This window comes from Medicago truncatula, chromosome 6 (genome assembly GCF_003473485.1).
Source record: "Medicago truncatula cultivar Jemalong A17 chromosome 6, MtrunA17r5.0-ANR, whole genome shotgun sequence".
NCBI classification, from domain to species: domain Eukaryota; kingdom Viridiplantae; phylum Streptophyta; class Magnoliopsida; order Fabales; family Fabaceae; genus Medicago; species Medicago truncatula.
Window position 1 is genome coordinate 36,637,974 of NC_053047.1, and position 61,461 is coordinate 36,699,434.

At 33.2% G+C, this 61,461-nt stretch overlaps 8 protein-coding genes across 12 annotated transcripts; 4 read left to right on the plus strand and 4 right to left on the minus strand.

The window, feature by feature from the left end:
- The first annotated feature begins 8,572 nt into the window (after positions 1-8,572).
- On the plus strand, positions 8,573-11,946 carry LOC11414077 (putative GEM-like protein 8). Of its 3 annotated transcripts, XM_039835018.1 has the most exons (5): positions 8,573-8,901; positions 8,995-9,069; positions 9,420-9,694; positions 10,385-10,509; positions 10,877-11,946. In XM_039835018.1, the coding sequence occupies exons 1-5, from the start codon at positions 8,826-8,828 to the stop codon at positions 10,884-10,886; spliced, it is 561 nt and encodes a 186-aa protein (XP_039690952.1). In that variant the 5' UTR covers positions 8,573-8,825; the 3' UTR covers positions 10,887-11,946. The 3 variants fall into 3 exon arrangements, with proteins under 3 accessions (XP_039690952.1, XP_003620164.1, XP_013452850.1); XM_003620116.4 differs by lacking the exon at positions 10,877-11,946 and having other exon boundaries at positions 8,574-8,901; positions 10,385-10,755; XM_013597396.3 differs by lacking the exon at positions 10,877-11,946 and having other exon boundaries at positions 8,578-8,901; positions 8,998-9,069; positions 10,385-10,755.
- Positions 11,947-15,129: 3,183 nt separating this feature from the next.
- On the plus strand, positions 15,130-15,720 carry LOC11408986 (uncharacterized). The gene has a single exon (XM_024786565.1). The coding sequence runs from the start codon at positions 15,130-15,132 to the stop codon at positions 15,718-15,720; it is 591 nt and encodes a 196-aa protein (XP_024642333.1).
- Positions 15,721-18,714: 2,994 nt separating this feature from the next.
- On the plus strand, positions 18,715-19,556 carry LOC120576108 (heterogeneous nuclear ribonucleoprotein A2 homolog 1-like). Its single transcript, XM_039827099.1, has 2 exons — positions 18,715-19,486; positions 19,537-19,556. Exons 1-2 carry the CDS (start codon positions 18,715-18,717, stop codon positions 19,554-19,556), a joined length of 792 nt encoding a protein of 263 aa, XP_039683033.1.
- An 18,836-nt stretch (positions 19,557-38,392) lies between these two features.
- Positions 38,393-39,260, minus strand: LOC11420195 (kunitz trypsin inhibitor 5). The gene has a single exon (XM_003620121.4). The coding sequence runs from the start codon at positions 39,204-39,206 to the stop codon at positions 38,595-38,597; it is 612 nt and encodes a 203-aa protein (XP_003620169.1). The 5' UTR covers positions 39,207-39,260; the 3' UTR covers positions 38,393-38,594.
- Positions 39,261-42,220: 2,960 nt separating this feature from the next.
- LOC11416175 (ABC transporter B family member 9) lies at positions 42,221-48,227 on the minus strand. Of its 3 annotated transcripts, XM_024785416.1 has the most exons (13): positions 47,973-48,227; positions 46,842-46,896; positions 46,566-46,741; positions 46,026-46,247; positions 45,704-45,942; positions 45,093-45,618; positions 44,714-44,987; positions 44,507-44,615; positions 43,973-44,437; positions 43,652-43,880; positions 43,302-43,568; positions 42,947-43,210; positions 42,221-42,865 (listed from the first exon to the last, which is right to left on the minus strand). In XM_024785416.1, exons 1-13 carry the CDS (start codon positions 48,225-48,227, stop codon positions 42,221-42,223), a joined length of 3,726 nt encoding a protein of 1,241 aa, XP_024641184.1. The 3 variants fall into 3 exon arrangements, with proteins under 3 accessions (XP_024641184.1, XP_024641183.1, XP_003620170.2); XM_024785415.1 differs by having other exon boundaries at positions 43,652-43,862; positions 43,973-44,615; XM_003620122.2 differs by having other exon boundaries at positions 43,973-44,615.
- Positions 48,228-50,016: 1,789 nt separating this feature from the next.
- Positions 50,017-50,816, minus strand: LOC11419319 (kunitz trypsin inhibitor 5). The gene has a single exon (XM_003620124.4). It carries the CDS (start codon positions 50,773-50,775, stop codon positions 50,158-50,160), a length of 618 nt encoding a protein of 205 aa, XP_003620172.1. The 5' UTR covers positions 50,776-50,816; the 3' UTR covers positions 50,017-50,157.
- Positions 50,817-54,720: 3,904 nt separating this feature from the next.
- LOC11418263 (miraculin) lies at positions 54,721-55,515 on the plus strand. Its single transcript, XM_003620126.3, has one exon. The coding sequence runs from the start codon at positions 54,754-54,756 to the stop codon at positions 55,393-55,395; it is 642 nt and encodes a 213-aa protein (XP_003620174.1). The 5' UTR covers positions 54,721-54,753; the 3' UTR covers positions 55,396-55,515.
- A 2,434-nt stretch (positions 55,516-57,949) lies between these two features.
- LOC11417671 (miraculin) lies at positions 57,950-58,868 on the minus strand. Its single transcript, XM_003620127.3, has one exon. It carries the CDS (start codon positions 58,817-58,819, stop codon positions 58,178-58,180), a length of 642 nt encoding a protein of 213 aa, XP_003620175.1. The 5' UTR covers positions 58,820-58,868; the 3' UTR covers positions 57,950-58,177.
- Between the last annotated feature and the right edge of the window lie 2,593 nt (positions 58,869-61,461).

Consider the following 61,461-nt stretch of genomic DNA (forward strand, 5'->3'; position numbering starts at 1 on the left):
CAAAACGTTACAAAGTGTCCATAATTAAACAACTCATTACACATCATTAAATTAAACCTCTACTTACATTCAACGCAATTGCATATGGAACGAACATACATATATAATATATTATCTTCCACCATATTCCGAAACATAAATCCGACGTCGCTATCGTCGCGAATAAGCCAAGGCATATAGTTTGCCGTTTTCTATGTGTATTCGTCTCTATCTTCTCCTAGGTCTATGCATGGCATTTGACCAAACAAGTGACGTGTATATTGATTTTCACCAATATGCTCAAAATAAGTGTTAAGTTGTGCCTTCAAATCATCAAGAGAGTCCGTCGGCGTTATCATAACCTTAACCGTCTTTTTAAACGCGGAGTATCTAACATGCCCTTCAATTTGTGCAACCTCAGACATGTCTCACTTTACAAAAGTTTTAAGAAAAGAATCATAGATTAGAACAAAATTAAATGAAATGTAATAACGAATAAATAAAGTGCGTAAACATTAATAATGAATAAATAAGTATTGCACTAGTTTCACCACATAAAAGTCATATCATATATATCAATATAAATTACTTAATGTTAATTATATATTGGCCACAAAAAATTGGCGTTACAATTTCGACCCCAAAATATACGTCGGTGTAATTTCTACCAAAAAAAAAAAAGGACTAACACCGACAAAAAAAATCACTCATTAAAGACCAAGTGATTGGAGAAGATCAAGTGACATAGAATCTTCATCATCTTCTGCAATAACTTCAAGATTTCGAGTTTCCAACTTCAAGATTTGTCAACACAACCACACACCTTTTGTAATAATTAGCAACAATGTGTCTCATGTCCGGAAAAGTCAACCACTTATCAACAAGATGTGCACAACTTTTTTTATTTGTGGGAGGATGTAAGCCATTTAAAGACATATCCCTATCGGTCACAATCACCTTAGGCATATTCATCTTTGACGTAAGAAGTTTACGCAACATTTTTAAAACCCAAACAAAGTTTTCCTCTTTCTCATGTGTCACAAATCCAAATCCAACCGAATATGTCAAATCGATCGAAGTGACCCCAACTACCTCAAACATTGGCATCCTATACATGTTGGTTTTGTAGGTGGAGTCCATAACCAAAACCGTTGGAAAATTTTAAACAAATTAACGGATGTTGGATGAGCCCAAAAGATATCTTCGATTGTAGTACTTTCACTTTGTGTTCTTGAGTAATAAGTATAGTTGTGCTCCTCCAACTTCGATATTAGAGCAACGACTTCTTGTCACCTCTATTTGCCTTCCATATTTGTTGACGTTCATTGTACACTTGCTTCACATTTTTCATGCAATGTGGTCTTTTGTTCTTCAAATGTATCAAAATATTTCTTGGAAGCATCTTGCTCTTGGTCAAGTCACGTACAATCTTCTTGTCGTCCTCCTTTAGTCTACCGGCAAGAATGTGTCCTTATAAAGCCGACTCCATCGCATGGTTGTGAACTCCATTAAGAATGTTCAATCCCCATTCCTTTGTTTGCTTACTTTGATATCCCTAATCATGAACAAACATCCACATTTTCTTGAGTTCGTTCTCGCATGCTTCGGTTTTTTTTTTTCCGGCACTTTGTGAGCTCCACTCCTTTCACACACTAGGCGGAACATTGGATTGATCAAGCTTGATCTTTGTGTAACAATTGTAAATCTCACCTTATTTGCTTGACGACGCGCCCACTCAAGTAATTATTCTCTATCTTTCGACTTAACGTCGTCCGAAAAAAACCTAGCAGTGTCGACCTCGTGGGCTTGAAGTGGGAGGACACCGGAGCCGCCAACATACTTTGAAGCTTCAACATGGACAAAAGCTCCATCAATGTTTGGTTTCGCTTCAATCTTAGGCGGTTTGACATCTCAGGAAAATTCGACAAAATTTGGTTTTAAAAGATCAATCTTCTATTTAAATTGAAAAGAACATCCGTATAATAATTATTAGCAACCGAAATTAAAATTAATATTTATTTTTACTAAGGAACAAGTTTTTTTTATTTAGAAATAGAAACATGGAACATGTGTTTTTACTTAGAAATAGTAACATGAAACATGTTTTTTTTCTTTTTTGAGTGGGGGGTGGATATTGGGTAATACCCTTTTTTTCTTGAGGCTCATCACTTTGAGCTGTTTGCTCTCCCCAAAGAACAGGTCTGCTTCTGCCACCACACACAAATTTGACACGTCGCAATGTGACCCTCACCATCTCACCTATACTCTCTTTCATATGTGATGGAATTACTAAATATACTTTGTAATTTCATCACATATGAAAGAGGGTATAGGTGGGGTGGTGAGAGTCACATGGCCGCATGTCACATTTATATGTGGTGATAGAAGATATGTGTGTCATCTATGGTGGTTAACTTATCACCACTTATTGTCCTTAATACAAACACAAAAAGATTTCCTTGACATAAATATTGAACAATTATTATTGACCTTTAAAATTATCCGTCTAAGTTCAAAACATATCTTACATATTCAAACAATTCATTAGTACTTTTTACACCGTTCATGGTTCATGCATAGCAACAAATATTTATATTTTATCACAACCATGATATCTTAAGACATAACACAACACGAGACTCTGTGTACTTTCAATTTGACTATTACTTTTCCCACCCGATCCAATTCTCATGCACCCCGTACAATTTTCAAATATGCTATTAAGTTTTCGGATTATAAAATCCGAAAACATCCAAAGTGAATTCAGATTCTAAAATCCGGACAATGCTTATGTATAATAAGCCATCAGACTCTCTCATATTTCATTAGTTTTGAGTTTTGCTTTTAAAAACAACAAAAAAACTAAGTAAAAAAAATGCTAAAAATCAGTCAAATAAAATCATAAAAATACCACCAAAAAATTCTAAAAATTAAAACTAACGCAATTTTTTTCGGATTTTTCTGAGAATATGAAAAATAAAAAAAAAAAAATGGGTCTAAACGATGGAATTTTGGATTTCTGGGGAAGTTTCGGAGCAATTTGATCAAGTAGCACGAAAACCTGATTTTTGACTAAGAACATCTAACAATGACCTAAAACAGAAGGATGCGAGTTAGGAAAATTAATATTGTCCATAAAATTAATATCTATGTTACAAAGATGTTCATAATTTGTGCTGATACAGTTCAGATTATATAATCCGAATTGTTTTTCACTTGAAAAAATGGTGTTTAAGGGGTGTTCAGATTATATAATCCGGAAAAATCAAATAGCGTGTCCTATTTTTTAGGGTTTCAGATTACAAAATCCGAAAAAAATCCGACAGTGAAAAACTCATTTTTTTCACCCTTGGGGAAAACTCAAATTCGGATTACATAATCTGAAGGACATTTTTGTAAAAAAAAAAAAGAGCGCACGAGAAATGAATAGGATGAGGAAAGTTATAGTCTTTCAATTTTGCAGCCACTATCATTTTTAGACCCAAATCATGTTCCAAAGTTATGTCCTTTGAAAAAATTTGGTAGCAAATGGGTTCAAAAATATACAAAAGTTGAGGTGGCAAATACACAAACTCAAGATATTTATTTCATTTTATCAAAGTTAAGGCAGCATCCGCAAACGAGTGAATCACAAGTTTAGGGTGGGGTTTAGCATGGAAATGGAGAGTTGTTTCCCACCATGGGAAAGTTAATGTTAACCATGGGATTAAATAAAGAATACACTCTTATCATACTCCTTCAACACTAGATTAATTTCACACTATCTTTCATCCATTCTCTTCCATGTCTTCACCACTAACATCAAACCCACTTCTCAATCTCTATCCTCAAAAACCTCAAACCTTCAAACACTTTACCTCTTTCAAAACAACCTCATATAAAACCAGTTAAAATATAACATAATTGAAATTAATTCATTGAAATCTGGATTAACATATTAGCTCATATAATTTTTTTAATTAAAAGTTAAGTATTTATCTTCATGTGTTCTTCAAAGTAATCTTCATCTTCTCCAATTTTTCTTTCTACAAGCTCAGATCTAGAAAACCACAACAACAACAATTACCACAACCTTTCTTAAATGAACATATTAAGTCCACATGAAGTCACCTATATTTCTTTCTACTCACTGCATATCCATCATTCTGCTATGATAGAAAATTGCAACTGGAAATTGTAAACATGGGGTGTCATTATTTCTGAGATTTAAAGAGGAAGTTATTGTTGCCATGAGTTTTTGCTTTATATTCATCCATTTCTTTTTTATCAAATTTTCAAAAGCTGAATTTAAATCTGAGAAAGTGAACCGAAGAGTAAAATAATTTCAATGGATTTCGGAAATATACATGTAGGAAAACATGAAGCAGTAACAAGAAGAAGAAGGAAACCTAAAAAAAAACGAGCAGAATTATTAAGTAATGAATGGAACAAGGGAATAAAATAAGTTTTTGGTGGTTTTCTAATTGAAGAAACAAGCAGTCCCATGAGAATGGCAAAACTTGGTTATTGGAACAAGAAAAAAATGATAATAATGGAACATTTGGTTCCTGAAAATGTTTTTTCCTTCTTCTGGGTATGTGAACAGGATGAATATTATGAATTTGCAAAAAAATCTAGTGTTGGCAGTCTATCATAAAGCTATGCACACCATATGGTCTGATGGTTAAAAAATAACTTTTCTATGATGGGAAACAACCGGCCATTCTCAGGCTAAACCCCACCAACCAAGTTTAGTCCTAAAAAATTGTCCTCAAAGTTGTAAAAGTCGAAAAATTGAATCCTCAAATTTACAAAATGACATTTTAGTTCCTAAAATTGAAGATTGTAGATCAATTTAGTCCCTTTATCAATCTACTTTGAAGCAATTTAAAAATCAGGCTAAAATATGCTTTTGGTCCTTGCAAATATGGCGAGTTTGGGTTTTGGTCCCTGTGAAAAAAAAACTTTTAATAAACGTCCATACAAAATATTTTGATTTTTAAAATAGTATTTGGACTCACTTTCTTGCTGATTTGGCAGGTTTTTGCTAATGTGGCTCATGATGACTATGCAAACTCATACATGTGGCACTTACGTTGCATTTCAATATTTTAAAAATATTTTATAAATCATTTAATAAAAAATAAAATTGTATAATAAAACAGTTTTTTAAACAATTTCACACATAGTTTTAAAACTCGGACCGGACCGGCCGGTTGAACCGATCAGATCGTGAACCGGTGATATGTCTGGTTCGAGTTGAACAACGGATCGGCCATGCAAACGAACCGGTAAGAACCGGAACGACTCGACCAAAACCGGTGACTCGGCCGGTTCGATGAACCAGACCGGTTCAACGCATAGCTGCTCCAATTTGATAAAAAAAAATCAGAAAAAACCAGGAAAGAAGAGAGAATGGAACACGATAGCAAGCCTCATCTAGTTCATGGAAAGAAAATTTAGAAATGAGGTATAATTGTATACACCAGATCTTAGTTACAATGAAGAAAAGAAATGAGAGAGATCAAATCTGAGAGAGGATGGCGGCTACTAAATTGAAAGAGGGAGGCTGCTGCATAACTTCATCTTGGAAAGTAGTGTAATAGGGTTTTTATTATTAGATAGGCTTTTTTTTTTTTTTTTTTTTTTGACTAAGTGGACCTTTAGGTTGGCTTTTAAAAGATATTTTATACACCTCCCGTAAAAACAAATAATAGTTCATACACTTTTTTTTAGAAAAATATTTCACACACTTTTTTTTAAGAAAAATGTTAATAAGTGTTTTATAAAAATATTGTTTTTCCTTTTTTAAGTGTTATAATTTTTTTTTTAATAGAGACTGAGTCATACAATCGAGTTATCCGATTTAATACGGTTCAACCAATGATTCATTGACCTAGTGATATGACCGAATCGATGACCGGTCCGATTTTTAAAACTATGATTTCACATGATGCTCTCCCGTTAAATTATTTCCAATTTCACCTTCATCAACCCATCCTGTTCTTAACCTTTATCCCATATCCTTCATTAAGAACCACATAGAACTAAGAAACTTCATCCATTCCACACCAATTTTTCTTTCAAACAAACACAACAACACATTACCATGAACTCAATTCATAACAAAACATCAATTGTTTCCAACCCATTCTAAACCAAAACTAACAGCAAAGTAAAACAAATTCAAGGGAAAAGGATTTGATATTGAAGATGAAGGTTAGGAGGAATTTTTTTGTGTAAAGATGAATCAATGGTTAAAGATGAGATGCAGATAAGAACAAGAAGAATATTTTTTATTTTTTTTGACGAGAAGAGATGTTTTTTAATTTTAATTTTCTGTAATAGTAAAATGAATTAAAGTTTTATCAATTGATTACAAAACTCCTTAAAAAAGAAGATATAGCTTACTAAAACAACGTATAGCCTATATAATACATAAACGTTTATCATGATAAACACTTAGACATAAGCTGCATCTTAAGATGTTTATCCAAATATTATTACCTGAATTGATTGATACAAGCTTTAAATCCAAGGGTCCTTTTTGTAATTTTTATAAAATTGGAGGGTGAAATTGCTCAACCCCTACAATTGCGAGGATGAAAATATTAAAATAACAATTAATCCATTGCTCAACTCCATGGTGGCCGAAGGCTAAGTGTGTGAATTTTTCTTTAGGACACCATATGCAGTGGAAAAACTCTTTTGTTTGTTTGGACATTGATTGATTGTTTTCATTTTATTGTTTTCGTTGACCGTGAATTTTGTAAAACTCTTTTAGTCTCTATGATATATCTTGTGCTATATGGACACGGTTTTTGGTTCTAATATATATATCATTTTAGCTTGTTAAAAAAATATACAATGTTTTTATATTTCTAATATACATGTTCTTTTTCCCGATTCTTGCATCTGATTCTAATCTGACCCACAATGGGTCTTAATTCAATATCTTTGTTTTTAAATGATTTTTCAATCTAACCCCACAATATTGGAGCACACGTCTGCCAATGGGTTTTAAGATGAAACATACTCTGGTAAAATTCCACATTTTAAAGAAGTGGATTAAGCAACTTTTTATTATAAAACTAAAAATATACTACTCCGTCCCTAAATATAAAAGTTTTTTGCAAAAATGACGGAGATTAAGAAAGTTGGTTGTAGTATTAAATTTGTATATAATTACTATTGTGAGAGAGTTAATTTATGTTTTCAACATAATATTTATTGTTGATTGATGAAAAAGATGTAAAATAAATAAGGGTATGTTGGTAAATAAATAATTAATGTACTTGGAAATACCAAAAGGGTCTTATAAAAATGGACAATTTTTTTTTCCAAAAGAGTCTTGTAATTAGGAACGGAGGTAGTATGAGGGAACACACTTATCGAAGTTGTTTGCGGTCAAATAACCTCCAATTATTGTAGTCAAAGATATTAATAGTTAGACCTGACCATACATTTTTTTTTAATGAAAAATTTAGGGCAAAGAGATGATGGTCAAATTTAAAGTAAAGAAGATTTTATTGTTTAAAGATCACTTATAATTTTTTTTACATTTATCTTCTTTCAAAAACATTATCAAAATTAAGAACTCGAATCCAGAACCTCCAAATTTAACACATAAAAATTTCATTTTAACTTGACTAAATTATGTTTGAAATATAAATTCAAACACAGACTTTTTAATCTTATCTACCAGTCAAGATGTGTTAAGTGCAATAAGGGTATTGATGACGTGTCATCTAATCTAATCCATCACTTATTGTGTTTGAATCAATTATTTTTGACAATATGTTTGAATCTTAACTGAAAATATATACAAATATAAAGACATTATAGTTGATTTTATTTTAATTTTAAGATAACTCAGCAACAACCTTTATAAAAAGGAACAGTATACTTGATTTGTTTTAAGGATGTTTGCATGACATGAATTTGAATTTGAATTTTCTTATTTCTTTTCTTTCTAGATATTCGTTGTACAGAAGTCAAGGATATTGCCACGCTTAGGTCAACTAACTATCTAATAGACAATTTAATTCAAAACCAAAAACTTATGGAACTTATGTTGTTGACTTCAAAAAAGCTGGCTTCAAACTCGTCTCATTAGGCTTACATTTCAACCTTGTGATTTGCAAATTAAAATTAGGCTTTGTCTTGGTATTACAGTCAATAGTCATAGAAAATTACATTATTGGATTAATTGTCTTGGTGCATAACAAAAAATATTAAAGAAAATATTAAACTTTGTTTTCAAAATCAACTCAACCAATTAGATGATTCAAACCCTTTCTTTAAATTTACGAGTCATTTAATATGAGGCGGATGTCAGAGAAAGAAGTCTGATTTGTTTTCGACAAGATCTATTAAACCAATACGATTCGAACCCTTTTTTAAGTCCATGAGCCATTTTACTTCAAAAAAAAAGTCCATGAATCATTTAATCGGGATAAAAAACCGAAAATATAGTCTGACCAATATATTAAAAATAAAATGAAAAGTCAAATCGGTGAAACTTTAAATCATTGTTTGAAATGTTTTAAACCACTGAAATCGAGATAAAACTGAAATCGGACAACTCAAGTAACCAAACCATAAACGATCACAGTTCATGGTTCAACCAATTGAACTGTCTGGTTGGATTTGTCAAACATTGGATTTGACACTAGTTGATATAATAATTAGTTGTGTTGTGAACATAATTGATAATTTAATATGCAAGGTTTTCAAATAGTCAATAATAGTATTCCTTTCTTCGGTACTTTCCTTGAAAAGGCTATTTATAACAGCACCAATTAGCACATATATTAGTTTTGTTAATGTTTTTGGAATAATTCAAATTTCTGAAATTCCTTAATCTGATGAAGTCTTTTGGAGCCTCTCCAAGTAGATGCTTTTTTGTCATTGACCATGATGATAATTTCCTCAAAACTCCAAGTAAGAATCAATATTTTTATTCCCTTTAGTTTCTTTAATTTCATCAAATCATATACCAATAACAAATTAAAAGGTTTTGTTTTGTGTTTATAGCAGATAAAGAAAACTCAAAGAGGGATTGCACAAGAAAGGAAAGAAGCAGTTTTGCATATAGTATTCATGAACATGGTAACTCATAGTTTAGATATCACATTGATTTATATTTCAATTCGAGGTTTTAAATTTCAGTCACGGTTATGATTATGTCACTAATATTACGGAAAATTATTGTTGATGTGCAACTGTGATTGCAAATATGTAGCACTGACACTTCACATAGAAGGCGTTTCTAAATTTAATTATTTCATTCTTTTTCCAAGTTATTACAACGTGCCAGTATCAAATATTCGTGTCTTTGTTTCATTCGTGATTAAACGTGGTTGCAGAAATCTCAAAAACCTTGACATTGCAGCCAAAGTAAGCGGTTGCGGACCTTTATTATAAAACCTTGCTCACAATGTGTTGTCTTATGATTGCAGTGAAATTAGGTCCTAAATTTTCTGAGACTTTGAAGGGTAAGTTAAGTTTAGGTGCCAAAATTATTCAAGAAGGTGGAAGAGGTAACATTTTCAAGCATATTTTTGGGATGCAAGAGGAAGAGAAACTCTTGAAAGCTTCTCAGTGCTATTTATATACCACAGCTGGTCCTATTGCTGGAATTCTATTTATCTCCACCGTAAAAGTTGCATTCTGCAGTGAAAGGCCTACAAGCTTCTCTTCTGCAGATGGGGACTTAGTAAAGGCACCTTACAAAGTAATCTTGAAACATACTTTAAGCTCAAGTCCTATGTTTTGATTAGCTTATTTGCATTTTTTATTGACTGTTTGAGTGATCTTACAAGATCAATTTATGACATGTCCATAAGTTATTTTTAGCTTATTTTCATAAGCTATAAGAGAGCTTAAGAAAACAACTTATGAGTGATCTTACAAGAGCAATTTATGACATGTCCATAAGTTATTTTCAGCTTATTTTCATAAGCTATAAGAGAGCTTAAGAAAACAACTTATACCTTATACAAAAATAATTTAACTTTATTTTATCTTTTTTCATAGAAATCGCTTACATGTAAGCACTAATATGAAGTACTTATGTTATAAGTGCTTCATTAAGCTGTTTACTCAACCAAAGCCTTGGGACCTGTTTGAATTGACTTATTTGAGATTATCTACTGGTATATGCACTTACCAGATTGTTTGTGAGAGCTTATGATATGCCCACAAACTATTTTTCAGCTTATTTCCACAAGCTTTCCGAAATAGCTTATGAGAGCAACTTACAACTTATACAAAAACAATCTAACTTATATTATGTTGTTGTAGAAATAGCATATACTATGACTTATGAGCGCTTAATTAAATAGTTTAAACAAACAAGACCTTAATTCATAGAATTTTTATCAATATATTGCATTCTTCTGATATAAAGGTTCTTGTTATGCAGGTTTTGATACCAATGGAGAAGATAAAAGAGGTGAATGAAAGCATGAATGTGAACAAGCTAGAACAGAAATATATAGAAGTAGTGACTAAGGATGACTCTGAATTTTGGTTCATGGGATTTTTAAGGTATGAGAAAGCTATCAAGAATCTCAATAATGCCATTTCCATGGCCAATAAATTCTGAAAGGAAAACTTGAACATAGTTTTTTTTTTTTTTTTTTGAGAGACAAAAACTTGAATATAGTTAAGTCTCATCTTGTAGTTTTTTTTTTTTTGCATAGTTAGATTATAGATGAAGTTTTGTAAGGTGAATGAAATGTTAATCAATCCAAATCTTATATCTTATGGTTGTTGTATTTAACTCATCCCTTATTTTTTGGTGATTAAGAATTGAAAAACTAAGTTTCATGCTATGATGAAATACATTACTTGTAGTATAATCAACAACTTTTTGTCACTGTTTGAATAAAAATAATTAATTAAACGTTTATAGGGAAACTTGATCAACTCTAAGAACTTTGTGTGTGGGCATATAGGGAATGAGTTGAGTACTAAAAGCAAGTTATTAAAGGTATGATAATTGTTTCTCTTGTTGAATGTGCAATTTTCATAGAAACATTTTTGTTTCTTTTACAACAAATTTAAGCCTTTTTGTCAGTGGTTCTCTGCTACTGTCTTTTGTTTACAACACAAACAACATATAGAAAGTAGAAGATAAAACAAGAGATAGAGAAATAAGAGTATAAAATGGTGTGCATACACTTCAATATAATCATATGATGTACATGTTTTCTTTATATTGGAGAAAAGGAAAAGTATTACTATTAATTACAGTGGTATTAATCATCATTTTACAACCATTCTTGAAAGGATTTGAACTCCGTACCTTTATGTTGTACGATCAAACTCTTATCACCAAACTAGCACTTTATAAAAACATGAGTTACATAAATGCATAACATTTATGATATTCATGTCTTTCCGAAAACAAAGGTCTGGTCCAATTTTGATTAGTTTTATTCATTTCTAGTATTATTTAACCTAGAATCCCTTTTAAACATAACCCTAAATGATGGAATTTTATCACTAAGAGCTAAATGCTTACAATAACCAACCGTCTTTACTTACTCCATACAAGGAGTGTGTTAGAGAGAAGCAAAGAACAAAGTAATGTTATATCAGATACATGTGCGATACAACAAAAAGAATTCAAAGAAAACCATTACAAGAAATTAAGATGATTTAGCCACCATGTGGTAGTCAAAAGCGAAGTTGTTGTGTTTGGCTTTTAGCCAGCCAAATAAGATTTCGCTTTTATGTTGTCGAGCAATTGGTAGATATATTATCATTTTTATTCTTGACGATTCTTGAATTTCTTTCTTTCCATAAGACCCAAATTGTAGAAAACAAAATTAATTGAAAATTGTAGAAACCTCTTAAGGAGCCAAATTGAGTTAAACAATCCAAAATATGATAAGGAGTAACCATGACGAAGCCTAATTAATTCAAAACAACGATCCACATTTGTCAAAAAAGTCGCGGTGAAGAAACAGATGAGCCACTCCCTCTAGATTACCACACCTTCCCGCACAAGAATGAGAAGTAGCCTGAATCACCCATTGCTTGAACAGAATATCTTTCATTGGAAAGCGGTTGAGAAAGAGACGCCACAAAAAAATATTGACTTCGAAAGGAACATCTTTATGCCAAAATACAAGGCTGTCATCTGCAATGATATGTTGAATTGCTGATTGTTGAAGAAAATTATAAGCACTATTGACATTGTAATTTTTTGAAGATTCCAAATTCCACATCCACTTGTCATTAATGTTAACCTGCAAAATAATACAGTTCAACAACACTAGACTCCCTCAGTCGTTCCTTCACCAAAGCCCATAACCTCCCACACCACTTCCAAGCCACAATAGCAATTTTTTTTTATTATCAGAAAGCTAAAAAAGGCAGCCGAACCTATCCTTCAAAGTTACATCTTCCAATCAAGGAACCCACCAAAATAATAATGAATTTCCATCCCCTAACCCACACATAAAATTATCACCAATCCAACTTCATATAGCCTAACCAACACCACGACCAATGCTGACCAAGTTGCTCCACCCCACTGAACCACCCTCCCCCACTGCATGTAAAAAACAATCATTTTTTTTGTTTGTTTGTAATTTTCTATAAATATTTAATTTTAATAGGTTTTGTTAGAATATATAAATTACAAAACTAAACTTGTAACAAAATCACACTTTTTAGAAAAAATTATTTTCTTAATTTAATATCCAAGTTTATTTATTTATATTTATATTGTAACAAGTTTATTTATTTATATTTATATTGTAAATTATATTTTTTAGGTTAAAGTTTTTGAACAAGGTTTTATAGGGTTAAATTAGTAAATTAATTTTTTTATGCTATCCAGCGAATTTTAAATCCAACTCATATTGATGACAAAAAAATTAAACTAACAAAGCATGATAAAATAATTTCAGCACTAACTTATTATATTTGGTTGTGACATCAATTACTTGATTGAGACAAAATATCTTATCCTATTTTTTATCTTGGACATCAAACCATCCATAACACTCCCTTGGGAAATGGGTTTGGAGGGTGTTGAAGGAAAGGGAGAGTTTGTGGTATAAGGTGCTCGGGACGCGATATGGGGAGGAGGGGGAAGGTTGCGGTTTGGTGATGGGGGCGGGTCAATTTGGTGGCGTAATTTGAACCAAATTCGATCGGGGGAGGGCCTTATAGATGCTAGGGAGTTGGAGGATAATATTATTAGGAAAGTTGGGAATGAGACGTCCACTTTGTTTTGGGAGGACCTACGGGCTTGATGACATTATGTTAGCTAGGTCTTTTAGTAGACTGTTTGAGTTAGCGGAAAATAAGCTAGTTACTGTGGAGGATATGTTTTTGTCAAGGTGGGAGGTTGATGGAGAGGCGTGGAAGTGATTGCGGAGGTTATTTGCGTGGGAGGAAGGGTTGGTTGAAGAGTGTGCAGATCGTTTGTCTTCTATTATTTATTTGGCGTCTATTTATGAATAAATTAGCTACGAAGGACAATCTGTGTAGGAGACGTGTTCTTGACATTTCTCAAGTTTCTTGCTCGGCTTTATAACGGTCGTCTTTGGCTTCTGATGTCGGGTTGGTTAGGCATTTCTACAGTATCCCATGGGAATATCCTATCTCATGCAAGTCATTTTGGAAGCCTCGGTAGATTTTTCAAGAATTCTAGGACGATATTTACCATTATTTGGATTTCGCTTCTCTGTTATATGGAAATATTGTAACAGAAGGACTTTCCACAATAAGATGGATCAACTTGTGTCAGCTAGCAGAAAAGGTTAAGCTCCAAACTTATTGGTGGTTGAAAGTGTTCTTTATTTCGTTCGATTTCAACTATCTTTCTTGGAGCTTCAACCATGTACGTTGCTTATAGGTTGTTGTGTAATTTATTTTTTTCTGTTGTTTTTTGGGGTATTTTTGTAGTCTAACTGCTATGTAATTGATCACTTTTTAGTCTCCTCCGACACTTCTTGTGCTTGAGGGACTGCTTTGGTTTTTAATATAATTTCGCTTAGTTTCTTAAAAAAAAACCACTCCCTCTGTCTCATCTTATAAGTCAATTTGAAAAAAATTGTCCTAAGTTATAGGTTATTTTATAATACCAACAAAAAATTAATGCTTCTTTTTCTATCACACACTTTATTGAGAAACTTTTGATGAAAACAAGTACTATTTTGAAATATTATCAAAAGTTTTTCAATTAGATCCACGTCTCTATGTTTTTGACAAAGACAAGAACTACTTTGAAATATTAATAGAGTTATACTAATTTGAGAGTGACTTACTCATTTATCTTTTATGTATCATTAATAAAGGATAATTTAGTAAAATAATTCACTATTTCACTTATATATATATATATATATATATATATATATATATATATATATATATATATATAGGACATATCTAGTGAGAATGAGTTTGTTATGTGAGAATATGAGAATAGTTTATCAACCATTAGATCAAAAATATATGATTCAGATTAAAAGTTCCATTTTAACCAACACATGTATCTGATGATATAGCTTTTTCCATTCTCTCAAAGTTGCCTCTTAAATCTTTTAAGCGTTTTGAATGTGTTCGCAAATCATGGTCTCTCTTGTTTGAAAATCAGGACTTCATGACCATGTTTTGCAGCAATTTCTTATCCAATTCTCTCCGTCGTTCTTACTACGATGGAGCATCTCTCATCCTAACAGAGTCGAAAGGTAATGAATCTGATGTTTTCTATTCTCTTGCTGGTGAGAAGTTTGAGAAAAAAGTCAAATTAGATTTCTCAAATCCATTTGAAGAAAATTATGATATTGGTATTTTTGGTTTTGGTAGCATTAGTGGCATACTTTGTCTCCATCAATATGATGAAGAAGATCATGACCAAATTCTATTGTGGAACCCAGCTACCCAAACAATCAAGCTCCTTCCTCCCAGTGAGGTTGAGGAGGCTGAGTCGTATATCCCCGATCTTCTTGATATTTACGTTATGTCCCGTCTTCATGGATTTGGTTATGACCTTGTTAAAAATGACTACAAGGTCATTCGATATATAGAGGTTTCTGTAGAGACAAGTGGTTACTCTATAGTGACATTGAAAAACTTAACAGTACTTCAAATTTTGAGTGGTTGGGGGAGAACTTTGGGCCGTCATGGGAGATGTATAGCCTAATGAGTGACTCGTGGAAAGTGCTTGATGTTGACATGCCTTATTCTTCTGATCGTACTGAGGGCACCCAAGTCTACATGGATGGAGTGTGCCATTGGTTGTGTGAAAAAGATGAAAAACATAGCCCCGCTGGACCATGTTTGGTGTCATTTTACTTGAGCAATGAGGTGTTCCTTATAACACCTATTTCCTCGGACGAAGATGATTGTTTTGATGTTGGAGCAAAGTGGATAAACTTGGCTGTGTTAAATGGGTCCATTGCCTTGATCTCATTTCAAAAAAAGACGACTACTTTTCACATATCAATTTTGGGTGAGCTCAGTATAAAGGAATCGTGGACCAATCTCTTCAATGTTGGACCGTTGGCTTGCGTCCAGCGTCCTATCATAATGGGGACAAAGGGGGAAATATTCTTTATAAAAAAAGATATGGAAGTAGCTTGGTTTGATCTGAGTACGCAAATGATTGAGCAGCTTGGTTATAAAGCCGAGAGCCTTCGCTGCAGGATAGTAAATTACAAGGAAAGCATTCTTCCATCCCTCAAAAAAGAAAAGAAAAGAAAGCATTCTTCCATTACAGGAATAAGTAGTTAATTGTTTTTTCTTGTTATCACTTGTTGGGATATCACAATTATTGTCAAGTAAACTAGGAAACTACTTGAACTTGCTTTTGCATTTTTATTTTGAATGTTTACTCTTGTTTTATTTTCAAACTTATCTGGCTTCTATATCAATAAAATGAATGATATTTTGCTTTTATCGAATGGCCTCCCTTTAGTTCTATGTAGTAATAACTTATATATGGAAAACTTTATAATCTAATGAGCAACCAAAGAGTTTTCGTAGAAATAAAAGATTGTGTTTCGGTAACTTTTGTATAAGAGGGAAAAGAGTTTACTCTCCTTGTGATTTTTTCTCTAATTTAATATTCCAGGTTCTTGAGAAATTCAATGTCATCTAATAAATGTCTTTTGCTTCGATTAATTGCTTTTCAGACAAGTTTTTCGAAATTTTGTCGGTCGAACCATTATTTGGGTGTTAAGTTTGAGGTGATCAAATTTGTGTTTACAACAAATCTGCAGTTGGAGTCAACTGCTTAGTTAAGAATGGATGTCAATTTCTCTTGAATGAATTTGGATTTTTAACTACTTACTGTTAAATACAATGTCCATGCAATTTGCTTTTTATAGCGTAACATTATTAATCATCTGAAACCAAATCTTCATTGAATTTATTATTTGTTCAATTTGTCTTTCTGCTCTTTATGTTTAAATTGTGATAACAAAATATATGTTACAATACTGTGACAGAATATTTGTTTTCTGTTTTTCGGCTTTCAATTTATATTGGACTTCAGAAAAGTTTAAAGAAGAATTGCCACTTGCCGTTAGGTTTCTAGAATGTTATTTCAAAAGTAGCTTAATTTCAACTTAACATTTAACATCACCTCTGGATGTTGGATGGTTATTTTGAATTTGATACACAAGCTCAAAAGTAGACCATTGCAGAATATGATATGTTTGTTCCTTCACAATTTTCTGCCGCTTACTTTAATCACTTTGATCATCATCAACAAGCGCGTGCACACAGACACTTTGATCACTTATGTGCTTTCCTTTTGTCTCCGTTTGCATAAAAAAATCAATTAAGCATTTTAGGGAAACTTGATTAATTTTAAGAGCTTTTTGTGTGGGCATATTGGGAATGAGTAACCAAAAAAGGCAAAAGCAAGTCCTTTATTGCTAGCCGACAGCTCTCAAGTCTGTATCCCTCGTTTAATATTAGTGTAGTCTTTCTTTTCTAGGGAATTTTACCCTTGTTGTTAGAAAAAAGCGCGCATTTTAGAATAATATATATCGTTCGAAAGTACACTTTCCAAGTATTATTTTCAAGGGTCATGTGAACAAGTGTCCACGTGTTAAGGATTCAAAATTAAAAATGATTGATGAAGTTTAGGCAGAAAATGTTACTTTTTGTTGTTTCAATATGTTGAATGCACAATTTCCAAGACAAAGTCTCCATTTTAAACTTATTAACAAATGCCGTAGAGCACTTATTAGCATTTCCCTATTTTTAAAATATGGAATAGAGAAAAATTGCTCTAAAAAAAGTTGTAGCCATATCCAAAGAAAGTGTTGGTGGGTTAATTGCAAACAGTGGTGCCATCAGTTACTGTAAGATCATCCAATAAATTTTGCATAAATTAAAACAATAGTTGTAATACTAAGATTTTTAAAAATATGTGTATTAGAAGATGCTTTGGAAAATGAAAATCCCTCGAAGAATGAAGGTTTTGTTATGCAGGGCAGCAAGAGGATGTTTACCAACACTACAAAGGGTTCAACAAAGGGCCGGGTGTTAATTGTACGGACAAATGTGAGTATTGCACGAGTAACTACGAGAATAAGTTGTATGAATAAATGCATCAAATTCAAGCAGCCATACCAGAATATACAAATTGGATGAACCTCTCGACCGGAGCTGTAGTACACTAACCACCATCGTCGTCGAAGTTCACAAGGATTTCAAGCTGAAGCTTCAGAAACTCTTTGCAGTGCGTACACTTATCCAACACAAAGTTGAACCAAAACAGAGGAATGTTCACATACTTTCCTCATGATAACAACTTCTTCAGAAACTTCACCAATATCATCACCAAATTGTGAACAGCATCGCTAATGAGAAGACACAAAAACAGAATCGAAATATAGTTGAAGTTCTAAAACATCAAAAGAAAAGGAATGGAGGGAGTAGTATCTAACATATATCTCTAATAATTGACAATATTTGTATCACTATATTTGGATCCGGGCCTCGTTTTCTTTTTAAACCTATATGGCTTCTATAGCAATAAAATAAATGATATTTTGCTTTTTTCGAATGACCTCTATTTTTTGTAGAAATCAAATGAGCAACAAAAGAGTTTTCGTAGAAATAAAAGATTTTGTTGAATTTTTTTTGTTCTATTTGCTGTATATGAATGGTTTGTGCTCTTCATTGCGATCTTTGTACGGTCTGAATGTTGAAGCAATGCTCATTTATGTTAGAAATTAAATCAAGAAATATCTAGAAGAGTATAGAAGCTTGGAGTTACTCTTTGTCATTAAGAGTTAAAAATATCTATATTATGTAGCACCACCTAGAATAATCTTGTAACCAAAAGAATAATCTAGTGCTGATTCTACACCACCTCTGTAGGAATAATCTAGCACCATCCATAGCTAGAAAAATCTAGTAACCGATATTAAGTTTAAGAGCCTATAAAAGGCACATGCTTGTACCATATTGTATCATCAAGTCTTCGACAATAAAATTAGTGTGTGTTCAAAGAAATTCTCCATTGTTCTCTTAGTTATAAACTTTGTGAGTTTGTGTCCCACTGATATCAAATTGGTATCAGAGCAGGTTAGGTCCTGCAAGTGTCAGTGTCAAAAATAGTCTAAGTGTGTGAGGAACAAAAGAGTTCTCATTGTGTCGAAATTATTGTAAGCATATTCTGAGAAAGATATGTCAAACAATAATTTCAATATCGTTTGGTCCGGTCCTAAATTGAATTCTGAATTAGATTTCAATTATTGGGAATTTATGATGACAACACATCTTAAAGCTCACAACATCTGGAGCTATGTGGAGTCTGGTTTGCAACAAGGAGCTGATGAACTTGCTCGTAGAAGGGACCAGCTGGCACTATCACAAATTCTTCAAGGAATAGATTACTCAATTTTCGGCAAAATAGCAAATGCGAAGACTTCGAAAGAAGCGTGGGACATATTGAAGTTGTCACATAAAGGAGTAGAGAAAGCTCAGAAATCAAAGCTGCAGTCTCTGCGTAGAGAATACGAAAGGTATGAAATGTCCAGTTCTGAAACAGTGGATCAATATTTTACTCGTGTTATAAATCTTGTCAACAAAATGAGAGTGTATGGAGAAGATATTCAAGATAGCAAGGTGGTGGAGAAAATTCTACGCACCATGCCGATGAAATATGATCATGTGGTGACTACGATATTGGAGTCCCATGATACCGATACCTTGTCGGTAGCAGAGTTGCAGGGAAGCATTGAAAGCCATGTCAACCGAATATTGGAGAAGACTGAAAAAGTAAAGGAGGAAGCCTTGAAGAGCCAGGTGAACCTCAACAACGTTGCTGAATCCAGTCAGATGGGTGAAGCTAGAACTCGTGACAATTTCAACAATGGAGGAAGAGGAAGTTTCAGAGGAAGAGATCGAGGAAGCTTTAGAGGAAGAGGACGTGGCAACTTCAACCAATGGAGAGACAACAATTACAACAATTTCAATCAATCCCATCAAGGAAAAGGTGGAAACAATTTTGGTTCCAATAACCGTGGCAGAGGAAGAGGTTATTACAACCAAGAGAGAACAAATAATGGTTGTTTTAATTGTGGAAAGTATGGGCACAAAGCAGCTGACTGCAGATATAAACATCAAGCAAATATGGCAGAGAATTCATATCAACATTTTGGCGAGTCTTCTCAAAATCAACATAGTTTATTTTTAGCAAGCAATACACTTTCAGAAGAAGAAAATATTTGGTATTTGGACACCGGGTGTAGTAATCACATGTGTGGGAAAAAGGAATTATTTTCTTCTCTGGACGAAATGGTAAAATCTACCGTGAAGTTTGGAAATAATTCAAATATTCCAATTGAGGGGAAAGGCCAAATTGCTATCAGATTGAAAGATGGATCACAAAATTTTATTGGTGATGTTTTCTATGCTCCCGGTCTTCATCATAATCTCTTGAGCATGGGACAGCTGTCTGAGAAAGATTACAACATGCAGATTCACAAAGGCTATTGCACGTTGATTGATGGAAATGGGAGATTCATCACAAAGGTAAAAATGTCTCATAACCGCCTATTCCCTCTAAGAATTCAACATGATCAATTTCCGTGCTTGAGTTCAATAATTCCAAATGATGATTGGTTGTGGCACATGAGATTTGGTCACTTTCATTTTTCTGGATTGAATTATCTGTCACGAAAAGAATATGTTTCTGGTTTGCCTGTTGTGAAAATTCCAAGTGGTGTATGCGAGACATGTCAAATGGGAAAGAAGCATAGAGAATCATTTCCAACCGGAAAGTCTTGGAGAGCAAAGAAACTCTTGGAGATCGTTCATTCAGATTTGTGCTCGGTTGAAATACCAACACCTGGTGGATGCAGGTATTTTATTACTTTCGTTGATGATTTTAGCAGAAAGGCATGGGTATATTTTCTAAAGCAGAAATCAGAAGCTGTTGATTCCTTCAAGACATTCAAAGCGTTCGTAGAAAAACAAAGTGGTTGTCCAATCAAAGCACTAAGAACAGACAGAGGCCAAGAATACCTCGTCGGCACAGATTTCTTTGAGCAACATGGAATCCAACATCAATTGACAACAAGATATACTCCTCAACAAAATGGAGTAGCTGAAAGGAAGAACAAAACAATCATGGATATGGTGAGATGTATGCTGAAAGCCAAACAAATGCCAAAGGAATTTTGGGCAGAAGCAGTTGCTACTGCAGTTTATATTTTGAACAGATGTCCAACAAAAAGTGTTCAAGAGAAGGCTCCCGAAGAAGCATGGAGTGGAAGGAGGCCCTCAATCAGGCACCTCAGAGTTTTTGGATGTATTGCTTATGCTCATGTACCAGATCAAATCAGAAAGAAGTTAGATGATAAAGGCGAGAGATGTATTTTTATTGGCTACTGCTCAAATTCAAAGGCCTATAAGCTTTACAATCCAGAGACCAAGAAGGTGATCATCAGTAGAGATGTGACATTTGATGAAGGAGGAATGTGGAATTGGTCATCAAAGTCACAAAAGGAGCCGATTGTAACTCCAAATGATTATGAAGAGGAAGATGAGCATGTAGATACAACACCTGATGAGCCTGAAACATCGAACAGAGAAAAAAGGAATCGAAGATTACCAGCTCGACTACAAGATTGTGTTTTGGGTACCGACAATGACCCATCTGATGAAGAGATCATTAACTTTGCTTTGTTTGCAGATTGTGAGCTAGTTACTTTTGAAGAAGCCTCGCGTGATGAAAATTGGATAAAAGCTATGGATGAAGAAATCAATGCAATTGAGAAGAATAAAACATGGGAGCTGACTGAATTACCGCAAGACAAGAAGCCAATAGGAGTGAAGTGGGTGTACAAGACAAAGTACAAACCCAGTGGTGAGATTGATCGCTATAAAGCGAGGCTGGTGGCTAAAGGCTACAAACAAAAACCAGGTATTGATTATTTTGAAGTATTTGCTCCTGTTGCAAGATTAGATACAATTCGCATGCTTATTTCACTCTCAGCTCAAAATAACTGGAAAATACATCAAATGGATGTTAAGTCTGCATTTCTTAATGGTACTTTGGAAGAAGAAGTGTATGTTGAGCAGCCTGCAGGATATGTGGTTAGAGGAAAGGAGGATAAAGTATATAGATTGAAGAAAGCATTGTATGGCTTGAAGCAGGCGCCAAGAGCATGGTACAAAAAGATTGATTCTTATTTTATTCAAAACGGTTTTCAGAGATGTCCATTCGAGCACACACTCTACATCAAATTCATTGATCCTGGAGATGTTCTTATTGTGTGCCTCTATGTCGATGATCTGATATTCACCGGTAACAATTCAAAGATGATCGCTGAATTCAGGGAGGCTATGATAAGTTATTTTGAAATGACAGATTTGGGCCTGATGTCCTATTTTCTCGGCATTGAGGTCATTCAACAGAAGGATGTAATCTTTATCTCTCAGAAGAAGTATGCAAGTGATATTTTGAAGAAATTTAAGATGGAGCATTCAAAGCCAATTTCCACGCCGGTTGAAGAAAAGTTGAAGCTGACAAGAGAAAGCGATGGTAAAAGGGTAGACTCAACTCATTACAAAAGTTTGATTGGAAGTTTGAGATATTTGACTGCAACAAGGCCAGATATAGTATATGGAGTTGGTTTACTTAGCAAATACATGGAGGATCCGTGTGTTAGTCACTTGCAAGGAGCCAAGAGGATTCTTCGTTATATTAAAGGTACTCTGACCGAAGGAATTTTTTATGGTAATAATAGTGATGTGAAGCTTGTTGGATATACAGATAGTGATTGGGCAGGAGATACAGAAACAAGAAAAAGCACGTCAGGGTACGCATTTCATCTAGGAACCGGTGCAATATCATGGTCTTCGAAGAAACAACCTGTGGTCGCTCTTTCAACAGCAGAAGTAGAATATATAGTAGCAACCAGTTGTGCTACTCAAACAGTGTGGCTGAGAAGAATTTTAGAAGTGATGCATCATGAGCAGAACACTCCTACAAAGATATATTGTGATAACAAGTCAGCAATTGCATTGAGCAAAAATCCAGTTTTTCATGGACGGTCCAAGCATATTGACATCCGGTTTCACAAGATACGAGAGTTAATTGCTGAGAAAGAAGTGGTGATCGAGTACTGTCCCACTGAAGAGCAAATTGCAGATATTTTTACAAAGCCATTGAAGATTAAGTCATTTTACAAATTGAAGAAAATGCTTGGAATGATGAAAGCTTGATTTAAGGGAGGCAATGTTAGAAATTAAATCAAGAAATATCTAGAAGAGTATAGAAGCTTGGAGTTACTCTTTGTCATTAAGAGTTAAAAATATCTATATTATGTAGCACCACCTAGAATAATCTTGTAACCAAAAGAATAATCTAGTGCTGATTGTACACCACCTCTATAGGAATAATCTAGCACCATCCATAGCTAGAAAAATCTAGTAACCGACATTAAGTTTAAGAGCCTATAAAAGGCACATGCTTGTACCATATTGTATCATCAAGTCTTCGACAATAAAATTAGTGTGTGTTCAAAGAAATTCTCCATTGTTCTCTTAGTTATAAACTTTGTGAGTTTGTGTTCCACTGATATCAATTGATCCTGCTATTATTGATTGAAATACCAAAATATATGTTACAATGCTGTGACAGAATATTGGTTTTCTGTTTTTCTTGATAATTTCTATTATTCTATATTGGACTTCAGAAAAGTATAAGGAAGCATTTTCATTTGCCCTTAGATTTATAGAATGTCATTTAAAAAGTTAGCTTAATTTCAACTTAACATCACTTATGGATGTGAGATAGTTATTTTGAATTTCATACACAAGCTCAAAAGTAGACCATTGCAGAATATGATATGTTTGTTCCTTTTAAATTTTCTGCCGCTTACTTTAATCAATTTGATCGTCATTGACAACCATCGCGCGTGCGCGCGAACACACACAAACGCATACTCTTGGTTCATGACGTTTTAAGGTATAAGAAAGCTATCAAGAATCTCAATAAAGCCAGCCATTTCCATGGCCAATAAATTCTAAAATGGAAAGGAGCTATCAAGAATCTCAATGGTTAAGTCTCTATCTTGTATATATTTTTAGCAGGGCCGTCCCCATGAAATAGGAGGCTCGGCTCTCTATTTAAAATAGGCCCCCAATAAAATAAAAACGCAATTTTTTTGTGTAGTTAAGCTTTATTAAAAAATCAGAATCATAAGAGCTTCTAAACATGAAACGAAATACAAAAAAATTAAGTGAAAGAGAGGTAGAATTTACTAACGGTGTCATTTAGATTTATCACTTATCCATTGTGGGAAAGGGGAAAACGAATGATTTATGTGAAAAAGAAATGATTGTTGTGATTACTTCAATGAAATAGTTTTTCAAATTGACTGATTAAGTCATTATACCAATTGGTAGTGGTTTGATAGTACCAAATTTATGTCCAGATAGAAAAACTAAAGTTTAGAAAAAACTCAAACGTGTAAAGAAGTACCATATATATTTTTTATTTAAGTGGGGGTGGGTATTAGAGTTAATTTTTTCGGAAGCCTATAACTTCTGGAGGCCCGACTTGATTGAGCACCTTGCACTCCCTCAAGGCCGGGCCTGATTTTTAGCTAAGTTAGATTATAGGTGAAATTTTGTTAGATGAATGTAATGTTAAGCAATCCATGTCTTATTGTTGGAATAAGCCCTAATAGCCAATCTATATTGATTGGTTTTGGCTTTGTATCATGATATTGATATAAATATATATTGTGAATATATAATAACAAGGCATTTCTTTATTGATTTTGTTTTGTTTCAAAATAATAAAGTCCCTAGAATAGTTAGTCCATTTAATGGAACATTAAGTATAACTTAATTGTGAGAGCCCATTAAACATAAGGAAACTATTCTCAAAGTATCCGTAGTCAAGCTTTATTGAGAAGTGGGATATCATTAAAGCATAGAGACTATTATGTAGGTAGACTGATGATCACATCTCACATATCATGGATAAAGAGTTATCAAGTCTTCACATAGATATAAATATTAGGAGTAATATTTATATTGGATTGATCCGCCATGAGAATACTACATAGTAAAAGTTATGAAAAGTGTCATAAGATATTCTCATAGTGATAGTGGTGTATTCCACCCTTCGACCTGAAACCACTATGTACCCTAGATGTTGGAGTCAGGTGCTTTGTCACCATTCAAACGTTGTCCGTAACAGGATGACTATAAAGTTGGTTGATGGGTACTCCATGAATCATGCTGAGGGACATGAGTGACCTAGATGGAATTTGCCCCTCCTACATAACAGGAGAAATGTCTACGGGCCCAATATTGAACTAGACAAGGATGACACGGTCTATGCCTTGTGTTCAATATAGACATGAGGGCAAAAGGGTAATTATACACATGATCATTATCACAGAAAGGTTTCGTCAGATCACATGACATTCTCGTCACTTGGGTAGCAGTGATGTGTTGCTAGATACCGCTCACTGTTTATAATATTAAATATGTGATTTAATATTATTGCCAACGTTACGGGAACCTATAGGGTCACACACAAAGGACAGATAGATGAGAGAAATAAATAAGTAAGACTTATTTATAAAATAATAAGTGAGACTTACTAGTAATTAAATAATTAAATATGACTTTATTATTTAATTTACGAAAAATAGAGAAATGCGGTTCACCGTAAGGTACGGTGTATTTAAGTGTTGTCTTGTTGTCCACACAAGTGATTCTATAAATAGAACCCTTGTGTTGAAGCATTACTAACTTTTGGTGAGTGCTTAACCTAATTCACAAAAGTTGTGAAACCCTAGCCGCCGCTCTCTAAACCTTGTTATCTCTGAATCTCCGTTGGAATTGGCTAGCACCGGTCATCGGAGAAGTTCTGTTCGTGTGGACTGAGTAGAGGCATAGCTGCTTTGCTTTGCTCGTGATCAGAAATATTTCTTCTACAAAGGTTCTGCTCTTCAAGAGGTAAACACATGAATCTTAAAGTGTTTAAGTTTCTGTTTGATTTGTGATTAATGATTTAATCAAGATCCGTTTCATTGGGATTTCTTCCGCAAAGAGGATTAAAATTTTGAAAAACCCCTCTTAAAATCCCTTCAGTGGTATCAGAGCCTGGTTCTGATTAAATCATTAAATTCGAATCTAGATTATGAAGTTTGAATATGATTCAAATTTCTTTTTGTTTTCGATTTGGTATATACGATATACAAATCGTTAATAGTATTTTTTATATGAATTTGGCCGAAAGAAAACAATTATAATTGGATTCAGAATTATATATAAATAGCATACACATATGATGTGGTTATCCTTGCCAAATTTCGATTTGTGAATAGATATGATTGAAATGTGTTTCAGTCAAAATACCGAAATCGCAAAGCTCGAAGTATCTGTACGTTTTGAATTTGTTCAAAATTTTGATATGTTATCATACAATTTGTGAGCACGTGATTTTCTTGTCTTGTATATATGTGATGTATGCATGGTGTGAATAAGTATAGTTGTTCAAAAATTGAATTTCTTAGAATAAACTAATTTATTTTGAATGAATTAGCTTACTTCTATTATATGATAATCGAATGGCAAATTACTGCATTTCTTTTAAGGATCGTATAAACATGTTTAAATAATAATTAATTTGATATCATATATGTGATATATGATTCTAATACAACATCATTATATGTGATATATTGATGATGTCAATTGTTCAATAGGTTTTATGAAATTGATTGTGAATTTATAGTCAATTCGTGAGATTGAGCTTCGATATCCGAATATCCGATTCTGGTGAAGCATCAAAGATCCGATTGTCCATACTGAACAAACAATTGTTAAAACTATTGATGTTTGATTGTTGTATTAGGGTACCTAACTATACAAGAGTTGTATTATTATGGTTGATCAATTGTTTTCAAGAAGATTGTTGTGACTTTGAACAATTCGTGAGATTGAGCTTCGATATCCGAATCTGGTGAAGCATCAAAGATCCGGTTGTTCATGCTAAACAAACAATTCTTGAAATTATTTATTTTAATTAATTTATTCAATTGGTGAAAGGTAGTAAATTTAAAAGATCATGATTTTGAAAGAGTTTCAATATCATATATGATTTTTGAATTTGGTAATAAAATATTTGCTTAATTTTAGCACCATAATTTATTTTTGAAACAAATTGGTCGCCTAAATAATGCATATTTAAATATAATAATTATTGAGTGTCAATGTTACTATAATTAAGTAAATAAAAATTCTGCCTTTTGGATTGTTTTTCAAAAGTTGTTTGAAAAGGTAATAAACGATCCCAATGTCATAGTGAATTTAGAAGATCATGATTTGAAATAGTTTCAATATCAGATATGATCTTTTGAATTTATTTAAAAGATTTGCATGATATTAATATAATCTGTTTCTAATTTAAAAGGATTGTGATTCTGAAAAGTTTCAATATCATATATGATCTTTTGGATTTGATCCTAATATTTGCATATTTTAATTTTATTTATGACCCGATTGATTTTGAAAATAGTTTCAAAAGAAATATATATGAATCAATTTTATACGATATATATCTCGGTCAAAATATTATTTCCAAATTTTGAGTGATTCTAAACTTGTTTAAATAATTATAAATAGTTATTATTATTTATTTTATGGTATATGGTTATGACCTTAGTTTTTGGCATGTTTATTTATTTAAATATGACCTGCGTGTCATGGTTTATTTTATTTAAATACGACCTGCATGTCGTGATTTGCTTTTATTTATTTTATTTAAATGTTAAATAATGTAAATGCTCAAGTTGAAGAGAAGACAACGCCAAAAGATGATTTCGATGGAGAAACTTTTGAAGCTTGCTCGTGGGTCAAAGAATTGTAATAAAGTAGTTTATTTAATTCTTACGTGTTAGGAGGTCATAACCATACTATCTAGTTTATTATTTTATGTATGTGATGCATGAAATGTGTGTTTAGATTAGTGCATGTATATTTTAAATATTTTATATATACTTGCTATCTATGAACATGAATGTCATGTATAATATTAGATGTGTGTATAAGATACACATGTCAGTGAGATCAACTTAATTAAAATCCTTCAAATAGAATATAAAGTAAATTATTTTCCAAAGTATAACACACTTCAAGACTAATATCGAAATGTGTAGGTTTTGCCTCCGCGAGGTGCACTTTCTATACTAGTAAGTTGTGGTGCGGTAATTCTATTTACCGACTGTTATTTTGGATCTAACTTAACGTGATTATTTTAATAAGATTAAAATATACATATTTACTTCAAAAGAATATTAAGTTAATTGCTTTCCAAAGGATGACACCCTTCAAGACTAATATCGAAATGTGTAGGTTTCGCCTCCGCGAGGTGCACTTTCTATACTAGTAAGTTGCGGTGCGGTAATTCCATTTACCCGACTGTTATTTTTTGGGTCCAACTTAACTAAATTATTTTAATATGATTAAAATAAATTTAGAAGCAATGTTTGGGAACATCTATATGATAGATTAGAGTAAGAAGTTATTCACTCAAATGATTTGAAAGTTGTATGAGATACAATTGGAAGGAGTTCCTACCTAAATAACTGAGTTTTGAGTACAGCCCCCGTTGACTTAAAGCAAGGTAGAATATGGATTTCAACCCACTAGAAAATCTTCCAATGAAATTTTCGGATTCAAATGTTGAAGGTCATTTGATTTGAGTAAAATAGTGGGAGCATATTTAATTAAAGATCTAATTAATTATGTTCTTAAATTATGATACATTTATTTTATTTATTTTCTGTATTTAGAATTTTTTTAGCATATGCATTTTATTATACTGTTAAATATTCTTATGAAGAACAGAATCTTCAAGAAAGAGTTTCTGAATTGGTATTAAGAATTGTTCTTAAGAATGAGAAAAACTGTTAATGTTATGAAAGAGTCAAAATAGAAGTAAGACTTCTTATTTGCCCATATAGTTATAGAAAGTTAAATTTCTACTTCTGCATCATAAGTATATGATACTTGCTGGTTAATCTCATATTTGTTGAAATATAGATAGTTTTAAAGAAGCGGGACATTAAGTATAAGCGAAGTCCACTTACGTCTAGAATGAGACAAATTGTTTCATTGACATAGGAGATAATGCTTGGACTTAAATTTAACTTAATATGGAACAAAATAATTGTTATTAAATTTCATATAACATAGAAGCATTAAATCATAAATCTTGTGTTGACAAGAGAATGATTGTGTAGTTGAATAAAAAGACAAATGTTGTCCTATTATCCAAATAATGTTTTCTATACAAGTGTGCTAATCAAGTAATGGAATTGAGTTCCATGATCTTGATAAGCTGGTCTATAACTTATGAGAAAAGGATCAAATGAGATTAGAACCTTTTGTATATCATTGGCATCACTGTTTAGTACAAACAATTGTGAATCACATTTCCAAAATCCATGGATATGGACTATTTGACTCATTTGATTTTATATCATTTGAAGGATGTGAGTCCCACCTTTCAAAATAGATTAGTATACCGGTCACCAACAAAGGTGAAAGGACACGTAATTTATTTGAGTTTATATACATATGAGATGTATATGGAGAACTAAACATATTTGCTAGATATTGTTTCTATTACTTCATCTAACATTACTAAATCATTTAGTAGATAAGAAAAGTGTATTTGACACGATTCAAGAAAACTTTGAAATTGTTCAAAGATTTTAACAATGAAGTAAAAGGAATAAGTTTGAAAAGTATAAAGACTATACGAGTAAGTCGTGATGGTAAATGCTTGATTAATGAGTATAATGATTATTTATATCGTTTCATTTTGACATGACTCGATCTAAAATAGTTTGATTATAACTTAAAGACTCTTGAAATTAATTAAATTACAGTTATTCTTCACCCACAACAAGTTCTGATTGAGTAATCATAAATGCACCATATTAGATATGGAGGTAAGAGTACTTATTTTTTGACTTTATGATAATTTGAGGTTATATGGTTTACTGGATAAACTAAACTTCAAATTAAATGAATGTATACTTGTGGAGGTTCCCTTAGGAAACTAGAGGATACTATTTCTACATCTTCTTCCTTGCCAAAAGTTGTTTGTCGCTAGAACTAAAGTATTCCTTTTCAAGGAGTATAGCTTTGCAAGAGCTAGTGGGAGTGATGTAGAACTTGAATTAAGTCAAGTACCACAAAATACATGTTTCTCTAAGAATAGAACATGAACTGATTCAACAAAAGGTTGTTGGTAAATCGCTAGTTCGAGTAGCACATGATCTAGATGAGTCTGATATGTCATAACACTAGGATGAGAAACATGATTTTGTCATGACTCAACAAGGTGATATGATGCTCATAGAAGATGAGCAAATGACTTACTAGAAGGTCGCAAATGGCCTGATTTTGAGAAGTGGCTAGATTCCATGAGATCTTATAAAGAATCCATGTACACAAACCATATATGGATATTGGTTATATCATCCAAATGAGTATCACTCATAAGATGAATGTGAGTTTTCTTGTAGAAAACTGACATGGATGATATTATGAATACCTTTAAGATGTGATTGATTATAGAAAGTTTCATGCAACTCATGATGCAAATCATGACGAAACTATTACATCATCGTAATGCTTAAATCTAACGATCCCAATTGTCATTGTTGTATAATACGAATTCTAGGAGATGGATAACGACGTTGCATTCTTTAATTAGAATGACCTTATATATGTATTTGACATATTTGCAGGGTTTCGTTAATCCAAAGGATACTAGAAAGGTAAATGTATTACAAAATTTATTTATTAGAGAAATCTTCTCGAAGTTAAATTGTTTATTTTATTAACGAAGTTTTATGTAAACTTTGATTAATAAAGAAATCTTGTGCACACAAGGAGATTAGTGGGAGCATTGAAATTAGTTTGGTGGAGTATGTGGATGACATACTAGTCACCAAAATAATTTATCTACACATGTAAGACATGGTTAGAAAATTATTTTCAATATGTACCAAAATTGATTATAGTATTCGACACTATAATACCTTCAAGAATATCCTTGGATGTCTTAAAGGACTATAGATTGTTTCTTGAACACCGATGAAAGAAACATTGTAAATGGGTTACAATGATGTTGACTTTCATATCGGTGTACAGTATATCCAGATCGTAATTTGGAATAAATGTTATGCTAGGATATCAACTATGAAATTTGTAAAAGTACAAGCTTATAATAGTTGTTGTTTCTATTACAGATGTCAAATATATATATGATTTGGATTGTTTAGCTCATAACTGAGTGAAAACATGCGTTTCTTGCGTTGCGGATTCCATTGATCTTGTATGAGGTAAAATTGGTTTAAATCTTGCGAGCAATGAAAACTTGATCTCACCAATGATCCAAATGTTATTTTGACAATTCAATTTCTTTTCTATAGAAGATCGAAAGTGGAAATTGAAAGAAGTATAACCTGCCAACATAAGAAAGAGTTCCTTATCTGCTAGTATAGTATCTTGTCAAGAGTGTGCTTGATGCTAACACTTGATCAATAGATATTGAGTTAATATTTGATTGGCTTTTAGTGCTAGTGGGAGATTGTTGGAATAAGCCCTAATAGCCAATCTATATTGATTGGTTTTGGCTTTGTATCATGATATTGATATAAATATATATTGTGAATATATAATAACAAGGCATTTCTTTATTGATTTTGTTTTGTTTCAAAATAATAAAGTCCCTAGAATAGTTAGTCCATTTAATGGAACATTAAGTATAACTTAATTGTGAGAGCCCATTAAACATAAGGAAACTATTCTCAAAGTATCCGTAGTCAAGCTTTATTGAGAAGTGGGATATCATTAAAGCATAGAGACTATTATGTAGGTAGACTGATGATCACATCTCACATATCATGGATAAAGAGTTATCAAGTCTTCACATAGATATAAATATTAGGAGTAATATTTATATTGGATTGATCCGCCATGAGAATACTACATAGTAAAAGTTATGAAAAGTGTCATAAGATATTCTCATAGTGATAGTGGTGTATTCCACCCTTCGACCTGAAACCACTATGTACCCTAGATGTTGGAGTCAGTGCTTTGTCACCATTCAAACGTTGTCCGTAACAGGATGACTATAAAGTTGGTTGATGGGTACTCCATGAATCATGCTGAGGGACATGAGTGACCTAGATGGAATTTGCCCCTCCTACATAACAGGAGAAATGTCTACGGGCCCAATATTGAACTAGACAAGGATGACACGGTCTATGCCTTGTGTTCAATATAGACATGAGGGCAAAAGGGTAATTATACACATGATCATTATCACAGAAAGGTTTCGTCAGATCACATGACATTCTCGTCACTTGGGTAGCAGTGATGTGTTGCTAGATACCGCTCACTGTTTATAATATTAAATATGTGATTTAATATTATTGCCAACGTTACGGGAACCTATAGGGTCACACACAAAGGACAGATAGATGAGAGAAATAAATAAGTAAGACTTATTTATAAAATAATAAGTGAGACTTACTAGTAATTAAATAATTAAATATGACTTTATTATTTAATTTACGAAAAATAGAGAAATGCGATTCACCGTAAGGTACGGTGTATTTAAGTGTTGTCTTGTTGTCCACACAAGTGATTCTATAAATAGAACCCTTGTGTTGAAGCATTACTAACTTTTGGTGAGTGCTTAACCTAATTCACAAAAGTTGTGAAACCCTAGCCGCCGCTCTCTAAACCTTGTTATCTCTGAATCTCTGTTGGAATTGGCTAGCACCGGTCATCGGAGAAGTTCTGTTCGTGTGGACTGAGTAGAGGCATAGCTGCTTTGCTTTGCTCGTGATCAGAAATATTTCTTCTACAAAGGTTCTGCTCTTCAAGAGGTAAACACATGAATCTTAAAGTGTTTAAGTTTCTGTTTGATTTGTGATTAATGATTTAATCAAGATCCGTTTCATTGGGATTTCTTCCGCAAAGAGGATTAAAATTTTGAAAAACCCCTCTTAAAATCCCTTCACTTATATCTTTTGGTTGTTGTATTTAAATCGTCCCTTATTTCTTGGTTGATTAAGAAATGAAAAACTAAGTTTCATGCCATGATAAAAGACATCAACAACCTCTTTTTGTTTTTGTTTGGATAAAAAAAATTAATTAAGCTTTTGTAGGGAAACTTGATCAACTTTAAGAACTTTTTGTGTAAGCATACAGGGAATGAGTACAAATAGGATAAAACAAGTTATAGGTGTGACATTTGTTTCTCTTGTTTTTTTACAAAACAAATTTAAGCCTTTTTGTCAATGGGTCTCTGCTACTGTTTTTTCCTTGCAAAACAAACAACATATAGAAACTAGAAGATAAAACAAGAGATAGAGAAATAAGATTATAAAAAAAGGGCATGATCACTAATAATTGAGATAATTCCTTCACAAAATGTGCATCAAAATGGTGTGCATACACTTAAACATAATCATATGATGTGCAATTTTCTTTATAAAATAGGGAAAAGGATAATTGTTATTTAATTAAAGAGACGCTAATGACCATTTTACAATCATCTTTGAGAGCATTTGAACTCTATTCTTCTAAATTACAAAGTTAGACTCTTACCATTGAACTAACATGAAACGCATTGAAACATACGAGATGCATAAGTACATGACATTTATGATATACAGGTCTTTCCCAAAAGTTTATCACTTAGAACTAATTTTATTCATTTCTAATGTTGTTTCACTTAGAACTAATTAGGTGCTTTTAAACATAACCCTAAATGATGGAATTTTATCACTAAAGTCTGACATTGACAAACTAAAGGACAAAAAGAAAGCACATAATCATTATCAGCTTTCTCAATCTTAAACCAATACTCCTTCTGTTTTTTAATATAAACAAAATTGTTTTTTTAGGTTCATTCATTTAATGATGTATGTGGTCCATAATATGAACCACATACATTATTAATTGAATGAACCTAAAAAATCAATTTTACTTCTATTTAGAAACGGAAGGAGTAAGCATTAGTATTAAAACATGGATTTCCTTCTACACCCTCAGTACTAAAAAACCACACCCCTGACAACACTTTAGAAAGCTGCCAAACTTGTGATTGAGCACATGTAGTTTTTGTTACATAGGATTTAATGTTGAGATCAGTTGAGGTTAAAATCATACACCTTCTTTATCTTTAGCATTATAATTATGTAGCACCTTTGCTTCTTATGAATGGTAAAATGTAGGACTTGACACCTATTGTCATTTGCTTACCTGAAATGTCAAGAACTGGTTCTTATGGTGCAATAGTTTTGCAAATGAAAAAGTTCTATGATGACGGCTAAATAAATGGAAAATGCTAAGAGTGAGGTTTTTATGTTTCTCTGGATAGCGAAGTATCTAGCGAGGAACACTTTCTTAAGTTCATTCCATGCCATAATGGAATTAAACAATAGGGATTGCAGCCATGCTCTAGGTCTGTCCCTAAGGGAGAATGGGGATAAACGCAAGCAAATGGATTCGAGATTGACACCATCGCTCTTAAGCATATCAGCGAACTACACGAAGACTGATAGGTGCAAGTTCGGGTTCTCTGTCGGATTTCCAAAAAATTGGTTCTGCTGTACTATTTGCAGCAGAGAGGGTTTAAGTTTGAAATTATTCACTGCAATTTTAGGACGAACAATGTTCGTATGGTGATCCTCATCAGATGGCATATCAAAGTCCTTAAGGGGCTGGTTGTCATTATTATTATTGTCACCTATTTCAGTCTGAGTTTCAAAACCTGACTGGGTGTCAAATTGCAATCGGTGTCTAGCTCGAAAAGAGCGCCCGATTTTGTCTACGTACCTAGTAAGATTAGCGGCACTACAGGTTCTTCGCATGCAATTAAAAAAAAAGGTCCGGTTAACAAGTGCCCTTGGGGCATTTGTTAAGGAAACTAAAAGTAGTAGTTTAGCATCAGATAAAGCAGGACATCAAAGTTGTAATCCGTACCACGCGAAAGCGGGTTATTACAAGGTTTGATTTCTAACAACGCATACATTAGAGTAAGCAGTATCTTTTAACTTTATTTTTTTCCGCGAAGAAAATTATCTTCTTTTAATTATAAAAGTATTGTTTTGTGAGTATCAAAAAAGGTCGATGAGAACTACATTCCGACCTCTCGTTGTTATTATTAAATTAAATTCATTATTTTAGTTTTATGTGCGAAACAAATTGTTTTGAGATTAGCAATGATAGATTGCGATACTTATAAGTTGATCTTTGTGAATTCGACAACCTTTTATACTAAAACCGACGTAGTTATCATACACTTGCGGCCTATCATATGTCTCTATTTATAGGACAAATAGTAGAACATGAAATTTGTGTGTTTTTGGTCAATTTCCATAAAGATTTGGATTTGCTATAGTTGTCTATCCACGGCCCACGCATTGCCACAATCATAATGTCGGAAGCCGTTTGGTATTTAGATTGTTTTTTTTTTTTTTTTTTGACAAAAACAAAATGATATTCATTCATTCAAATTAATAAAGTATATCAGATACAAACATCGCTAAAAACGTAAAAGGTGAATCTGCGAACAAACTCATAACAACCAAGTTAATAGCATACAACGGTAAAATGCTTACAAAATAATATGATAAAACTTAAGTCACCAAAATACACATGCTTCCGGATTTGCAACGTTGACGTTCAAATCATTGGTTGAATTTGTAATTGACTGATGTAGATCTTTCAATATGAAGTTAACAAACACCGCGACAAGACGCGAAATCAAACGCCGCATAAGAGGACGAACAACACAACGCCGCACTTAGACGACAAAATCACAAAAAAACACAAAAGGAAAAACTTGATAAATAGATTGAAAGAAAAGGGGAAAAAAGATGTAGAGGGGTGATTCTAGATCAAAATATGACCTAAAACCACCCATCCTCGATGAACGAAGGAGAAAGAAAGTTTAAAGAGAAGTTGGAGGAGTTTCTCTCATTAAAAAACTTAAAAATTTAAATTGTTTGATCTTAATTCAACAATTATCAACTTGGTGACTGAGTAAATACGCAGATTTGCTTATTACAGTAGGTCCAAATTAATTTTTATTTTTTTTGAAGGAAGCAGATCCAAATTCTATTATGACTTACATGAGTGGATTGTGGGACATGAAAAGAAAAATATATTAACAACTTATTTTCTATATTATTGAAGTGAGAAAAAGGTTCAAGAAATTCATCATTTGTGCAATAGTATATATTTTCCTCTGTGGCCACTGGCCAACCTTATCTCACAGCAATGTGCAAGCACTGTACAAGAGTTTTTTAACACATGATTATCATGATAAAATCGTAGTGCGATGGTTTAAAGAAAGCTATATGTATACGTGTGTGTGTGTATATATATATATATATATATATATATATATATATTAATTATTTTTAATCTTTTAAAAAAATGTGTTTTTAATTTTAAAGCATAACTTTTATTCTTTTACAAAATAAAAATGTACATTGGAAAAAGTTGTGCTTAATGAAAGTGCAGATGCATTAGCCAACTTCGATTGTGACTTAGTTACTTCGTTGATCTTCTTAAATATGTATCCCTCATTTAATATCAACGTAGTCTTTCTTTTCTAGGGCATTGTGCCCTAGGTGTTAAAAAAAAAGTGCGCATTTTAGTATAATATGTCGTCTAAAAGTACACTTTCTGACATAATATTTTTAAAATAAATGGATACCGAGTTTAATAAAAAAATTATGGAATAGAGAAAAATTGCTCCAAAAACAGTTGTAGCCATATCCAGAGAAAGTGTTAGTGGGTTAATTGCAAACCGTAGTGCCAACACAGTAACATGTTAGCACATTATATGCGCATGTCAGCCGTGACAATTACTTGACTTGCGTTTTGGTTAACTTTTGTGTCGACATATTTGTTTTTTCCTTATAAATTTGGGGGGATAAAGTAAAATACCCCATAAGTTTTTTTCGGAAGAAACTAGATATATTAACACAACAAAGGTCTTCCTAGCACAAGGTGTGCAAAGGAATAATAACCTTAGAAAAGATACAAAGTACGAACTTTACAAGAAAAACAAGAGCAAGCACCACAAAACAGCTTAGCACCAAACAACCGTTAGCCTATTCCTAGTAAAGTAAATGGACTAAGCCACCAACCATCATAGTTAAAGGGAAGAGTGACAAACTTCACTTTCAACCACTGGAAAGTTAACAACTTAATCCTGTCCACCACCTGCATAATAGAACTAACCTTTGCATTAAAAATCCTATTATTCCTTTCCTTCCAAATCTCCCACATAGTCGCAAACCAAATCACCTGAAGAATAGATTGCTTCGTCTTAGAGACACCGCATAAAAAACTAAACTGATGAAAATGCCTTTGGACGGTATGAGGCATGACTGTAACAACGCCAATCCAGTGAAAAATGACACTCCAAACCGAACAAAAAAAATTACAATGAAGAAATAAATGATTGGATGTTTCAATGAGACCACAATCAGCAACACAAAATTGGGCATCAACATCTAAAACATGACGCCTATGAAGATTAACCTTAGTAGGCAACCGATCACGAAACATACGCCACACAAACAACACCACCTTCATCGGAACGTCCTTATGCCAAATAGAAGTCGTTTCCGTCACATGATTCTGCATAAGTTACTGTAAGATCATCCAACAAATTTCGCATGAATTAAAACAATAGTTGTAATAATAAGATTGATAAAAATGTGTTATTTTTCACATATTCACTTTTTTTTGTCAAGTAGTCTAGTGGCTAGAGAAATTCACCTTAAAGATAAATAAGTGGGATGTCTGGGGTTCGAACCCCAGCCCCTGCACATATTGTGCATTATCCCTTACCAAATGATCTAAGTTCATGAGGACTTTCACATATTCACTATATAAGTATTGATATAAAGAAATAATTTGTTATTTTTAAAATTCATGTAAGTGTAGATTAATTGCTAGCTACTAAAGATATTATTTACAGAGGTCGAGATTCAAAACACAGATTCTTCACTTCTCCACACTTAAATATATGAAATTTAGGTATCACACTGATTTCTATTTCACACTACGAACTCCCAATCAAGGTTTTAAATTTTCAGCCACGGTTACGATTGTGTAGCTATCTTTTATATTTTGAAACATTGACAATTCACACCAGAAGGCAGGTCCGAAACATGTTAGTGTTCAGAAGCTGACATATGTGACTATATTTTCTCAAGTTATTATAGATGTCTAGATGTTAGTGTCTAATGTCTCAGTATATATGCTTCATTTTTTTTATTGGATCTTGCTAACCAGTGTCGTCAGAGCAATGGTTAAGGAAATTATAAATAGAAATTTTTATCGAGTCTTGCTAACCATGTCGTTAGAGCAATGGTTATAAAGTGAATGGGATGTTTAGCAATATAAGTCTTTTATCTTATTGTTGTTGCATGTATTTCATCACTTCTTGGTTTGGTGATTAAGAAATAGTACCTAAGTTTCATTAGAAAATAAAAGACATAACTTGTAGTATAGTTAACATTTTTTTTTTTTGCCTATTTTGGTAAACAATTTAATTAAGTGCTTATAGGAAAATTGGATAAATTTAAAGAACTTTTTGTTTGTGAATACTAAAATAAAGTAAAAGGAATGCAATTGCTCAAGTTAGGTCGATTGTTTCTCTTGTTGAATTTCCATTCTTCCTTCATTCTAAACCATGAAACTAAGAAATATATGTCTTGCCACAAAAATTTATGCCTTTATGAGGTTGGCTCTCTCCTTCTACTTTTGTTTTTACCTTTTGTATTTAATAAAAAAACAAATTGGATAGAGGGAAATTATTATTATTAAAGCGGCACTAATGATCATTTTACAACCATTATCGAGAAGATTTGAATTCAATTATTTAAAAGTCAAACTCTTATCACTGAGCTGACCTGAAATACATACAATAAAGTAGAGCATGGAACAAGTGATAGAAATGGAGATGATCACTGATTAGTGATATTATTCCTTCAACAAAACCATATGATATGCATAATTGCATAACATTTATGAAACTATAGTGTTATTTCACACATTCAAGCCCTTTTAAATACAACCCTAAATGATGGGATTTGATCACTAAGAGCTAAGTGCTTATTTCCCTTATCATCAACAAACAACCCTAGTTCCCTACACAAAGTTTGACATTTGCAAGCTTCAGCAGGACAGAAAGAAAGCACATAATCTTTATCAGCTTTCTCAATCTTAAACCAATTACCAACAGTTGCCATACTTGGATTACCTTCTACACCCCCTGTAGCTAAAAACCACACCCCTGTCAACTCTTTAAGAAGCTTCCAAACTTGTGTTTGAGGACATTTCGTTTTTGTTACAAAGGACTTAATATTGAGATCAGTAGAAGTTAGAATCACACCTTGTTTAGCATTATAAGGTGTGAAAGTAACTGCTTCACCATTCTTTACTTCAAGCTTCTCTTGAACAACATAAAGGGGACATGTTTGGTTGTTTTCACCATGGTTTGCCACTGTTAAACCACCACCTTTACCTCTTATGACTGGTAAAATATAGTATTTCACACCTGTTGTTAATTGTTTTCCTGAAATGTCAAGAACTGGTTCAGGTGCTGCAATAGTTTTGCAAATGAAGGCTAAACAAAGGATGGAAAATGCTAAGAATGAGGTTTTCATTTTTCTCTAAGGATTTAGAAGAATAGATTAGATGAATATTTTTTGTGTATTAATATAGAAAGAGTATGTATCTATTTATAGGACTTAAAAGGTAATGAGTTTTTTGTATTTTAAATTAATTTGCATAAGGGTGGTGACGGGGGACCAAGTTGAGTGGGATTGTGGGGCATGAACAAAAATATATATTATATTAAGAAAGATGCTAAAAGACTTCTAATAATGTGTACATTTTTTTTAGAGGAAGTACTATTTTATCATGATTATCACATGTTAAATAACTATCATAGAGAAATATGTGCATTTCTATGAGATAATGTTGGCCAGTCGGTGGAGAAGATGTACAATAGCATTCTTCAACCTTTTCTCACTTCAATTATAGAGAAGAAAAATAATTAGCAACTATGATGAAGGTACTAGTAAGAAAGTAAAAAAATAAAATTTTATATTTAAAATAAATTTTTTAAATTTTGTAAAAAGTTGAATGTATCCACTTTACACCATTTTTGACATTAAAATGCTGTATGACATCATATAGTCTTAAGAAACATCGAATTTTTATATGGTTGTCAATTTAATATTATTCTTTTCTCTCTATCAAACTAACATTTATACAATTGTCCAAAACATTGTCACATTGTAGTTTTCAAAGATCACTCATCTTTACAATAATATTTTAAAAAACAAACCAAACATCATATTTATGAAATATTTAAATCTTGTATAGGTTGATTTGTCATAATCGTTTTTAAATGTAAAATTACACATATAGTTGCTTAATTTAATTTCTAATAACGATATATAAGTTCTTAATCCCTTTTCACATCATTTTGATATGTTTGCATATCAATTTTCTAGTTTCAATTCTTCAAAAAAAAAAAAAAAATTAAGTTTCAAATTTAAATTCATAAATAAATTTGAAGATTGAGAGCTAAAAATATAAATAAAACTTCAAATTCAAAGTTTAATAATGATATATTCAACACCGCATTATCTCTTTTTTCTCTTTTTTTCATTATACTACTAATATGACTTTTTTATAGGTGTCTATCAAATATTTTTCAAGAAGTTAAGCATGTCGATTAGCATTTTCAAGCGGTGCTACGTACCAACACATGTTAGCCCATTAACCTCACGTGCACATCATATGTCAACAGCCGTGATTCTTTGACTTGTGTTAGATGGAAACAAAATAATAGCTGTCCTAATTAATAGCTAAAATTGGACTCCACAATACATCTGTGACATTGTGGCAAGAATCTCACATATATTGTTTATCCACAATGTGACAAACTACCGTCTAACGAGATTATAACCTTGAATCTAAGATTAGGGAGATTATGGTCAATAATAATTCTATCAAAAGAATAACTTCAAGATTTACTGAAAAAACTTTAGAATGGAGATTAGGACGGGAGTTCAGAATAGAAAGGCTCATTTCAAAATTAAGCACTCTTATAATTTGAAGGAAACTTGCTCTCCAAGTCTTACTTGTTCATATTAAAATTTCAATACATTCTTAATAACATTTTAGAATCATATCCTTATTCTCATTTTGTTGTTAGTAAAGCAAAAAAAATTCAGGTATTATTTTTTACTTCACTAAGTGTTGTTTTCGTGTTTTAAAAATCAGAAACTACTACCAAAGTAATTACCGGGTTGAGTCACGATCAAGTCGCTCTTTTTAAGACGTTTTACGACACTACCTAAGTTTGTGCAAGGTAGACTAACAACTGTGACGCCTCCAAGATAAAATAGCCCAGATCACTGTTCAATTACGTACTGCACATTATGTAATTGTTCGAGAATATACACCTCAAAAACATGGCTTAATTGTTCGATTAAAACCACTCAATATGGTACGTAACCACTCTTATCAAAATTGAAGGGACAGAAAGGAGTAGAAGCAGAAGAAGGACTCGTCAACACAAGTCGAAGGAGGGAGAATAGACGAAAAGCACAGGAATCATCAACTATGAATTTCGGTGTAAAGAATGAGTGGGGGAGCTCTCCTTTTATAGGCTGAGTTCGTAACAAAAAAACGAGTGACTTAAGGATAATGATTAAATTGATTAATTAATTAATTTATCATTTTCAAGTGACAACACAAAAATATATATCATTTGACCCAAGCACAGGAATCATCAACTATGAATTTCGCTGTAAAGAATGAGTGGGGGAGCTCTCCTTTTATAGGCAGAGTTCGTAACAAAAAAACGAGTGACTTAAGGATAACGATTAAATTAATTAATTTATCATTTTCAAGTGACAACACAAAAATATATATCATTTGACCGGCGGCGTCATCGCACGATATATATGTTTTTCTAAACGCTCACCTGTTCACAAAATACCCAAGGACATACCCTTGGAGGTCACCCCACCCTTATATAAACACTTGCTAGTTGGTGTGCCTCACCAATGTGAGACATTTTTAAGTCACGCACACTAATTCTTACATAGTGTTTTTCTATCCAACTTTTCACTAGAATTAACTAGTGTTCCAACACTAAGTGTCTAAACTGTAGAAATTCTAAATATCCAACAATATTCACATATTTCAAAATTATAAGTAAATATTGAGAAACAATGTTATGTGTTAATATGATGGGTTGAGCGTCTGTAATATTATAATCTATGTCTTATATGTTGCAAGCATGTCGAATATTTTGAGCACCAAATTTAGTAAAATGTTCATCAAATTCTAGTTATTAGAAATTATATAACAAGTTATCTAAGCATTTTATAATGATCATTTTCATGGATTTTTATATATGAACTGCATCTAATAGTTGCTTGTATTGTAGCTACTCATAATGCTATCCAATTCCAAATTTGATGTCATAATTGCTAATTGAATTTGAATGTCTCAGATAGGAGTAAAAATAAATAAAGGACTCAATCAATTATTGGTTTAATTTACTAAATATTAAAATGCTGAAATCAACTAGATTTTAGTAACCACTAGGCTCTAATCTCTAAGAAGTTATAAACAGAAAATAGAAAGTAGAAATATCTTATGATGCAGTTGAATGAAGAGCTACTAATGAAGCATAAACACCATGAGTATTGTTCATCAACTCATCATGTCTTCCCTTTTCAGCAACCATCCCATTTTTTATTACTGCTATAGTATCAGCGCCTCGAATTGTTGTAAGACGATGAGCCACGATGACAGTAGTTCTGTTCAAACTCACTCTATCTAGAGCCTCTTGAACTATACGCTCTGACTCGGCATCAAGTGCACTTGTTGCCTCATCAAGCAAAAGTATTTTAGGGTTTTTCAGCATGGCTCTTGCAATCGCAATGCGCTGCTTCTGTCCTCCAGATAGTTGTGTGCCTCTTTCGCCAACAGAAGTGTCATAACCATCAGGAAGAGAACTTATGAAGTTGTGTGCATTGGCTGCGTTCGCTGCTGCTATGATCTCATCCTCCGTAGCACCATCTTCTTTACCATAAGCTATGTTGGCGCGAATGCTTTCGTTGAAAAGAATAGGCTCTTGACCAACCAAACCCATTTGTTGTCTCAACCAGCTTATTCTGAAAGTTTTGATATCCACTCCATCTAGTAATACGCGTCCGGAATTAGGGTCATAAAATCTCTCTAAGAGGCTGATAACTGTTGATTTTCCACTGCCGCTTTCTCCAACCAAAGCAACAGTCTGCAAAGACATACATATATCATCAATTTAAATACATACTTTACACATTCTCAATACTGATTTGTAGAACTAAAAGTTTACCTTTGCAGATGGGATGCTTAGGGTTAAATCTTTGAAAATTTGAATGTCGGGTCTTGTTGGGTAACTAAAGTTGACGTGTTGAAGTTCGATGTTGCCAACGACAGTTTCTTGTGTTACACCATCATTGCTGCTGGAATCAATATCAGGTTTGCTGTCAAGAATGTTAAATATTGAAGCTGCGGAATCTATGGCCTTGTTAGTGTCGGGAAACAATGTAGAAGACTGGGAAACAGACATTGCTGTCATTGTCAAACTAAAGAAAACCTGCATAATTTATTTTGTAAGAACCAGATTAAAGGAAACATTGAGTAAATATAAATTAAGCCAAGTTAGGTGATTGTAAAATCATCTGTACCCTGAAAATTTCTACAAACGTTGCTTTCCTGTGATGCACTAAAATAGATCCTATGTAGAAGATGAAAGCATTTGTGCAATATAGAATTAAAAAAGATAAACCAAATCCTACACCACTAACAAGCCCCGAGCGAACACCTTGTTTCGCTGGTCCAGAACATTTTTTCCCGTACATGTCCATCACCTTTGATTCTGCACAAAATGACGCAACAGTTCTGATGCTACTGACAGCATCACTTGCCACCTGACTTGCCTCTTCATACATAACCTATACAGACGGATTAAAGAAAAAAAAATCTCATGATTTCCGCAAAGTATAATGTAATTGAGAAACCTTCAAGTAAGACTAACCTTGGCATCACCACTAAACCCTTTAAGAAACTTCATTTGAACCATTCCTTGCATAAGAATCAAAGGTGACACAGCCAAAACTATAAAAGCTAGAATCCAATTAGCAGTGAATGCTATAACTAGACCAGCTACCACCGTTGTTATGTTCTGCACCAGGAGGGACAAGCTGTCGCCAACAATACCTTTCACAGTTGATGCGTCAACGGATAACCTTGCACCAACTGCACCACTGCAAGGTGATTCATTTCTTTCAGTTTCATGCGTAGAACTAATAAATTCATCATAAATTTTGTCTTGAAGTAAAATACAATTTGTACATACCTTGAATGTGCTGGATCATCAAACCATCTAATTTCTTGGTGCACAATCTTCGCAAATGTCAATGAACGAATTCTTTCAATAAGTTTTCCACCAGCAGTCCCAAAGAAGTAATTCTTTAGTGGAAAAACTACTAGTGTAACCAAACCTAAACCCACATATACAAGTGACCAAAACCTGGACTCTTTCCTCTGCTGTTCTGGAGGTTTATAAAACATACTAATGACTGCTGAAAACAAGAAGCCAAATATAGGGAACACGACACCATTTACCATTGCAGCAATGGTTCCAAGTAGTATGACAGGAAGCTCCGGCTTGTTCAACTTGGCCAAACGCCATATAGAATTTTTCATTGACATTTTAGGTTTTTCGTTGTTATCAACTTGACCTTGTTCAATATTTGCATCTACTATTTCTCCAGACAACTGGGAATGTCGATGACTCATCGATGAAGTTTGGCTTATTGATCTGACAAAGGAAATTCTCTGAGTTGAAGATCCAGCCATGTGAATATCTATATTTAAATTGTCACCGAACTTATCTACTTCAGAACTTCTGCTACCTTCAGCTTCTTTTTCTCCTTCTTGTAGACGAATAAGTTGAGAATAAGCACCGTGAGGATCCATGGTTAACTCGCTATGAGTTCCTACAAAAAAGGAAGCATGAAAAAGTGAATACAGTATTCCAAAATCTTACAAAATTGGATTCTCATACTAAAAATGTTAGTTCATGTGTATAACCAACCTCTCTCGACGATTTTCCCCTGTTGAACCACTGCGATTGTGTCAGCATGTATGATAGTAGTCAAACGATGCGCAACGACAATAGTAGTCCTTTTTAATATAATTTTTTCTAATGCTTCTTGAACAATATGTTCAGACTCAGCATCCAACGCACTTGTTGCTTCATCAAGAAGAAGAATTTTAGGGTTCTTCAATATTGCCCTAGCAATTGCAATTCTTTGCTTTTGCCCTCCAGAAAGTTGAGTCCCATTTTGCCCTGCCATTGTATCAAGACCCTGCAAATACAATATATACCGCATCATTCAAAACATAAGAATCACATTCTGCAATATTTAATACGATTCAAATTAGTCAAAACACAAGAATTTATACACACACACCTGAGGCAGCCTGTCGATGAAGTTTTTGGCATTAGCAAGTGTTATTGCTGTTGTTATCTCCTCATCAGTTGCACCTTCTTTCCCATATGCTATGTTCTCTCGGATAGAAGTAGTAAACAAGATAGGTTCTTGACTAACTAGTCCAATCTGTTCTCGTATCCATCTAAGTTGCAAGTTCTTCAAATTCACACCATCTATAAGTACTTCTCCAGCATTAGGGTCATAGAATCTTTCCAGTAAACTGATTACAGTAGACTTCCCACTTCCACTTTGACCGACCAAAGCAGTAGTTGTGCCACTTGGAACAAACAATGAGAATCCAGCAAAGATCTCCACATCTGGTCTTGCAGGGTATCTGAAGTGAACATCTCTGAGTTCAATATCTCCCTTTATATCTTCCAACACAAGACCACTGGTATCATATGCATCGATTTTTGGCTTTCTTTTAATCGTCTCAAACATTTTATATGCTGCTGCTTTGCCTGCAGCAAATGCATGTAAGCTTGGGGATGTCTGACCTAATGACCTGTCCATCAATGAAAATTCATAACAAAAAAATCATATGCCTAAACAATGCAATTTATTCAATCAGGTACCAATGTCTCACTTACATTGAACCAGTCACAAGAGCTATGACCACAGTCATGACCGTTCCGCCATTATATCCTTTCGCAATCACTAGCTTGGAACCATACCACATGGCAAGTCCGTAAGAGCAGAAGATAATAAGGAGAAGCGTTCCCATTCCTATCCCTGATGCTATGCTTTGTTGAACCATTGCAGTATAAGCAATTTTTATCTTGCTATTATACTTCTCTATGGCTTTTTTCTCACCAGTAAAAGATGCAACCTGATGAATTTTCAAAATTAAAGGTAAAAAATACAAACTGAAATTAATCATTCAATATTTCTGAACTGATGCAAATTTCTTACTGTTCTCATGGATCCAACTGTTTGATTAGCAACATTTCCTGCTTCTGCATAAGCAACTTGTCCGCGAATTGCCATTTTAGCCATCACCATAGCCATGAAAGCACCGGCAACAACAATACAAGGTACACATGCGAGTAAGACTAGAGCTAAGCGCCATCCTTTTATAAATGCAATTACAAAGCCACCAAAAAAAGTTGAACCAAGTTGAAGAAACTTCCCAACCTGTCAGAATTAAAATTAGATTAACATCCATCGTGTTGACCAGTAACTTCAAGTAAAAATTCCCGACATTGCAAAAGTTAATAAGTTACTTGAAAAACAAGTTACTTCACTATTTACACAAAATTGGAGTTTTTCATAAGGTTTCTTGCAAAACAAGTTACTAAGTACATTAAAATGTATAGGTCACTTCACTTCCACAGTAAAACTTGTAAAAACATTTACACTGACAATTAATCTTCCACAGTGAAAACTTGTACAAACATTTATACTAACAATTAATGAATGTGATTGTATACTAAAAGAGGAAGATTTATATACCTTTTCTCCCATAGCTTCTTGAATGAGAATTGTGTCACCAGACATTCTACTAATTACCTCTCCTGTGTTTGTTTCAGTGTCAAAGAATGCAATATCCTGCTTTAATATGGTTTTCAAGTACAAACTACGAATCCTCGCAGATTGTCTTTCTCCTGTCACCATCCAACATGATACCTCTGCAGCATGCAACAAAGTCACCCTCATTATCAGAATGAATGCAATAATTAGTCTCGAACACAATAAATAAGCAAACAAAGTAAAAAAGTGTGGTCTTACGTAGAAATGATGTTATTCCAGACCCAATAGCCAGGTAAACAAATAGCAATGATACCTGAAATTTGAACTGTGTTAAAGAATGTTTAATATTATGGTAATTAGTGCATGCTATGATAGATCCATTTTGGTAACAAGTATTCTTTTGTGTGTCTTAAATCTGGTTACGTATTGTTCCAATCGAGATTGAAACTCGAGTTTTTCAAGCGATTAAGCAGTTATCAGAAAAATAAACCTATATTGGTGAATTAGATAATTTCATAGAGTGAAATTGTCACATACTCACATAGTAAAAGAAAAGTGTTAATAGCTAATATATTTACTATGTGTGCATTTAAAAATATACTTAGGGTGTTTATGCATGTATGATTTTGAAACAAATTAAATTTTAATCATATCAATTCGTATATAATTCTAACTGTGCATATCTCATTAACTTTATAACCTAATGTATAATTAAAGAAAAATAGTAATAGAACAATAAATATTTGGTAACACTAGATGAGTGTCAAAATGTACACAACAAAAAGATGTGTAAAAATGAAAAAAATAAAATTAGTAAAGATGAATAACGTACTTTAATTTAAAATGCATGAACTTACGCTTTAAAGAAGAGTGCCTAAAAAAAGGAAAAAATAGCCTTGTTTATTTTTTGACGAAAGCATGCCCTTTTGTTGTATAACTAATTTTGGTTCAGATTTAGAGTAAATTCAATTGATTATTCAAATCAATTTGAACTATTTTTTTGGTATAAAAAAATCAATTCAAACTAATTTAATTAGTTTGTTTTGAATTACTATAACTTTATCATGTTAGTTTGCATATCTGCTATCGATCCATTAATGCGAAAACAAACTATTATAGGCCCCTTCAATGAATATGTGTTTTCATGATTGCTAATTTTGTACTCGTCTACAGTCTCAATCAAACTCCGGATAACCAAGACCGTTAACCTTAGAACCGATCTCAACCGGTAAAGTATCGGGGAATCGAACTCAATCTTTATAATTCCATTAATTTGGCTTCACTCTCTTGATAAATTATTAACTTGCAAAAGTTCCAAGAATATACATGCATGTTAATTTGCACTAAAAAAAATACAAAGCAAAAATGATGCAATATATTTATAAAAACCTTGGAAACTTGATTGAGAACTTCTGATTGATTAGAGGAACCAAAAGCATTGATGACTTTCCCAAGAAGAAGTGTCATGAGAGGACTTGCAAATCCATTAGCCATGGCAGAAATAGTGCCAATGATCATCAAAGTTACGTCAAGACGATCAGCAAAACTAAAGAGCTTGTAGAATGGAACTATTTGGTTGGCTTTGTTAACATGTTGTTGGGTAGATGATGAAGAATTTTCATGTACCTCAGTGTTATCTGCCATCAGTGTTTAAACCCTAGATTGAATCTCAAAGTAGTAAATGAAAGTGTGTTAGACTTGCATGTGAAACTAACTCTATATAATATAGGTCAAGTCTCGTGAAAATAGGGATACAGTTTTTTTGTTTCTTGAGTAATACACTTAAAGAATTTTGTTCATCAAGAAAAAGAATACTCTCCGTTTATTGCTCAATTGACAAAAATAAATAAATAAATAAAGTACAGCTCTTTTTTTTTTTTTTTCTTTCGCACCGGTTACCGACCTACCAAAGGTGGACGACTGATTCGGCTCATGCGTAGAGGCATGCGCACTGGCCAAACGTTGTTCCCCTGGAAATCGAACCCGGTATTCCCTGGGTACGTCCTTGGAAGGAGCTCATTGCCACTAGAGCCCAAACAACTTGGTTAGTTGAGCTCCTTTTCTTTTTCGTAAGATTTACTGCTCATTTATTAGATGTGTAATTGCTAAACAAACCAAAAAAAAAACTTTGACACAAATACAGCGAACAATGTTTTTTTTTTCCTTCCATTTTATTTTATTTTTTACATTTTATTAAAGGTGAATTTTAGGATGATGGTTCAATCAAGTTCCTCACCAATGAAGCACCAAAAACTCTTCATTAGATCGAATCAATGGTCCAAATTATTTGAAAATAAATATAAGAACATTTATTCCATTCTACACACAACCCTACCCTTGTTTCTTTCCCATTTGCATCATTTTCAATTCATCACAAATATGCAAATGCTTGTTGAAAGTTATATGGAAGCCGTGATGATTAAAAATTAGCCCTACCATATGGTGCAATTGAATGATGATTATTGTTTTTCTGTTTTTATAACTTAAACAAATATTATAAAAAGATAGTATTATAACAAATATTGTTCAAGATCTATTGAGATATGTAGGTTTCAAGTTGTGGTGTTTGCTTACACTCCGGTACTTTATACTTGAAAGAGCTTTTATGCTTTCTGCTTTATTTTGGGAGCTATTAACACTTGAAATTTGATATCGCATTGGCGGTCGATCCATTCGTCAGTTTTAAACTTAACTATTCTTCGCAGATGTTCACTCTTCATATTTTTTGTAACTTGATTTCGTGCATGTACGTAAGTTCGCTAGGTTGCACCCGTGATTAATAAATTTTGTTAGGATATATTAGGGTTGGTCCACTTGATCTATTTTATAACAATCTATTCCCATTTAGGTTGTACCTCAGTCAGATCTAATATCCCCCAATGTCTGTATTTTTTCTCTTTATTTAATATAATTTTCCTTTTGCTTAAAAAAATTAAAAAATCTCACCCAAAAAGGGCATCCCCTTTGTATATTTTTATTGATTATATATGTGTAAGTTATAAACTTTTAATATATCCTAATATTGCAACTAATAAAACACATCAAGCACTATAGCCCAATGGTTCATGAGTTATTCTTTATAGTCTGTGTCACGAATTCAATTTCGTCGAAAAAAATGACAAAAGCAGGGATTTATTTATTTTTTATCCAGGGTTTGAACCGCAAAGACAATGAGTTGAACCCAAAGAAAAACTAAAGATTTAAACTAAACTCAACTAAAGATTTATCCAGGGTTTGACAAAAGCAAGGATATATTATGCATTTACTCGAAAAGAAAAACTAAATTCATGGGGACAAAAAAACAAAGATTTAAATCCAAAGACAATGAGTTAGGAAAACATGCACTTGACCACTAAGTCAGTCAATACATCACGTCTGATTATATTTTCAAAGTCAAGATATATAATATAAAATTTAGACTTTGAATGTAAAAAAAAAAAAAAAAAAGGTTTCATAGCCACACCAAACCTTAGAAAGGCCACCCCTGATCACTAATCAGTGAGATTATTCCATAAATAAAACCATATGATATGCATAAGTGCATAACATTTATGATATTCTAGTGTTGTTTCCCTTAAGCCCTCTTAAACACAACCCTAAATGAAGGAACTTGATCACTAAGAGCCAAGTGTTTTTTCCCATGATCATAAACATATAACCCTAGTTCCCTACACAAAGTTTGACATTTACACACTGAAGGACAAAATGAAAACACATAATCTTTATCAGCTTTCTCAATCTTAAACCAATTAAAAATTGTGTCAAACCCCGGATTACCTTCTACACCTCCTGTAGCCAAAAACCACACCCCCGACAACACTTTATTAAGCTTCCAAACTTGTGATTGAGCACATGTAGTTTTTGTTACATAGGATTTAATATTGAGATCAGTTGAGGTTAAAATCACACCTTTCTTAGCATTATAAGGTGTGAAAGTAACTGCTTGACCATTTTTTACTTCAAGCTTCTCTTGAAGAACATAAAGGGGACATGTGTTATTGTTACCGTTGAGGTTGTTTTCATTTACAACTGTTAACCCACCACCTTTGCCTCTTATGACTGGTAAAATATAGTATTTCACACCTGTTGTTACTTTCTTGCCTGAGATGTCAAGAACTGGTTCAGGTGCTGCAAAGGTTTTGCAAATGAAGGCTAAAAAGATGATGGAAAATGCTAAGAATGAGGTTTTCATGTTTCTCTATGGAATTAGAAGAATAGATTTAGATGAATGATTATAGAAAGAGTATGTCCCTATTTATAGGACTTAAATGGAATATAAGTTTTGTGTGCTTTAGGGTCGATTTTTGTTAGTAGTGGTCGGGTTTAAACATCAGACCTTGCATATATTATGCATTGTTTATACTAACTGAGTTAAGCTCACGAGGACATTGCTTTAGGGTCGATTGACAGAGGTACTATTGTGGGACATGAAAACAAGCAATATATCAATATTTTCTCTCTATATAATTGAAGTGAGAAAAAAGTTTCAAGAATGTCATCAATCATATCATTATGCAATCGTATATTTTTCAACCGACTGGCCAACTATATCTCATAGAAATGTGCAATTGCCTTATCAGAGTTACTTAAGCCATGATAAATATTTAACACTATTTATGGAGATATGTTTATACTAAAAATCTTGAATATTTAATTTCAAAATTTGATCTGGTGATAAAAGACATGTCTTGAATTCAACATTTCGAATTCGAGCTCCACTAATCCTCTGAAATTTAAATGTTAATATTTTTATAAGTTTTTTGATTCATTACGTCCAAACTCTAAATTATTTTTATCCAAATAATTTTGAACCATTGTTTTATAGTTTTTAAATATTATTTAAGCCATGGAAAAAGGTTTTTTTTTCGTGTTGTTCACAAGTTCATTTCTGCTGCATAGTTTATTGGCAAAAAAATACATTTCTAAAAGCATGTGATTTAAATTACTTTAAATATGGGACCAGTGAATTGATCTGATAAAAGTTTTAGCCATATATATCCAAGAAAAGTGGTGGTGGGTTAATTGCAAGCAGTAGTCACATGTTTTCCCATAAGCCTCATTGCGCGTGACAGCCATGATAATTGACTTTGCCATTTGTTTTTTTTTTTTTTTGGGTGTCATGATTAAAAACTAGAAAATTATAAACATAAATACATCCACAATAACATAATTTCAGCTTGGTTGAAACTCAAATTATAAAGATATGACTAAATATCTCAATGACTTTCAGTTTGATATTGGGGTTTTAGGTGGAGCAAAGGTCACTTTGCATAGTGCTAAGAGAGTGTTGAGCTTGTGACATGAAGATGGTTTTTTACTATGCCCACAATAGATTTTTCGAATCCCTACAACTTGGTAGACAAGTCGGCACTACTACGTGAGGTGAGATTGAGATGTCCATCTACTTCTTTATGGTTGAGTTTCTTTATGGATAGGCAACGAGATTATACCTTGGATTTGCTCTTATGTTGCACCCCCTTATTCATCAGATCAGATATAGTTGCAAGCTTCTTCTTCATGCTTGGTATCTTAATGATGAGACTCTTATAGGGGATTCAGAGAAGGTGGCTAAATCTCTAGACATCATTCGGGTTTCTAGGCCAGAATTGGGTCTTGAATTGAATATTCGTAAGACTGAGATCTTTTTGCCTTCATGTGATGGTAATAAGCATCCGGGGATTTTTTCCTTTTGGATATTGGGAGGCGGGACATTAGGGGTAAAATTGCTCGGAAGGGTTGTTAGTCGAGATACATGTTTTATCGAGGGGCTTGCCATGAAGAGAACTTTAAAGGCTACTGAGTTAATGCATCTTCTTCCACAGTTATGAGATCCTCAGAGTGAGCTTCTTCTACTTCAATCGTGCAAGGGTATCGCCAAAGTTTTCTTTGGCCTAAGGACGTGCCAGCCGATTCACATGGAGGAAGCGGCTATGTTTTTTTGATAAAGAGTTGCGTGGAGTGGTTGAGGACATTGTGGTTGGTGGAGGTCCTTTCTTTAAGAACCTTCAATGGAGGTTGCCTTCCATACCTATTAGGTTTGGGGGGGGGGAGATTTTTTTTAAGCAGTAGAGGCTTCCTCATACACGTTTATGGCTTCTAGGGCACAATTATTGCTGCTATATAAGATCATATTTTGAGAGATAGTAGGATAAGTGATATGGACACAATCTTTGATATTGTTTTAAATGATCTTTGTGGTACAATTCTAGATTTTGACATTTAGCATTTTTACTTGCAAGGACATCGTCCATCCTAAAGCACAACATATTTTGGTGAGTGCCCTTTTTAGTAAAATAAAATCAAGATATGGAAGTTAAGTTTGACATGACCTCTAGACAGAAGGCCGTTTTGGGGTGTTTGCAAGCAGCACATGCTCAGGATTTTCTTCTAGCTATCCTGATTGATGGGTTAGGTCAGCATATTTCGCAAGTGAAGTATCATATTATCCTTAGATATCGCCTTATGATTCCTCTATTTTCTATTAATGAGGCGTGCCATGTTTCTCGTAAGGCATGCCTGGATACTTGTGGGGAGCATGTAGTTCATTGTAAGTAGCTTCCTAGCTTTAAGTACACACATAACTTTGTTAGGGATGCCATTTATGATATATTAAGGCGCGGGAATATCAGCGAAGAAGGAGGGCTTTTGAACTTCTGGATTGACCCACTAGATAGAAGTTCGACACTTAGGCCTGCAGATGTTATGGTGTGCAGATGGGTAGGAGGAAAACATGCATGTGTGGACTTGATCGAGGTTTTACCACTCGATTAGTGGTCGGGGCTTTTACGGTAGGACAAACAATCATAAAAGATGTGTCAAGCAAAGCTGCCAAACATGAGAAAACGTGTTCTAACAATCAACATGCTCTTATACCATTTGCTTTTGACACTTCTGACTTCCTAGCACCAGAGATCGTTGACCTTCTACATATGGTTCAAAGGGTCATGCACATCAATGTCATGACTCCTAGGTCCATGAATGTTGTGTTTACAAGGATTGATTTTTCTATCCAAAATGGCCTAGCAGTGCAGCTTGTTGCCCACTTGTCTTTTATTCATGCGCAATTAATCATTGATATATAAAATGAATGAAAATATATTATTCGGTAAAAAAAAAATTATAATATTAGGCCATTTTTACTATTGTTGGTGCTTTTAGTTTAAAGTCAAAGTATTTAACATTTGTAACTTATAATTTAAGAGACCAATATGAAACAAAAAAACTTATTATATGTTTCATTCTACTTTGACAAAAACTATTTTTGAATGAATTGATTTTTTAAAATTGATTCTTATTAAAAATGAGTTGTTGAAAAAGTGATTTATGTTTGGATATATTTATGTAAAAGTGAATTGAATTAAAAATTTATGTTAGAATCAATTCTAAAATCATAAGTTACAAATAGAAGCTTCAAGTAGACATCGTTTAAATTTATGTACAATTTTAGAATCAAAAGCTATAAATAGTAGCTTTAAATAGACATCATTTAAGTAGACATAGTTTAATTTTGTGTGAATCAATTGTTAGTGAGTTGAATTATTTGATTTTATTTGTGTTTCTGCACGTCGTTTAATTAAACGTTAGTTTTTCTTTTCAGTGGTTTAAGCATCTTGTAATCCAAAAAAGAAGAAAAAACCTTTGTCATGTTCTGCATATGATATAAGTCTGGCTAGTGGCTATGCACCTGTTGTGTCATGCACCCCAAAAAATGAAATTATATTTATTCAATTATATATACCAAATGTACTTGCTTGTTTACTAGATACTTAGATAGACCGTTTAATAAGTCTGGCTATCATTCCTTTGGTTAGTTTTCTTCAAACTCAATATACTGCATTCATATCAATTATATTATATTCAAAATAGACTCTCCAAATATTATAATTAATTGAAAGTCATCAAAGGCTAATAATATAAAGAAATAACCCTTCAAAGGGCCAATTGTATTCATATCAAAAGGGTTTGTGCTCTTGGTGACAACATGCCAATTGTATTGCATATTGGTCAAAAGTTTGGCCTTAATTAAAAGTGTGGAAATTGTTTAGGTTACCCATAGATAAGAAAATGTAAGTACGTACTTCCCTCTATAAATTGATATTCTTCAAATTGCCATAAACTTCATCCATCACAAACCAAACTTAATTACAAATTACTTAAAGCATACAGAACAATGAAAAACACATTGCTAGCATTTTTCTTTCTCTTTACCTTCTTAAGCTCACAACCACTTCTTGGAGCAGCTGAAGCTTCAAATGAACAAGTGGTTGACACATTAGGCAAGAAACTCCGAGCTGATGCTAATTACTATATTATCCCGGTTCCCATATACAAATGTGGACCTTATGGTAAATGTAGAAGCAGTGGTTCAAGTCTTGCCCTAGCAAGTAATGGAAAAACTTGCCCTCTTGATGTTGTGGTTGTTGATAGATATCAAGCTTTGCCACTTACTTTTATCCCTGTTAACCCTAAGAAGGGTGTTATTCGTGTGTCTACTGATTTAAACATCAAATTCTCATCTCGTGCTACTTGTCTACACCATTCCATGGTGTGGAAGCTTGATCGTTTTAATGTATCTAAGAGACAATGGTTTATTACTATTGGTGGTGTTGCTGGAAATCCGGGATGGGAAACCATTAATAATTGGTTCAAGATTGAGAAGTATGGTGATGCTTATAAGTTGGTGTTTTGCCCTAGTGTGGTGCAGTCTTTCAAGCATATGTGTAAGGATGTTGGAGTATTTGTTGATGAAAATGGAAATAAGCGTTTGGCTTTAAGCGATGTTCCCCTTAAAGTTAAATTTCAACAAGCTTGATGAAAGCCTCTCTAATATAATGCATAAATAGATATGAAAACATGCATTTCTCTTTAAATAATGTTTATTTGGATCCTCAAAGTCAGGCTTCCTTATTACATACAAATAAAATAAATAAACTTATTAATGTTTATCATCCTATAGCACTTGGTTAATTGTTCAAAATTGAGCCTATAATATACACGACGTATGAAAAATGAACTTCTAAAATAAAAACATATATTTTATGAGATTCTTCTTGTTTTTGACACAATAATATATGTGTAGTTAAAAAAGTGACCTAGAGGTTTAATTTTATCCACACGTGTTTAGGACTTTAAAATAGGCATGGCAATGGGGCGGGGTGTGGAGGAGATTTACTTTCCCTGTCCCCATACCCTACTCCCATATAGTTACTTGTTACCCTACTCATACCTAGCGTGGATGAGAAATCGAATCTCATCCCCTTCCCCGACGGGTTCGGGTCTCCCCGCCCCATCCCTATCACCGCAATGGATAATTTTTTTTTAGCTCCGAGCACAATTTTGTAATGCATTATCCAACAAAGAGATGTTGGTGATCGATGATTATGGTCTCCCTGCCCCATCCCCATCACCGCAGTGGATAATTTTTTTTAGCTTCGATCGCAATGTTGTAATGCATTATCCAACAAAGAGATGTTGGCGATTGATGATTATGGTAAAGGAGAAGAAAGAGGCCGAGAGTGTGAGATATCGAAGGAGAAAAGAGAGAACTATTAATGCAGTACGGAAGCGTAGGGTTAGCAGGCGCTAAACCTAGATAGAAAAAAACAAGTTTGCAAGCGACAAACTTGTGAAAATAGGGTTACAAGCGACAAACCTATCAAAATAAAGGTTTCCGGAATCCACTAGAATTGAGAGAAAAGTCTCGAATATTATTAATGAATAAAAAGTGTTTGTCTTAGGCTGCATAAGTTCTGCTTATATAGTGATTGAAATAACAAACCCGTGGGCCGAAATAATAATAGAAAGTTTTAGAAAATTACTAAGATTTGGCTAAAAAATAAATACTACTAAATTACTAATAAAACCCTCCTACATCAACTATGATAAGTGATTGTCATCTGAAAGATTGAGAATCTGACTGTATAAGTGAAATGATATAGGGTTTGGGTTTCTATTTATATAGATAAGGGGTAAAAAAAAAATGATTTTCTACATTCGGGACGGGTTTGGGTATGAGTTTGGGATGGGTACCTATATCTCCGTTACCCGTCTCATGCCCATGTTTGAAAATCGGGAAAAACCCAAACTCATATCCAAACCCAATCAAAACGGAGAAAACTCATCAAATTGAGTTTGATTCGAGCGAGTACCCGCGGATATGGGTTTTGTTGCCATGCCTACTTTAAAACATGGCTTTACACAACAAATTATATTTTTCCGAGTAGGGACAAATTAATTATGAATTTTTTAAACAATTCATAATTAATTTGTCTCATTTAAATACTCATAAATTTTATGGTTAATGTTTTATGATATTTTAACCATGCCTACAAAATTGGAGAACAAAATTTGACGTGTGAGTTTACGCTTACTCGAAACAAAATTACAATTTTACACATTTTTGGTTGTAAATTACGATAAAACGAAACATCTTCGAAATGCTATGAAACTTTGCATTTCCATTTTATGCATTTTTATAGATGTCTCTACAAGTATCCAACTTAAAATTCGATCTTTAGGTCAAGATTTTCGTTGTTTTGTATGTTGAAATTTTTACTCTTAGAAATTCATAATAAGTTCTAATATTTTGTATAAAGCCATATTTTAATGTCCTAAACATGTCTAAAAAAATCATGAAAAAATTTAACATATGTTACTTTTTTTGAATTCGTGTATAAAAAATAATCAGAATCTCAAAGTACAAAGATAGAATATGTATTTTTCATTTATTTTAGAAAGTCATTTTTTCAAACTTGGCTTATTTTTTCAGGTTTCGTTGCTTCTTCTCCTAAAACTTATATGTTACTCTTTTCTATCTAGGTTTAGCGCTTGCTAACCCTACGCTTCCGTACTGCGTCAATAGTTCTCTCTTTTCTCCTTTGATATCTCACACTCTCGGCCTCTTTCTTCTCCTTTACCATAATCATCGATCGCCAACATCTCTTTGTTGGATAATGCATTACAACATTGCGCTCGAAGCTAAAAAAAATTATCCACTGCGGTGATGGGATGGGGCAGGGAGACCATAATCATCGATCACCAACATCTCTTTGTTGGATAATGCATTACAAAATTGTGCTCGGAGCTAAAAAAAAAATTATCCATTGCGGTGATAGGGATGGGGCGGGGAGACCCGAACCCGTCGGGGAAGGGGATGAGATTCGATTTCTCATCCACGCTAGGTATGAGTAGGGTAACAAGTAACTATATGGGAGTAGGGTATGGGGACAGGGAAAGTAAAACTCCTCCACACCCCGCCCCATTGCCATGCCTATTTTAAAGTCCTAAACACGTGTGGATAAAATTAAACCTCTAGGTCATTTTTTTAACTACGCATATATTATTGTGTCAAAAACAAAAAGAATCTCATAAAATATATGTTTTTATTTTACAAGTTCATTTTTCATACGTCGTGTATATTATAGGCTCAATTTTGAACAATTAACCAAGTGCTATAGGATGATAAACATTAATAAGTTTATTTATTTTATTTGTTTGTAATAAGGAAGCCTAACTTTGAGGATCCCAATAAACATTATTGAAAGAGAAATGCATGTTTTCATATCTATTTATGCATTATATTAGAGAGGCTTTCATCAAGCTTGTTGAAATTTAACTTTAAGGGGAACATCGCTTAAAGCCAAACGCTTATTTCCATTTTCATCAACAAATACTCCAACATCCTTACACATATGCTTGAAAGACTGCACCACACTAGGGCAAAACACCAACTTATAAGCATCACCATACTTCTCAATCTTGAACCAATTATTAATGGTTTCCCATCCCGGATTTCCAGCAACACCACCAATAGTAATAAACCATTGTCTCTTAGATACATTAAAACGATCAAGCTTCCACACCATGGAATGGTGTAGACAAGTAGCACGAGATGAGAATTTGATGTTTAAATCAGTAGACACACGAATAACACCCTTCTTAGGGTTAACAGGGATAAAAGTAAGTGGCAAAGCTTGATATCTATCAACAACCACAACATCAAGAGGGCAAGTTTTTCCAATACTTGCTAGGGCAAGACTTGAACCACTGCTTCTACATTTACCATAAGGTCCACATTTGTATATGGGAACCGGGATAATATAGTAATTAGCATCAGCTCGGAGTTTCTTGCCTAATGTGTCAACCACTTGTTCATTTGAAGCTTCAGCTGCTCCAAGAAGTGGTTGTGAGCTTAAGAAGGTAAAGAGAAAGAAAAATGCTAGCAATGTGTTTTTCATTGTTCTGTATGCTTTAAGTAATTTGTAATTAAGTTTGGTTTGTGATGGATGAAGTTTATGGCAGTTGAAGGATATCAATTTATAGAGGATAGTACGTGCTTAATTTTTCTTATCTATGGGTAACCTAAAAAAATTTCACTTTTAATTAAGGCCAAACTTTTGACCAATATGCAATACAATTGGCATGTTGTCACCAAGAGCACAAACCCTTTTGATATGAATACAATTGGCCCTTTGAAGGGTTATTTCTTTATATTATTATCCTTTGATGACTTTCAATTAATTATAATATTTGGAGAGTCTATTTTGAATATAATATAATTGATATGAATGCAGTATATTGATTTTGAAGAAAACTAAACAAAGGAATAATAGCCAGACTTATTAAACGGTCTAAGTATCTAGTAAACAAGCAAGTACATTTGAAAGTTTTTTTCTTCTTTTTTGGATTACAAGATGCTTAAACCGCTGAAAAGAAAAACTACTCCCTCCGTCCCAAATTGTATGTCGTTTTAAGGAAAAAAATTTGTCCCAAATTATATGTCGCTTTAAAATACCAATGCAACATTAATGTTACTTTTCCTATTATAACCTTAATTATTTATTACTTTCTCTTCTTTCAATTCTTTCATTTATCTTTCCCAATTATTCATTAAGGACAATTTTGTAAAACAACTCATAATATCTTTTTTCCACACAATATTAATTGCATTTCTTAATATGTGTGAAATGCCCAAAACATCATACAATTTAGGACGGAGGGAGTAACGTTTAATTAAACGACGTGTAGATAACACAAATAAAATCAAATAATTCAACTCACTAATTGATTCACACAAAATTAAACTATGTCTACTTAAATGATGTCTATTTAAACTATATATATATATATGAATCTCTTTCTTCTCTATTGCTCACGGCTCACCATCAAGTTCACAACTACTCCTTTCACCATGATCTTTTCTCCAAAATTCTCTCGCGATTCCAGAAGAGAAGAGAAGTGTGGAATCTGAATTTCAGAAGAGAAGAGAAGCAGCGTGTACAAGAGAGAAGATGAAGGTTAAGAATTTAGGATAGCACATGATGTTTGTTTTAAGAACAGTCTAATCTCAACCGTTGATATTAATTTAATTTAATCTAATGGTTAGCATTTAACCCTCTCACCTCTCATTTTAAAAGCCCTTTCACTTGAAATGCCCTCTATATATATATAAACTCGCACGCCTGCTTAGTGTAGCATTAACTTTTAATGCTATTTCTCACATCAAAAATATTGAAAGTTGAAACACAGAAGGCATGTGTAGCAGGTGTTAATTGAAAAATGAAGCATACTGAATTACATGACTTCCTTCAGATTGACGTAGTCGACTATATTATGGTTGTGGCTTGGATGGAAGTGGCAGTACCTAGTCCGGCCGGGTCTCGGATTTTTCTGAGCGGTTTAGGAAACTTTATTTCCTCTTCCTTGTATTTAATGTTAGCATATTCAAGTAGGATGTTTTCCTTCAGATTCGCGTAGGTCGAGCGGCTTATCTGGCCCAAACTTGTCCGTTCAACCTTCTCGCTTTTCTTTGGCGGCTCTTCCTTTCTCTTCGTAGACATATATTACTCATCAAGGAACTGATTTCAACATTCAGAATCCTTATCATGCAGAATTTTGCTCCAAGAATTGGCTTTTTAGTCTACATAAACCAGAAACTAGTGAAGCAAACATTTTTTTAATAAGAAAAATATTATTAATTATAGATATAGAATTTAACGATTATGGTTGTCGGTTAAAACTTTCATGCCCTCTAAAAATGAAGTTTCTAAACCAAACAAGATCACCTCGCTGACATCCTTATGTAAAGGATTGTGGCTGGGACTACTGCTACCATCACTACCCATCAAATGGTCAGTTAGGAAGGTTCCACGACGACAAGTAAAGGACATATAGCATCATCGAGCAGTCACCATATAAAACTGTTACTAGACTAACAACGAGGGAAGCAATGACAAAGCAAACAGGTTCAAGTTTCTCAAGCAAATACATAGTGCAGAAACTATGAATACTGAGACAAATTTAATGTTTCAGATTTCTACTCAACCTACTCCTCTGCTGCTCTTGGATCATCAAAGATTAGTAACATTGTTTTTTTTATAGCCTAAACATATTTCAGTAGAAAACAATTGGTGTATGAAAAATATATAGAAAACTGTTGGAGATATATCTGAGCCACAGAGGTGACACAGGTTCCTACAAAGGCCCTCAAATTGTTAAAAGTATCCAAATAATAGGATTTTAGTTTTAGGCATTGAAGGAAAGAAACAGTGAACAGAAACTGAAAAATGAGAAAATATCTCGAATAGGTGCCACTTGATCAACACACCCTCTGGAATTGTGAAGAACCATACTGGTTTCCTGATTCCTTCACTTTTCTATGCAAAATGTTTAATCAATAATACCAGGATTCAAGCGAAACAAAATGGATCGATTACAGTGAAGAGTGAAGGCTTAAAGTTTTTTCTTAAAACCAAATTTGTACACTATTTTCTAAATCTACTCATCTTTTGTGTGCTGATAGATTTCTCAAATTCTAGGAATTAGTTTACTTGAATAAGAAGCAAGCATAAGCAATATTTAATAACTTATCATGTTGTTG

Excerpts from the sequence above, each read along its gene's own strand:
- LOC11416175 (XM_003620122.2), bottom strand. The coding sequence starts at position 48,227 with ATGGCAGATAACACTGAGGTACATGAAAATTCTTCATCATCTACCCAA. Across the intron at positions 46,742-46,841 it reads TGGAATAACATCATTTCTAC|AGGTATCATGTTGGATGGTG; the intron begins GTAAGACCACAC and ends TGCATGCTGCAG. Across the intron at positions 44,988-45,092 it reads TCATCGACAGGCTGCCTCAG|GGTCTTGATACAATGGCAGG; the intron begins GTGTGTGTGTAT and ends TTGTATTTGCAG.
- LOC11417671 (XM_003620127.3), bottom strand. The coding sequence starts at position 58,819 with ATGAAAAACACATTGCTAGCATTTTTCTTTCTCTTTACCTTCTTAAGC.
- LOC11414077 (XM_003620116.4), top strand. The coding sequence starts at position 8,826 with ATGAAGTCTTTTGGAGCCTCTCCAAGTAGATGCTTTTTTGTCATTGAC. Across the intron at positions 8,902-8,994 it reads TAATTTCCTCAAAACTCCAA|CAGATAAAGAAAACTCAAAG; the intron begins GTAAGAATCAAT and ends TTGTGTTTATAG. Across the intron at positions 9,070-9,419 it reads ATATAGTATTCATGAACATG|TGAAATTAGGTCCTAAATTT; the intron begins GTAACTCATAGT and ends TTATGATTGCAG.
- LOC11419319 (XM_003620124.4), bottom strand. The coding sequence starts at position 50,775 with ATGAAAACCTCATTCTTAGCATTTTCCATCATCTTTTTAGCCTTCATT.
- LOC11408986 (XM_024786565.1), top strand. The coding sequence starts at position 15,130 with ATGAGTGACTCGTGGAAAGTGCTTGATGTTGACATGCCTTATTCTTCT.
- LOC11418263 (XM_003620126.3), top strand. The coding sequence starts at position 54,754 with ATGAAAAACACATTGCTAGCATTTTTCTTTCTCTTTACCTTCTTAAGC.
- LOC120576108 (XM_039827099.1), top strand. The coding sequence starts at position 18,715 with ATGACAACACATCTTAAAGCTCACAACATCTGGAGCTATGTGGAGTCT. Across the intron at positions 19,487-19,536 it reads TAACCGTGGCAGAGGAAGAG|TATGGGCACAAAGCAGCTGA; the intron begins GTTATTACAACC and ends AATTGTGGAAAG.
- LOC11420195 (XM_003620121.4), bottom strand. The coding sequence starts at position 39,206 with ATGAAAACCTCATTCTTAGCATTTTCCATCCTTTGTTTAGCCTTCATT.